Source organism: Rhamphochromis longiceps, linkage group LG3 (genome assembly GCF_057381845.1).
Source record: "Rhamphochromis longiceps isolate RC_006_pf linkage group LG3, R_longiceps_female_GT1.1, whole genome shotgun sequence".
NCBI classification, from domain to species: domain Eukaryota; kingdom Metazoa; phylum Chordata; class Actinopteri; order Cichliformes; family Cichlidae; genus Rhamphochromis; species Rhamphochromis longiceps.
In genome coordinates, this window is record NC_140559.1 from 31,465,210 (window position 1) to 31,526,157 (window position 60,948).

At 38.7% G+C, this 60,948-nt stretch overlaps 4 protein-coding genes and 1 pseudogene across 7 annotated transcripts; 2 read left to right on the top strand and 3 right to left on the bottom strand.

Moving 5' to 3' along the window:
• Positions 1 to 13,997: 13,997 nt before the first annotated feature.
• Positions 13,998 to 15,210, bottom strand: LOC146674134 (uncharacterized; annotated as a pseudogene).
• Positions 15,211 to 24,322: 9,112 nt separating this feature from the next.
• On the bottom strand, positions 24,323 to 29,660 carry LOC146674135 (protein NLRC3-like). Its single transcript, XM_085394350.1, has 8 exons — positions 29,610 to 29,660; positions 29,027 to 29,093; positions 28,616 to 28,835; positions 26,733 to 28,518; positions 26,438 to 26,611; positions 26,173 to 26,346; positions 25,989 to 26,035; positions 24,323 to 24,986 (listed from the first exon to the last, which is right to left on the bottom strand). Exons 3-8 carry the CDS (start codon positions 28,833 to 28,835, stop codon positions 24,445 to 24,447), a joined length of 2,943 nt encoding a protein of 980 aa, XP_085250476.1. The 5' UTR covers positions 29,027 to 29,093; positions 29,610 to 29,660; the 3' UTR covers positions 24,323 to 24,444.
• Positions 29,661 to 37,137: 7,477 nt separating this feature from the next.
• On the top strand, positions 37,138 to 38,950 carry LOC146674136 (uncharacterized). Its single transcript, XM_085402361.1, has 3 exons — positions 37,138 to 37,188; positions 37,296 to 37,655; positions 38,030 to 38,950. Exons 1-3 carry the CDS (start codon positions 37,140 to 37,142, stop codon positions 38,227 to 38,229), a joined length of 609 nt encoding a protein of 202 aa, XP_085258487.1. The 5' UTR covers positions 37,138 to 37,139; the 3' UTR covers positions 38,230 to 38,950.
• Positions 38,951 to 40,252: 1,302 nt separating this feature from the next.
• Positions 40,253 to 43,043, top strand: LOC146674137 (uncharacterized). 2 transcript variants are annotated; one of them, XM_085402362.1, is made up of 4 exons: positions 40,253 to 40,432; positions 41,482 to 41,537; positions 41,635 to 41,988; positions 42,285 to 43,043. In XM_085402362.1, the coding sequence occupies exons 2-4, from the start codon at positions 41,489 to 41,491 to the stop codon at positions 42,446 to 42,448; spliced, it is 567 nt and encodes a 188-aa protein (XP_085258488.1). In that variant the 5' UTR covers positions 40,253 to 40,432; positions 41,482 to 41,488; the 3' UTR covers positions 42,449 to 43,043. The 2 variants fall into 2 exon arrangements, with proteins under 2 accessions (XP_085258488.1, XP_085258489.1); XM_085402363.1 differs by having other exon boundaries at positions 42,288 to 43,043.
• An 8,037-nt stretch (positions 43,044 to 51,080) lies between these two features.
• Positions 51,081 to 56,925, bottom strand: LOC146674138 (uncharacterized). Of its 3 annotated transcripts, none has more exons than XM_085394310.1 (4): positions 56,900 to 56,925; positions 53,635 to 53,690; positions 53,168 to 53,527; positions 51,081 to 53,048 (listed from the first exon to the last, which is right to left on the bottom strand). In XM_085394310.1, the coding sequence occupies exons 1-4, from the start codon at positions 56,908 to 56,910 to the stop codon at positions 52,786 to 52,788; spliced, it is 690 nt and encodes a 229-aa protein (XP_085250436.1). In that variant the 5' UTR covers positions 56,911 to 56,925; the 3' UTR covers positions 51,081 to 52,785. The 3 variants fall into 3 exon arrangements, with proteins under 3 accessions (XP_085250436.1, XP_085250444.1, XP_085250431.1); XM_085394318.1 differs by lacking the exon at positions 56,900 to 56,925 and having other exon boundaries at positions 51,081 to 52,888; positions 52,979 to 53,048; positions 53,635 to 55,360; XM_085394305.1 differs by lacking the exon at positions 56,900 to 56,925 and having other exon boundaries at positions 53,635 to 55,359.
• Positions 56,926 to 60,948: the final 4,023 nt, after the last annotated feature.

The window sequence follows — 60,948 nt, forward strand, 5'->3', positions numbered from 1 at the left end:
GTGTTTCCCTGCATGATTACCGTAAAGTGAACACAGTGCACATTTCATCATCTGTCTGATGAGTGACAATATGATGATGTGTCTTAAACAAACAAACAAACAAACAAAAAACAGAGGATAAAAAACTTCCATTTGATGTCCATTATTGTGTATCATGACACTTATTCTCAGACCAGCATGTGTCCTAATGCACTCTCTGTTATATAACAACTAAAATGCAGTTTTTATCAGCTTGAACCTACATGAGTACATCCATCAGGATGTTAAACAGATTTCATTGAATCATTGCAGTTTTTTAGCTTATACGAGTCTTAACTTTATGATGTTCAACTCTGGGAAAAGGGATGTCTCACCATTGACAGTTTAATATCACCTGTGCAAAATACAACTTTGAAGGTTTGTATACTGAAATACATCAGAGCTTGTATCTCATGGCCATGACATTTTAAATGTCATTTAAAAAAAAGATTGACTTGGAAATTTTTCGATTTCTGGCCCTACATCAGAATCAGAATCAGAATCAGAATACTTTATTGATCCCTGGGGGAAATTATTTTTTGTTACAGTGCTCCATTTTAAACCAACATTAAGACAAGACAGACAATACGCTAACTAAGAATAGTACAATATATACATATATATACATACATACATACATAAGTCACTCATAAATAAATAGTTGGAAAAGAAACATGTGTAGTTGTAGCAGCAAACAGTGTGTTAAGTGGATGCGTTGTACAGGGAGATGGCCACAGGCAGGAATGATTTCCTGTGTCGTTCAGTGGTGCTTTTCGGTAATCTCAGTCTCTCACTGAACGAGCTCCTGTGACTGACCAGCATGTCATGGAGTGGGTGGGAGGTGTTATCCAACATTGTCTTTATCTTGGACAGCATCCGCCTCTCCGACACCACCTTGAGGGAGTCCAGCTCCATCCCCACAACATTGCTGGCCTTACGGATCAGTTTATTAAGTCTGTTGGCATCTGCGACCCTCAGCCTGCTCCCCCAGCATGCAACAGCATAGAGGATCGCACTGGCCACCACAGACTCATAGAAAATCCTCAGCATTTTCTGGCAGATGTTGAAGGACCTCAGTCGCCTCAAAAAATAGAGACGACTCTGGCCCTTCCTGTAAAGTGCTGTGGTGTTTTTAGCCCAGTCCAGTTTATTGTCAATGTGTACTCCAAGGTATTTATAGTCCTCCACAATGTCAACACTGACCCCCTGGATTGAAACAGGGGTCAAGTGTTTCCTGGTCTTCCTGAAGTCCACGATCAGTTCCTTGGTCTTTGCCACGTTGAGCTGCAGATGATTCTGCTCACACCACGTGACAAAGGAGTCGACCACAGCCCGGTACTCTGTCTCATCATCCCTGCTGATGCATCCAACCACCGCAGAGTCATCAGAAAACTTCTGAAGATGGCAGGTCTCTGTGCAGTGGCTGAAGTCTGTGGTGTAGAGGGTGAAGAGGAAGGGGGAGAGGACAGTCCCCTGTGGTGCCCCTGTGTTGCTGATCACCTTGTCAGACACACACTGTGGGAGACGTACATATTGTGGTCTTCCTGTCAGGTAATCAACAATCCATGTAACACTTGCAAAGAGCACTTAAAGGAAAACATGTCAGACTGTTTCTACTGATCATCTGGAAACTGACTGACATGCATCACTGAGCTTTGAGTAAAAATTCTGTTTTCTATGCAGATAGTAAATGAAAGAAAAGCAGCAGAAAAGTAGCACAACTGCTGACAGTCCACAGTAGACACCTGTGAATTGTTGAATTTCTGTGTTTGATGTCTCCGGTTTTCTCTCACATTCAGGACAATCCGGCACTGCTGCAGAGAGACCAAACAAGTTTGATTCATTTAAGGGTTTTTTTGTTTGTTTTTTTAAAGAACAAATATTAGAATTCATTTCACAACAAATTTGTAAAGGACAAAGAGAGCATTTCTATTTATGCAAAGTACTGCTAAACATGATATAAATGTTTTACTGCATAATCTCACCGGTGACGTTGAGTCGACATCTTCCAACACTGAAGCCATAATCAGTGTTGACCTCACACAGGTACAGACCCGAGTCATCAGTCCTGAGTCTAAACAGTTGAAGTCTGATTCGTCCTTCTCTGAGGGCGTCTTTGTCACTCTGGACTCGTCCTGAAAACTTTTCATCCTGAGACTCTGACACCTCAACACCTTCATGAACATGATACAGGACTGAGAGTTTATCCTCAGTTATCAGGTTACAGAAGATGAAGATGTAGGTCCAGGATCTGTCAGGTTTGGTGGTGAATGTCCACTCCAGTGTGATGTTGTGGTTCTCCTTTGCCTGATAGCAGGTCTGTGTCACATTGACTACAAATGATCCTGTTGAGGAGACAGAGAGGGAAAGAGAGGAGCAGACACACTGAGAACTGGAACAAATCTGTTGTTGAGCTTTATTTGGAGTTCATAAAGTGAAGCTGTAAACTAACCAGAGACACATGAGGTGAGGATGATGAGCAGCAGGATCCTGCAGATCATCTTCTCCCTGTGAGAGGAGACAGAGGTGAAGAGTCATCAACACATGAGGTCAAAGGTCAGTCAGTACAGCTAGAAGAAAACAAATCTACAGTCTGACTTCATTCACTCATTACAACATCTGATCCTGTTCATGATCCTGATTTTTACACTGACTGACCAAAACTACATGAACGACAACCACTGCAATGGAAGCAACCAGAAGACAAACCTGCACTTTAATTTATTCTGAAAATATTTGACATTTTAAAGTTTTCAGGGCTGACAAAATGTTTTTCTGTCACATTAAGATACAAAAGGGGAATTGAACGCAAGTTAACATATAAATAGCTTTTCTATAAGTATTTACTACACCACAGTATACTATATTGATTACTAGCTTACAGCACAATAAGCCACCAACCATTGTTTTTAAAAAAAAAGCAGCAGTTAATGTAGAACAAATGTTTTTTGGATATTGGTTATTTTATAACTAGACTCTTTGTATTAATTAGTCAAACCTTACCAGTTAATCAGAATTTTGTTAACTTTTATTTGGCATGGATAGCTTGTGTCAAGCAGCCACATACTTTTCTTGTTAGGTGGATGAGGATATTATAAAGTTAACTGGCTCTGCCCTTTACCTTGCTATGTTTGTTTTTACTAATTACTTATGTTTTAGTTAAGCATAAGGTCGGACCTGTTAGATAAGACCATCTTATGACAACAGAGATGCATATTTTATATTTTAATGTGCTCTTCTTAGCAGGTTCACAATATCCACCTGAAATTTGAATAGAATAAGAATAATTTTCACACAGTGACGATATTTTATCTTTAAAGTTTACATTTGCAGCATGTTCAATCACTGTGAAACTGACGCTTTTTAGCAAACTTTTAGCCATTTCCAGAATTTGTACCCAGACAAACTTTCAGAATTTATTAAAAAGATTTTTCAAAATTAATTTTTGGTTGGTCAAATCTTCTAAATCACTGTAAGATCATTGGCTATGGCAGTGTTTGTAACATTTGACATATTTTGACACACACTGACTCCTGCAGCTTTCTGCAGTTTTTGTTCTGGGAGTTTGAAGTCTGCCTCTGTGTGTCTATATTAATTGTGCTGCTCTTTTAGTGGCTGCTGTTTATCCTGTTGGAACACCTCCAACAGTGAAAAAAAATTGAAATAATATATTTCTTGGCTAGCCTACAACGTGGTGAGGTTTGCCAAGCTGCAAAAATCCCACACCTCTCAATCCTCTTTTTTTTACTCTTCCCTAGTCCTTCCTACACTTGGAAATTGAATTTAAAGTTTTTAAAAGTCCGACTGCCTGATTGTGTATGTTTTTGTATTCAAATCAAAGTGATGATAAAGTAACCTTTCATACCTCACTGCTTGAGAAAATGATTGTCTAACCATGTAAAACGTCAACCATGAAATAATCGCCAGAAATTTCTAGTTCAAGATTTTAATGAACCACAGTGGAAAAAACAAACAAACAAACAAACACATTAAAGAAAAAATAGAAATTTTCATTTTCATTTTTGGCTTTTAATTTGTATCATATTTGCTGCATCTGACATTTTTTTAATTGCTTAAAAATATATTGTGCAAATATTTAGATTTCTCAGAGGGGAAAAAAATACACAGATGATGTAGAAGTCTCAAAAACTCACAAAACACTGTCTGTTTCAAATATGACACACTGGCATTGCATGCATTCAGGTTCATGTTGTATGGATAATTGATACAAATAAACATAAAAACAGACCAGAAGGAGAAAAAAATACATTAAAATATATAATACATACAGCAGTGTTCTCCTCTTCTTTCATTTGCAAACTGTTTATTATCTTTAACAAGTCCTTCCAGTGTTGCAGTTTACTCTGACTCCTGCTTTTATATTGCCTCACAATAGGCGGAGTGATCTGCCTCCGGTTTGCTGATCAGCCAATCATCACCTCACTACTTGTTCAAACTTGACTTCATTTCTCTTTAAACTTTCACTTTTGGCTACAGCTCACAGGTTATGTGGTCTTTGCCAAAAGAAGAAAGAAAAAAAAGTTCAGCAGGAAAAACCTGAATTAGCACTGGGCTGTAGGCCTGAATAAGATAACATGGGAAAAAAGCAGACTTTTCATCTGATCATCATTATAGTTTGAATTAAGACAGCTGTTGCATCAACATACGAGAAGTGATAAAATCTGACATTATGATCACAGAAATGTTATAATAAATTTATGATGTTCAACTCTGTCATTGTTAACATGATTAATCTGAATCCTTTCAACATTACAACAGTAAAAACATTAAACACTGAATTTATATCTGCACGTGCTGCGTGAGGTAGAGGTGTTTCCCTGCATGATTACCGTAAAGTGAACACAGTGCACATTTCATCATCTGTCTGATGAGTGACAATATGATGATGTGTCTTAAACAAACAAACAAACAAACAAAAAACAGAGGATAAAAAACTTCCATTTGATGTCCATTATTGTGTATCATGACACTTATTCTCAGACCAGCATGTGTCCTAATGCACTCTCTGTTATATAACAACTAAAATGCAGTTTTTATCAGCTTGAACCTACATGAGTACATCCATCAGGATGTTAAACAGATTTCATTGAATCATTGCAGTTTTTTAGCTTATACGAGTCTTAACTTTATGATGTTCAACTCTGGGAAAAGGGATGTCTCACCATTGACAGTTTAATATCACCTGTGCAAAATACAACTTTGAAGGTTTGTATACTGAAATACATCAGAGCTTGTATCTCATGGCCATGACATTTTAAATGTCATTTAAAAAAAAGATTGACTTGGAAATTTTTCGATTTCTGGCCCTACATGTAACACTTGCAAAGAGCACTTAAAGGAAAACATGTCAGACTGTTTCTACTGATCATCTGGAAACTGACTGACATGCATCACTGAGCTTTGAGTAAAAATTCTGTTTTCTATGCAGATAGTAAATGAAAGAAAAGCAGCAGAAAAGTAGCACAACTGCTGACAGTCCACAGTAGACACCTGTGAATTGTTGAATTTCTGTGTTTGATGTCTCCGGTTTTCTCTCACATTCAGGACAATCCGGCACTGCTGCAGAGAGACCAAACAAATTTGATTTATTTAAGGGTTTTTTTGTTTGTTTTTTTAAAGAACAAATATTAGAATTCATTTCACAACAAATTTGTAAAGGACAAAGAGAGCATTTCTATTTATGCAAAGTACTGCTAAACATGATATAAATGTTTTACTGCATAATCTCACCGGTGACGTTGAGTCGACATCTTCCAACACTGAAGCCATAATCAGTGTTGACCTCACACAGGTACAGACCCGAGTCATCAGTCCTGAGTCTAAACAGTTGAAGTCTGATTCGTCCTTCTCTGAGGGCGTCTTTGTCACTCTGGACTCGTCCTGAAAACTTTTCATCCTGAGACTCTGACACCTCAACACCTTCATGAACATGATACAGGACTGAGAGTTTATCCTCAGTTATCAGGTTACAGAAGATGAAGATGTAGGTCCAGGATCTGTCAGGTTTGGTGGTGAATGTCCACTCCAGTGTGATGTTGTGGTTCTCCTTTGCCTGATAGCAGGTCTGTGTCACATTGACTACAAATGATCCTGTTGAGGAGACAGAGAGGGAAAGAGAGGAGCAGACACACTGAGAACTGGAACAAATCTGTTGTTGAGCTTTATTTGGAGTTCATAAAGTGAAGCTGTAAACTAACCAGAGACACATGAGGTGAGGATGATGAGCAGCAGGATCCTGCAGATCATCTTCTCCCTGTGAGAGGAGACAGAGGTGAAGAGTCATCAACACATGAGGTCAAAGGTCAGTCAGTACAGCTAGAAGAAAACAAATCTACAGTCTGACTTCATTCACTCATTACAACATCTGATCCTGTTCATGATCCTGATTTTTACACTGACTGACCAAAACTACATGAACGACAACCACTGCAATGGAAGCAACCAGAAGACAAACCTGCACTTTAATTTATTCTGAAAATATTTGACATTTTAAAGTTTTCAGGGCTGACAAAATGTTTTTCTGTCACATTAAGATACAAAAGGGGAATTGAACGCAAGTTAACATATAAATAGCTTTTCTATAAGTATTTACTACACCACAGTATACTATATTGATTACTAGCTTACAGCACAATAAGCCACCAACCATTGTTTTTTAAAAAAAAGCAGCAGTTAATGTAGAACAAATGTTTTTTGGATATTGGTTATTTTATAACTAGACTCTTTGTATTAATTAGTCAAACCTTACCAGTTAATCAGAATTTTGTTAACTTTTATTTGGCATGGATAGCTTGTGTCAAGCAGCCACATACTTTTCTTGTTAGGTGGATGAGGATATTATAAAGTTAACTGGCTCTGCCCTTTACCTTGCTATGTTTGTTTTTACTAATTACTTATGTTTTAGTTAAGCATAAGGTCGGACCTGTTAGATAAGACCATCTTATGACAACAGAGATGCATATTTTATATTTTAATGTGCTCTTCTTAGCAGGTTCACAATATCCACCTGAAATTTGAATAGAATAAGAATAATTTTCACACAGTGACGATATTTTATCTTTAAAGTTTACATTTGCAGCATGTTCAATCACTGTGAAACTGACGCTTTTTAGCAAACTTTTAGCCATTTCCAGAATTTGTACCCAGACAAACTTTCAGAATTTATTAAAAAGATTTTTCAAAATTAATTTTTGGTTGGTCAAATCTTCTAAATCACTGTAAGATCATTGGCTATGGCAGTGTTTGTAACATTTGACATATTTTGACACACACTGACTCCTGCAGCTTTCTGCAGTTTTTGTTCTGGGAGTTTGAAGTCTGCCTCTGTGTGTCTATATTAATTGTGCTGCTCTTTTAGTGGCTGCTGTTTATCCTGTTGGAACACCTCCAACAGTGAAAAAAAATTGAAATAATATATTTCTTGGCTAGCCTACAACGTGGTGAGGTTTGCCAAGCTGCAAAAATCCCACACCTCTCAATCCTCTTTTTTTTACTCTTCCCTAGTCCTTCCTACACTTGGAAATTGAATTTAAAGTTTTTAAAAGTCCGACTGCCTGATTGTGTATGTTTTTGTATTCAAATCAAAGTGATGATAAAGTAACCTTTCATACCTCACTGCTTGAGAAAATGATTGTCTAACCATGTAAAACGTCAACCATGAAATAATCGCCAGAAATTTCTGGTTCAAGATTTTAATGAACCACAGTGGAAAAAACAAACAAACAAACAAACACATTAAAGAAAAAATAGAAATTTTCATTTTCATTTTTGGCTTTTAATTTGTATCATATTTGCTGCATCTGACATTTTTTTAATTGCTTAAAAATATATTGTGCAAATATTTAGATTTCTCAGAGGGGAAAAAAATACACAGATGATGTAGAAGTCTCAAAAACTCACAAAACACTGTCTGTTTCAAATATGACACACTGGCATTGCATGCATTCAGGTTCATGTTGTATGGATAATTGATACAAATAAACATAAAAACAGACCAGAAGGAGAAAAAAATACATTAAAATATATAATACATACAGCAGTGTTCTCCTCTTCTTTCATTTGCAAACTGTTTATTATCTTTAACAAGTCCTTCCAGTGTTGCAGTTTACTCTGACTCCTGCTTTTATATTGCCTCACAATAGGCGGAGTGATCTGCCTCCGGTTTGCTGATCAGCCAATCATCACCTCACTACTTGTTCAAACTTGACTTCATTTCTCTTTAAACTTTCACTTTTGGCTACAGCTCACAGGTTATGTGGTCTTTGCCAAAAGAAGAAAGAAAAAAAAGTTCAGCAGGAAAAACCTGAATTAGCACTGGGCTGTAGGCCTGAATAAGATAACATGGGAAAAAAGCAGACTTTTCATCTGATCATCATTATAGTTTGAATTAAGACAGCTGTTGCATCAACATACGAGAAGTGATAAAATCTGACATTATGATCACAGAAATGTTATAATAAATTTATGATGTTCAACTCTGTCATTGTTAACATGATTAATCTGAATCCTTTCAACATTACAACAGTAAAAACATTAAACACTGAATTTATATCTGCACGTGCTGCGTGAGGTAGAGGTGTTTCCCTGCATGATTACCGTAAAGTGAACACAGTGCACATTTCATCATCTGTCTGATGAGTGACAATATGATGATGTGTCTTAAACAAACAAACAAACAAACAAAAAACAGAGGATAAAAAACTTCCATTTGATGTCCATTATTGTGTATCATGACACTTATTCTCAGACCAGCATGTGTCCTAATGCACTCTCTGTTATATAACAACTAAAATGCAGTTTTTATCAGCTTGAACCTACATGAGTACATCCATCAGGATGTTAAACAGATTTCATTGAATCATTGCAGTTTTTTAGCTTATACGAGTCTTAACTTTATGATGTTCAACTCTGGGAAAAGGGATGTCTCACCATTGACAGTTTAATATCACCTGTGCAAAATACAACTTTGAAGGTTTGTATACTGAAATACATCAGAGCTTGTATCTCATGGCCATGACATTTTAAATGTCATTTAAAAAAAAGATTGACTTGGAAATTTTTCGATTTCTGGCCCTACATGTAACACTTGCAAAGAGCACTTAAAGGAAAACATGTCAGACTGTTTCTACTGATCATCTGGAAACTGACTGACATGCATCACTGAGCTTTGAGTAAAAATTCTGTTTTCTATGCAGATAGTAAATGAAAGAAAAGCAGCAGAAAAGTAGCACAACTGCTGACAGTCCACAGTAGACACCTGTGAATTGTTGAATTTCTGTGTTTGATGTCTCCGGTTTTCTCTCACATTCAGGACAATCCGGCACTGCTGCAGAGAGACCAAACAAATTTGATTTATTTAAGGGTTTTTTTGTTTGTTTTTTTAAAGAACAAATATTAGAATTCATTTCACAACAAATTTGTAAAGGACAAAGAGAGCATTTCTATTTATGCAAAGTACTGCTAAACATGATATAAATGTTTTACTGCATAATCTCACCGGTGACGTTGAGTCGACATCTTCCAACACTGAAGCCATAATCAGTGTTGACCTCACACAGGTACAGACCCGAGTCATCAGTCCTGAGTCTAAACAGTTGAAGTCTGATTCGTCCTTCTCTGAGGGCGTCTTTGTCACTCTGGACTCGTCCTGAAAACTTTTCATCCTGAGACTCTGACACCTCAACACCTTCATGAACATGATACAGGACTGAGAGTTTATCCTCAGTTATCAGGTTACAGAAGATGAAGATGTAGGTCCAGGATCTGTCAGGTTTGGTGGTGAACGTCCACTCCAGTGTGATGTTGTGGTTCTCCTCTGCCTGATAGCAGGTCTGTGTCACATTGACTACAAATGATCCTGTTGAGGAGACAGAGAGGGAAAGAGAGGAGCAGACACACTGAGAACTGGAACAAATCTGTTGTTGAGCTTTATTTGGAGTTCATAAAGTGAAGCTGTAAACTAACCAGAGACACATGAGGTGAGGATGATGAGCAGCAGGATCCTGCAGATCATCTTCTCCCTGTGAGAGGAGACAGAGGTGAAGAGTCATCAACACATGAGGTCAAAGGTCAGTCAGTACAGCTAGAAGAAAACAAATCTACAGTCTGACTTCATTCACTCATTACAACATCTGATCCTGTTCATGATCCTGATTTTTACACTGACTGACCAAAACTACATGAACGACAACCACTGCAATGGAAGCAACCAGAAGACAAACCTGCACTTTAATTTATTCTGAAAATATTTGACATTTTAAAGTTTTCAGGGCTGACAAAATGTTTTTCTGTCACATTAAGATACAAAAGGGGAATTGAACGCAAGTTAACATATAAATAGCTTTTCTATAAGTATTTACTACACCACAGTATACTATATTGATTACTAGCTTACAGCACAATAAGCCACCAACCATTGTTTTTAAAAAAAAAGCAGCAGTTAATGTAGAACAAATGTTTTTTGGATATTGGTTATTTTATAACTAGACTCTTTGTATTAATTAGTCAAACCTTACCAGTTAATCAGAATTTTGTTAACTTTTATTTGGCATGGATAGCTTGTGTCAAGCAGCCACATACTTTTCTTGTTAGGTGGATGAGGATATTATAAAGTTAACTGGCTCTGCCCTTTACCTTGCTATGTTTGTTTTTACTAATTACTTATGTTTTAGTTAAGCATAAGGTCGGACCTGTTAGATAAGACCATCTTATGACAACAGAGATGCATATTTTATATTTTAATGTGCTCTTCTTAGCAGGTTCACAATATCCACCTGAAATTTGAATAGAATAAGAATAATTTTCACACAGTGACGATATTTTATCTTTAAAGTTTACATTTGCAGCATGTTCAATCACTGTGAAACTGACGCTTTTTAGCAAACTTTTAGCCATTTCCAGAATTTGTACCCAGACAAACTTTCAGAATTTATTAAAAAGATTTTTCAAAATTAATTTTTGGTTGGTCAAATCTTCTAAATCACTGTAAGATCATTGGCTATGGCAGTGTTTGTAACATTTGACATATTTTGACACACACTGACTCCTGCAGCTTTCTGCAGTTTTTGTTCTGGGAGTTTGAAGTCTGCCTCTGTGTGTCTATATTAATTGTGCTGCTCTTTTAGTGGCTGCTGTTTATCCTGTTGGAACACCTCCAACAGTGAAAAAAAATTGAAATAATATATTTCTTGGCTAGCCTACAACGTGGTGAGGTTTGCCAAGCTGCAAAAATCCCACACCTCTCAATCCTCTTTTTTTTACTCTTCCCTAGTCCTTCCTACACTTGGAAATTGAATTTAAAGTTTTTAAAAGTCCGACTGCCTGATTGTGTATGTTTTTGTATTCAAATCAAAGTGATGATAAAGTAACCTTTCATACCTCACTGCTTGAGAAAATGATTGTCTAACCATGTAAAACGTCAACCATGAAATAATCGCCAGAAATTTCTGGTTCAAGATTTTAATGAACCACAGTGGAAAAAACAAACAAACAAACAAACACATTAAAGAAAAAATAGAAATTTTCATTTTCATTTTTGGCTTTTAATTTGTATCATATTTGCTGCATCTGACATTTTTTTAATTGCTTAAAAATATATTGTGCAAATATTTAGATTTCTCAGAGGGGAAAAAAATACACAGATGATGTAGAAGTCTCAAAAACTCACAAAACACTGTCTGTTTCAAATATGACACACTGGCATTGCATGCATTCAGGTTCATGTTGTATGGATAATTGATACAAATAAACATAAAAACAGACCAGAAGGAGAAAAAAATACATTAAAATATATAATACATACAGCAGTGTTCTCCTCTTCTTTCATTTGCAAACTGTTTATTATCTTTAACAAGTCCTTCCAGTGTTGCAGTTTACTCTGACTCCTGCTTTTATATTGCCTCACAATAGGCGGAGTGATCTGCCTCCGGTTTGCTGATCAGCCAATCATCACCTCACTACTTGTTCAAACTTGACTTCATTTCTCTTTAAACTTTCACTTTTGGCTACAGCTCACAGGTTATGTGGTCTTTGCCAAAAGAAGAAAGAAAAAAAAGTTCAGCAGGAAAAACCTGAATTAGCACTGGGCTGTAGGCCTGAATAAGATAACATGGGAAAAAAGCAGACTTTTCATCTGATCATCATTATAGTTTGAATTAAGACAGCTGTTGCATCAACATACGAGAAGTGATAAAATCTGACATTATGATCACAGAAATGTTATAATAAATTACCCTGATTATACCTGCTTGCAGTTAACAAGGTGACCAGAATGAGGTTTAAAAGTCACTGATTTATAGCTAAGATGATCATGTGGTAGATGACATCACTGCATCCCATCTATAATCTAAATCTTCTATATACATGCGCTGATACTTCAATGTCTAGTTTTACCACATTTAGTTTATTGACATAACATTTACTAAAAGAGAGAGCCATACCTTATAGTACAGCACTGTGCAAAAGTCTTGAGCCACTCCTCATTCTTTTACATTTCGCCACAAGAAATATTAAATGTGAAATAGGTACAGAAGTTTATTGAAACACAAATAATTTCTTTTTGGTGTTCAGGAATAGTTCTCCAGCCTCCAGTTTTCTTTTGGATGTTTGTGGGCTTTTGTTCTATTCTTTGTCAACCTGCTTGCCACAAGCACTATGTGTCCTTCATCGTGTTTCATATGATTTAGTCTAATAGTCTCTTCAGGTGAGGTCAGTAGTCATCTGTGAACTTTTCTTCGAACAGGCTGCAGCAAACTGGATGTTAATGAACCCAAATGTAGGGTTAGAGGTAAACACAAGGCTTTATTTTGACCGATGTCCGTCAGTGAAGACTACCAAAAGGCCAACAAACCACACACCCAGGAAATTAACAAATTAACAAATCTTCGGAAGTAATAACAAGGAACACACACAGTAGGGTCAACAGATGCTATGACAGAGTGAGGGAATGACAGGACTATTTTTACACATAACACAGATGCAGACAATCAAGAGAAAGAGACAAAAGGACAAAATTATAACAGCTATTGTAACAACTATTGTTACAATTACTGCAGAACTACTTTATCACAAGAACTGAATACACAGACAACATAAAATATAGAGAACCTAGACAATAAATAAAAGTAATTATTACAGGCAGTTTTAAAGGAATTCAAGCCCAAACCCCTGGATAATGACAAATGCAGTTTTTTAAGAGGCAACTACACTCCGGACTATGTAAACAACTTTCAGCAACCAACAATTCATTTTAAACTAAATGACCTTGAATTTAACAACGAAAGAAAGTAGTTTTTAACTGATACAAAGTTATATGTTATTGCTTAAATTTTATAATTTAGACATTTAGCCTGCCTGTAAATAAAGTGGAATGTAGCCTTAACAGAATTCAATTTATTGTTTACTATCTGAACATTTTTATGGTCAAGAACCACATTTTAGTTTCATTATGGAAACTGAAACATGAAAATGGAGCTCAGATGTCACAGTTGTGTAGTTTTCGATTATTGACAGGTTCTCTTCAGTATCTCTAAAATCTCTTTAACAACAGTCTCTGAGAGGCTTGGGTTGGGCCAGGATACTTGACTGACAGGTAAATATAATGATTATCTTAGCTTGGAGGAATCAGTATGATACAAACCTCTGAATAATCTCCATGGTTACATAAACAAACCAAAACACAAGTGCTCATCACATCACAAAAACACAGATACAATTATCTTGAAAATGCATTTCACTACAAACAACTTAACGGCTTTTAATCTCCATGGTTACATAAACAAACCAAAACACAAGTGCTCATGACATCACAAAAACACAGATACAATTATCTTGAAAATACATTTCATTACAAACAAAGTGATGACTTTTTGCTCAAAATGTGAAATTATTTATTTAACCCTCTGATGCATGAATTATGAAAGCCTTGGTCGAGATTTTTTTCTTAAGTGTTTTTATTCTTCTCAAGACATGAAAAAAAAGTTGAACTCCCTTGACAGTAGGCCTTTGAAAGGAATTATCTGCTCATCTACTGACTGAAATTCATCAGGGTCTGCTGCTGCCTTGAATGTCTCCTTAAGAGCACATAGAATTGGTCTTATTTTGAAGAGCCTGTTTGTGTTTGCTGGCTGGTAAGTCAAGTTATCTACAAAGTGCAGGTATCTCAGGATTTGCTCACATCTGTTTACAGACATGGCACTTGCAACTATTCCAAGACGAAGACCGTCCTCACTAGACCAGTACATTCGTGCCCTAGGATACCGAATGTACCCCATGATCAGGTTGATCCCTAAAAAACCTGCATCTCTTCTCCTGTTACTGACAAAGTTTCTTTCCCTTTTTGTAGAGCATACAAGTTGGTGTTATATGGTCATAGATCCACTGGAAACAGATGTCTGAAGAAATCTATGGGATCCATCCCCTCCACATTAAATTTCCACTCTCCTAGATAGGAGGCACGTCTCCATCAAAGTCATTGTTTTAGACTTTCCAAACATTTTTGCGGGCTTCAGTATGGTCAGGTGTCATGTGCTCATCACAGCTCCCTGATCATGCTGACCTTCCTCTTCATCCTGGGCCTCATCATTCTCACTTTCTGTACCCTGACTGTCTGTGTCTACATCATAAGTAGCTCCTATGTCTCTGTTCTTTTCTGGCAGCCACTCATCATCACTGGACTTATCACTGAACTCATCATCACTGCACTCATCAATGAAATCATCATCACTGGAGCTGGATGGAATTTCCTGGACTATTCTGTACGCTGCCTTATTCTTTGCTGCATTTGAAGTCTACAAAATATGATAAAATAATTATTATAGTAACTCAAACTATAGCTGATCTGCACAGAAATATATATTTTAAATGAGTAGCTTTTAAATGTAACAATTATATGCTTACTTATAACCAAACAGTCCCAAGAAACAGTGAAGCAACTTATGACTTATGTTAAAAAAATATAGTGGGTAATGCATGATGTCCACTTCATTGGACACATGGTTTATCGTAGTTTTCTACATATTAGACATAACAATTTCTTATTCCAAACAGATAATATCCTTCCCAGATGTTACTGCATATTGTCATATATTTTTTTACCTGTTGGTATCTTCTAGCATAGAAGGATTGACAGGATATGCAAGCAGTGGTCGGCAGGGGTGGCAGTTTGTCTGCCATCTTTGATTCAGAGGAAATTTACTTGCAGTTGCACTAACTGAACACTGAATTGACCTCAATGGAGTATGGCAGCAGAGAGCACTCTAAAGGCTAATATGCAGTTCCACCATAGAAACCAGTGCATTAAAGAGATATGTACGTTTTAGTAGCTGTCCACTCCAGTGACCAGTATGCATCAGCGCGTTAAAAAAATCATGATGTATGATCTTAATAGCAAAACCAAATGAAATCTATATAAATCTGTGGTTTAGTATATTAAGCTGAGTTTATTTGTTTAAGTGAGTGATTTAATGTGTTATGTTTAACTTTATTTAGGTTAATAAAAAAAAAAAAAAGCTTCCAGTAACAAATCTGTGTTGTTGTTGTTTCTTTCCCATTGGACTAAAGGTCCCTCTGCTTTTCTCAGTCAGTCATTTATTTGAAGTAAAATGGCATTCATACCATGATGAGCTAATGTGGGGTGAGATGACTCATATTGGAAAACAAATTGTAGCACTGGTGCATTAACAAGCACATGTTACACACAGACATCACAAACAAGTTGAAGGCTTCTTTTTGACCATTTATGGACATCCTGGTAACGCGCCTGTGCACAGGGTGTGTCCATCTTAAACACAGGCAGCACAACACAATGGCATATTTCTCAGGGCATGTTTACTCCACAGATTCAAAGGTGTTAGATGTTTACATTTAACTCAAAAGGGATATGTTGAAGAAGGAAAGATTTTAGCTGCTCCTCAGAGTTTTAACCACAGTTCTAATCACAGTTAATCCTTTTCTAAAAGCAGAGTGAGTTTGCTTTTAAAAAAAACTAAATGCAATGTTTTAAATCCTAGCTACTATGTGTTTCACATGAGTGAGTGTGTTCCAATGTGTTTCAAAAATAACAAATTAACCGTGAAGCCGGTCATTTAAACATTATGAGATGTAAAACTTCAGGAACAGAGACACCACTTTGGTAATGGTCTGTTCATCTGATCATCATTTGATATTTAAATAATCTAACCATGTTTAACTACTGACTTGTTGTGTGTGCACATTCAAGTACAAGGTCTCTAAAAGATGCTGCATTCTTAAATTACTCAATCTAAACTCCAGCAGGTAAACAGACAGCAGCTGTTATTTGTGTCCCTTTGACTGAAAAAAAGAATCTATAGACTGAGAAGAATTGATAAAATAAAGCTTGTTCTGTTTTTATTCTACTGTGGAGGTAAACACAGACGACACGAGAGCTCTCGATAAACACTGCCCGTTTATAACTCATCACCACAGAACTGAACACTTTCCCTCCAAAACACAGCAACAACACTTCCTGAGAACTGGGTGTGAGTGGAGCCCTCCAGTGGTCCACCACACATGCCCCCCCCCCGAACACCCAGTAGGGTCATCCCCTAGTCCAGAACCCTTGCTTTAATTAAACGTCCAGAACGGCTGAACCGGGGAGGTGGAGAGCTGGCGGAGGGGAAACGAGCCTGAGGGCCAGGCTGGCACGGGCGGTCAGGAAAAACTGAAGATAGCTCGGGCCCCGCCAGGTGGGGGGCGCTCCCAGAGGAAGAAGCAGGGTTGTCCAGTCCAGTGGAAGGCGGGCGACCATGGCGGGGGGCCTGAGCCGGCACCACCTGGTCATCCAGAAGCACATGTGCTGGTTTAAGTCTGTCAATAGAAACAGCCTCCTGCCGACCCCCAAAATCCAAAAGGGGCCGTCATACAGTGGACGCAGCAGAGGCCTATGAGCGTCATGCCTGACAAAAACAAACTGCGAAGAGTCCAACGACCTCGGAACAAAGGTGTCAGGCACACAATGGTGCACTGGGCCAGGAAGAGAAAACGAGTCTCTTGGGGGACGGAGAGACAGCACAGAGGGAGCGAAGCACGGGGGTGGGCTCTCAGGCAAGAATTCCCCGGGGACCCGGAGGGGCTGACCAAGGACAAGTTCAGCCGGGGAAACCCCAAGGTCTTCTTTAACTGCGCAGCGCAACCCCAGTAAAACCCATGGAAGGCGCTCAACCCAGTTGCCATCTGTGAGAGAAGCACGGAACGCGGCCTTAAGCGACCGGTGGAAACGTTCGCACATCCTGTTGGCCTGCGGGTGGTACGCAGTGGTGCGGTGGACCTTGACCCCCAGGCCGTCAGCCATGGCAGACCAAAGCTCGGAAACGAACTGGGGACCCCTGTCTGAGGTAATGTCGGCGGGGGGACCGAAACGCGAAACCCACGTTGACAAAAATGCCCTGGCCACTGCTGCTGCTGTAGTGGACGCCAGAGGCACTGCCTCAGGCCAGCGGGTAGCCAGGAGAATACGATCCGCGTCCTCAGCCAGGGAGCGATAATCCTTCGTGCCCAGAAGCGGAGAGTTGGCGAGGAGAGTTGGCGAGGCCGCCACCAGGCCTGAGAGGGAGAGGAGCTTCTCGGCTCGCTCTGCGTCGGTGAGGGCATAGCGCCGAAGAAGCAGCTCCTTAAGGGCGGCGTACTTCCCTCGGGTGGGTGGGTCCCGGAGGAGAGTCAACGCACGACGGGTGGCTAGCGGGTCGAGAGAAGCCACCACATGGTGATATTTCGTGTCGTCAGCCGAGATGCCACGAAGGGCGAACTGAGCCTCCACGTGTCTGTGAAGGTTCTCAGTCATCCAGGTCATCGTAGTCAAAGGAGCTTGCACGAACCACGATGGGGGATCGTGAAGCCAAAAGTCCGGCAGCTCGAGCGCCACAGCAAACGTAGCTGCAGCCGGGGGCAGAGAGCTGGCGGCTGCTGATGCATCCAGAGCGGACTCAGCGCCACCATCGGACTGCAGCATGTTCGAGTCAGGGGTCACCAATGTGGAGGTAAACACAGACGACACGAGAGCTCTCGATAAACACTGCTCGTTTATTACTCATCACCACAGAACTGAACACTTCCTGAGAACTGGGTGTGAGTGGAGCCCTCCAGTGGTCCACCACACTACATTACAAGCTAGTGTGACCACAAATGTCTGAATGGGACATTTTAGAAATACTTGTATAAAATATAATTTCAAAAAGATTTTGTTTCCTGAACGGAATAATTTTCACATTGATGAAAATGTTTGCAGGTTAATAACTTAATAAAACGTAACAATTACAAAATATTTCTCAAAGGAGAGCTATTAAAATTATTTAACAAAGAAAAATGCTTTTAACATTTTGTATTGTGAGTTACTTTGTTTATCCCTTCCCCAACTTTCTGCACTCTGAGACTGGAGTTGGTCAGTAGCTGTTGTATGAAAATGAAGTAAATTTCTTGGAGTTAAAACATTCAAACACATTTCTAATATATAAGGCCTAATGATCTGTTAAATAAAATAAAATAAAATAGATACATAAATGAAAAAGAAAAATCAGTTCTCAGCACATCTGTTTAATTATAGTTTATAAAAGTCCAATAAAAACCTTACCGGTTACATTGAGTCGACAACTGGCAGATATGAAAACACAATAACACGTGTTCACCTCACACAGACCCGAGTCATCAGTCCTGAGTCTGGACAGTTGAAGTCTGATTTGTCCTTCTCTGAGGGCGTCTTTGTCACTCTGGACTCGTCCTGAAAACTTTTCATCCTGAGATTCTTCATAAACATGATAGAAGACCCAGGTTGCATTATCATCTTCTTTTTCGCAGATGATGGAAAAGCTCTCAGCTGTGGGTGTGAACGTCCACTTCAGTGTGATGTTGTGGTTCTCCTCTGCCTGATAAATGATCCTGTTGAGGAGACAGAGAGGGAAAGAGAGGAGCAGACACACTGAGAACTGGAACAAATCTGTTGTTGAGCTTTATTTGAAGTTCATAAAGTGAATCTGTAAACTAACCAGAGACACATGAGGTGAGGATGATGAGCAGCAGGATCCTGCAGATCATCTTCTCCCTGTGAGAGGAGACAGAGGTGAAGAGTCATCAACACATGGGATCAAAGGTCAGTCAGTACAGCTAGAAGAAGGAAAATTTTAATTTAAAGCTGATTTTTTGTCCCTTTTGTTGTCAAAAGTTGAAAAAATGTCCTTAATGATACAGAAAAGTGTTAAAATAGGTATCTCCAGGGTTGAGGCCAAAAAAGCTTAGAATTGCAGTTATATATTCTCTCTTATGGGCTGGAAATGTTTTCATTTGATCTGCCTCATTGCTACCCGAAATTGAACCTCCCCTACCCTCATTCAGATCTGGCGTTTGGAACTATTTTGGTTTTCATGTGAAGTATGACCCTGATGGACAAAAGTAAAACAGTATGTCGGATGTGCCACCCAATGCTCAGGAACTAGTGCTTTAGCGCAGTTTGCTCGTTAACGTGTTGACGCTGTCCAGCCCCACGCAGGGGGCAATTAACTCGTTAACGGAGATTTGCCGTGTTGTGGCCTTAATGTCATTTCAACGAGATTAGCGCTGATAACACTAGTGGGAACACAACGAATATGACTGCACATTTACTCCGACATCATCCTAGTGCAAAGACAAGTGGAAGCAGACAAAAACAACAAGCACGCATGCTACAAACTTTACCCGAGTCATTTAGACAGCCGTTAGGACATGATTCTCCTTATGGGGACCTGATATGTTTAATATGCTGCTGAGAGACCAGAAGAAGCGTTTAGTATAGCTTTTATTTTGGAAAGAGCCATTTCTCTGTAATAAACTCTCTTTTCCAAAGATGAGTGATTTCTCCATCAGATAGATTTATTATTTTATCCCTTTGCTGTTTCATCTTATTTTTATGCATTTATAAATGTTCACCAGGTTAAAAAGGGTTAAAGTAGCTATAAAATCAGAAAACAGTGAAACATTATTGAAACAAAATACCTGTTTGTTTTTCTGGGTGAGTTTCAGCGCTGCAGACGACTCTCTGCTGTTACAGCACCTGCAGTCTGAGTGATGTTGGTTTTTACGCTGCGTGTCTGGCAGTCTTATCTCCATCTCTCTCTGGGCTCACGTCATTTCTGCTGTTGCTTTCATTATTAGTGTGTTTACACCTTTGTCCAGGGACTATCAGAGTGTCGTTGTTCTGTAATGTTTCAAATGCTGCAGTAAAATTGGTTTTCATCAGCTGTGAATAATCTGCAGCTTCCCACTGCCTGAATAACACGCTCACAGTCAGGATCATCAAATGTTTTACTACATTTTTCGATCAACATTTGTTTGAATAAAATCTGTGGTTGCTAACTCTAAAGGAAACACTGTATTATTTACTTGAGTCCATAAATCATCAGTAAACAAGCTGCAGTTTAGGTTGTGTCAACATGAGAGTCTTCAGCAGGTATTTAGTTTTAGAAGGTGCATTTAGGTGAACACAGACTAATGAAGTGTTGATGGAACCAGAAGCTGTTTAAAGAATCTGCAGCTCAAATACATTGAGAGTTAACTGAGAGATGTATACAGATGTATACAAATATTCAACATTAGAAATCCCCCCCCCCCCCCCGAAATAATTCTGAAGTACACATTTAGACTTCAGGAGGAAACTGTGAGCTCACACAGGGTGAAGATATTCATGTTTTTCTGGATCTGTGATGAGCTTCTACATTTAAATTATTAGAAAGGTAACTTAATCTGAACAAAACAATCACAAAGAGGAGTTTTCGTTAAGTGGAGCTCTTCTTTCCTTTCTCACCTCTGCAGCGAGTGTGACAGTGACATCAGATGAGTCAGAACTGACGTTGAGATAATGAAGATTCCTGCAAACCAGAAACTATCACGTCAAGGTCACTTCCAACCAGCGCTCTGCACACATCCGTGTTCCCTCTCATTTTGTCGTGCATTAATGGAAATGTCAGTAAACTTTTAGTTCCTTCAGGATCTACACAATAAACAACTGGCAGCAGCATCCAATGTACACATGATGGCAGTGTGGAAAAAGGGAAATATTTTACTGCTACTCATACTCATCATTATTTTCATTGCATTAATCAAATTAATCATCATTGCAGTAAAACATTCATTGAAGCTGTTGGTATTACATTAACCTTTTTATTACAGGTACAGCTAAGACCATTTTATACACATTGCATTTTGTGCTTATTAAAGAGTTGGAGCTCGGTCAATTAATTGGAGGTTGTAAGCTTTGTTCGGCGCGATGTCTGGACAATCTATTGTGTAACTGACTTGGAGCTGTAGAAGGTTAAAACTGCATACACGCCTACAAAACACATATAATCCATATAATCTAGAAACAGGCTTGAGTGAAGGCCTGAATGTATCCAGCTTATTGTTGCATCTGAGTTTGCTTAGGAGGACCAGTCCATGGCAAACGTCAGAGCCTGAATCCATCGCCATATTTGGAGAAGATGCTAGAGAGGGGAACTTCAGTGTCTACATTTATCTCTTAAGATTGCTCATTGTCTATAAAACATGCAAACGATGTGCTTAAAATACAATACAATACAATACAATACAACGCGAGAAGGGGCGTTAACCAATCCTGACGTTATAAAAGCAATCTGAAGTGTATTTTTGGGGGGAGATCTACATCTGATGTTTTGCAGTGTGCATCTTCCCACGCGTGTGTGTTCAATAAACTCATCTGTTTGATTGCATCCTCCTGGGCCTCTGGTATTTTGTTTTGGCTCCCAACATCACGAATCGGGACAGCAGCATGCTCAGAAACCAGTATGACAGGCCTTTCTGAGTTGTTTATTTAAGATAATCATCTGTGTGATCAACATTTCTACACTTCACTGTTTGTGTGGATGAAAAGGACATTTGTTTTATCGTGACAAATTTTTGTTCCGTATTTACTGCTGTGAGGGCTTAACATGTGACCTAACATTGATCTGCCTTTTTCTCAGATTAGTTACAGACTGTGGAAGTGGAAGGTGACTGGTCTTTCACTATTTGGGCCTGACAAATAAAACCTAATACAAAAAAAAGGCTCTTAAAGAGGATTTAAAAGTCACCGTTAACCATATTTGTAGAAATAATTCCAAAGTTTTTACATTTAAATTCAAAGATTAAATCTAAAAAAGGTGCTTTGTGGAGCTAAATATTATATTAAGCTAGTGTGCAAATTTACACATAGTAGTTTATTTCTTTTTTAACCGTTTATTTTGGACTGAGAGGACACTTAACGCACTGACTCATTATTGCATTCTGACCTACAGAGTCGTATTAAGGTGGTTAACATGCCAGACTTTCCCAATTAGCCACTGACGAAAACTGGGAAACTGTTTAATTATACATCATAACTGAAAATCTTTATATCCTCTTGGTAATTAAAGTTGTTTTGTTTTTTTCAATTTTTTTATGCAATTTTAAATGGCTGTTTATCAGTGTCTACAGTATATAAGAGATGTGTGCCTCTGATGCCTAAGCCTTGTGCCAGGAAAACTTGGATTTAAATGTGACAAACAACCTGTCTTTACAACACATCTGACACTATGGAAAAGAAAACATGTTTTATTTCCAGGGAAGTTGATAAATTAGAGTCGATATATACCATACATACACTTTCAGGTAAAAAACATATACCGATATATATACTAGAGATGGCATGATACGACTTTTTTATGTCCGATACCGATACCGATATCATAAATTTGGATATCTGCCGATACCGATATGAATCCGATATAGTGTTTTTTAATCAACAAAACTGTTTTTTTAAATATCTTGCTGCATTTTGTATAAGTTCATACTCAAGTTTAAAACAACAACTACACTCAGGCTATTCTGTTATACCTGTATGCAAAAAAAAAATATTTCATAGTTCAGCAACTTAAACCTACACCATCCTCCCTATTCTGGTATTTTAAAGAGTACTTAGCGTAAATATTAAGCAACCTAACTAATAGGGTTCCAACTCCCAGCAACAACAAAAATAAATAAATAAAAAATAGGGAACCACCCCTCACGCTCCACCTCATGATGCTTAATTGACGTAATCAACCTTAATTTGATGCAGTGTGAAAAAAAAATGCACAGAAATCAATTATTTTTCAAGAAATATTAAATAGATTCAACATCTTTCTTCAACAAAATTGCAGACTGCACAGATGGTACCTTCCCAAAGGAAAAAGTACTATAGCTTACTAGGGTATATATATTAGACTTAATAGTTACTATATACAGTAATTGACTTCTATTCATTTTACATCAAATTAAAACTTTGGGTGTCAGATAATTATTTATTAAAAGCTAGACATTGTAAATGAGAATAAGAAAGAAAAGTATGTCTTTGTGCCCCCTTTTCCCTGTTAATACCCTATCGGCCCCCCTGGCTAAACTTTGCTAGATCCGCCCCTGCTCAGTTACCAGCGTCAGCTACGTAAAAAAAGATCCTGGTGTAGAAAGTAATATTAAATAAATTCTAACAACAGCTTATCAAGCTTAAACATGCTGCTGTTGTTTATCCACTGGTTTCCTCTTTCTGGTGCAAAGTGGGCCAAAAACAAACCAGAGAGATGGACTCGCGACAGAAAAGCCGATCAGCTGATCATTAAGCAGTTTCATGATTGAAGTAGCAGCAAGAAGAGGCAGTCGCTCCATATATCGTTTGTTAAGCTTAAGGCAGGAATGCTTTACAAACATTCAGAGATGGACTTACACACTTGCTTTACTTCTCTCTGGGATAACTTTGTCGGAGATGAAATGCCGGGTTGCTAGCGAAGCTCCAAATGCTATCCAGACCACCGACAGGTTTGCAATGGCCAGAGGAACAACCAGTGGTATTTTGGGTGCCAGTGATTGTTTATTTACTTGTCAATAATATATATATATATTTGGAGCACTAGGTGCGGTGACTCCCAAGCTAGGCGAGTGGCTCCAGCAGATCCCGGGAACAACATCGGAGATCTCTGTCCAGAAGAGCGCAGTCCTGGGAACAGCTAAGATACTGCGCAGGACCCTCAAGCTCCCAGGCCTCTGGTAGAGGACCCGAGCTTGAAGGATAAACCGCCCGCAGGGGCGTGCTGGGTGTTTATATATCTATATATATATATATATATATATATATATATATATATATATATATATATATATATATATATATTGATTTATTTATTTATTTATTTTTTAAAGCTGTACTGTTTATAAGACTGGGGAAACCTGCAGTCAGCTGAGACTGAAGAAGTCACTTGAATGAGTGACAAAACATTTCTCCCACTGAAACGTTACATCCAGATGAACAAAATCAACTTTTGGAGATTTACTTACCTGGATATTTGAGCATGCATCAAGATGAAATTAAAAAAACTGTTTTACCAATATCAGAATTCTCTCTACAGTAGCAGCAGAGGTTCAGTTTTCTGAGTCAGGACAGATGTAGATATGGGAGTCAAGAAACCTAACTCTAAACCCAGGGTAAATGGCTTCAGTGAATGTGGTGTTGAAAGTGTAGAAGTGGTACAGCATATCTGGGAAGACCTTGTAGAAGGACACAGTGCCAGCATCACAGTCCACATATACTGCAACCTTGTGAGGGGCAGATGAGCAGGGAACACTGATGGCTGTTGATGTGTAATTGTGCATTGCGAAATAATCTGTATCATCACAGTACAGAGACCAGGATTCATCAGTCCTTCCAAACCTGTTGTCATCACTGTTTCCTTTCCTTTTTATTTCTTTGTAAGTCACGGCAATATGAACCTCTCCACTGTGTTCAACTTCCCAGTAAGAACGACCAGTCAGACTGTTAGTACACATCAGCTGAGGACTATCAAATCTGTCAGGATGATCAGGATAGAGCTGGTCCTCTTTCATGTGCACCACCTTCCTATTGTTGTCAGACAGTTTAAGATTGCGGTGGACTGTGTTCACATCCACTGTCAGCCCACAGAAATCTAAAAGAACAAGGCAAACACTGTTACTACTGCAATAAACAATGAAACCTCAAATAAAACTAGGACAGCAAATGGCCTGTTGTCAACACACATTGTGGAATGTAATTAACTGGAGAATTAACTGGACATGAACAAATTTCTACAATACTTAACTGAAAAGTAGCCTAAAACAAACAAAATATGAAGATATAAAACTACACACCTGAACACTACTGAATCCACATCAAAGGACACACTATGAAACTTTCATAACACATGGGATCACATTGTGCTCTCTTATACCTGGCATTTTTTAATTGCTATAATAACTATAACTTATGATTTTATAAGCACTTTTCACTTTTTTCTTCTCTTATGTTAGAAATTTGTGGTCCAAATTTCCTTTTAGGTGGTGTAAACATGAAAATCAATTGAACTGTAATAGCCTTCATCTTATGTCCTGCACATTTTTTGTTGGTCTCCCCAAAAAACCTCTAAATACTCAAGAACTGCCCCTCACTGGGCAAACAGTATCTTTGTTGCAAGCTGGGTCATCAATAGCACTTTTCTGCTCTTTTGAGAACTCAAAACATTTTATAACATGCCTCATTCCCGTTATGCACATTCATAAAGCACATTTTTCTATGCCTAGATGTGTTTTTTTCCTAATGTTTGTACACAGTCACACTCAGATGGATGCATCACAGAGCAACTTGTGGTTCAGTATTATCCCTAAGAATACTTTGACACGCAGATTGTAGTAGCTAGAGATCAAACCACCAACTTCCTGATTCATGGGTGATGTGCTACAGCCATGTGAAAGTGGATATTTAATATGTTGCTGTACTTTTATTGTCGTAGTATTATGTATTATTTTATTGTGTTAGCAAAATAACTCTACCTTCCAAGACACAAAGGAACGAGATGCATGTAATATATAAGCTGGAGTGGAGCAAATTGGATTTAAATATAAAGGAATTTGTTACATGACAGCAGGAAACATAAAACATAAAACACACTTACATTTCTTTAGACCCGTTTTCATCCACTGGTCTCCATGAGGATCCATTCTGAAATTAGTAAAGACAAAGAAAAGCACAAATGCTTTTAGCTTAAAAAACCAGACGTTTTCAACTTTTTTCCTTCACAAAAGCAAAATATATTTTCATTATTATGGTATTTTTCCTGCACAAACTTGACTCTTTACCTAAGGGTGTCCAGTCTCCAGCAGGGATCCTCCCGTAGAGGAGACAGCAGCTTTATTCCTGAGTCTCCTGGATGATTGTAGCTCAGGTCCAGCTCTCTCAGGTGTGAGGGATTTGACTTCAGAGCCGAAGCCAGTGAAGCACAGCCCTCCTCTGTGATCTGACAGCCAGACAGCCTGCAAAAACAAAACAGCACATGTCACACTGGCAGAGAAAACTACTCTTTTTTAAATATATTTGACTGTTATTTGTTGGTTCTGGTTTCACCTGAGAATTTGAAGTGCACATTGTGGACTCCCGAGTCCTGCACACAGTCGCTTCACTCCTAAATCCTGCAAATTGTTGTTACTCATGTCCAGCTCTATCAGTCTAGAGGACGTAGCACTGAGAACTGAGGACAGAGCTTCACAACTTGTCTGTGTGAGGTTACAGCCACTCAGCCTGGAAATGTATTAATGAGAGAATAGAAGACATCCTTTTAATATTTAAGCTGACTAAACTCTTGAAAGTAGCACTGATTGAAAACTCCCACTAACTTGCTTAGTGGTAGTTGCATACTCACAGAGCTTTTTTGCAGATTTTGACCACTGGCAGCAGTCCCAGAAGAGCTTCTGCTGAAGCTGAGTATGTTTTCAGGTCAATAAAATTTAGATTTTTTTCTGATGACAGTAAGATGAAGACCAGAGCTGACCACTGAGCATGGGAAAGATTAACCATAAAAAGGTTTCCTGAATTAAGGCGACGTTGGATCTCCTTCACTATAGAGTCATCATTCAATTCATTTAAACAGTGGAAGAGATTGATGCTTTTCTCTGGAGAGGGATTCTGGTTGATCTGATTCTTGGTGTACTGGATTATTTTCTGATTTGTTTGTGAACTGCTTCCTGTTGGTGTCAGTAGGCCTTGTAGGAGTTCCTGGTTGGATGGCATTGAAAGACCAAGGAGGAAGCGAAGAAACAAATCCAAGTGTCCATTTGGACTCTGTAAGGCCTTGTTCACTGCAATCTGGTAGAAGTGGCTTTCAGAAACATGCACTGAGACTGTTTGTTCCTCTTCCAGCAGGTTGACATTAGAGTTGGTGAATGTCAGATGGGCATGAAGCGCAGCTAGAAACTCCTGAATGCTCAGATGAATGAAGCAGAACACCCTATCTTGGTACAGCCCTTTCTCCTCTTTAAAAATCTGTGTTAACACTCCTGAGTACACTGAGGCTTCTCTGACATTAATGTCACACTCTGTCAGGTCTGATTCATAGAAGATCAGGTTTCCCTTCTGCAGCTGCTCAAAAGCCAGTTTCCCCAGTGCTTCAATCATCTTCTTACTCTTTGGACTCCAGAGAGGATCTGTCTCAGCTCCTCCATCATGCTTGATGTTCTTCAGTTTGGTCTGAACCACCAGGAAGTGAATGTACATCTCAGTTAGTGTCTTGGGCAGCTTTCCTCCAGCCTGTTTGGTTTTTAACAAACTCTCTAGAACTGTAGCAGTGATCCAGCAGAAGATTGGGATGTGACACATGATGTGGAGGCTTCGTGATGTCTTGATGTGAGAGATTATGGTGTTGGCCTCTTCCTTGTCTCTAAGTCTCTTCCTGAAGTACTCTTCCTTCTTTGGGTCAGTGAACCCTCTGATCTCTGTAACCATGTCTATATAGTCAGCAGGGATCTGGTTGGCTGCTGCAGGTCGTGTGGTTATCCAGATGTGAGCAGAAGGAAGCAACTTTCCCCTGATGAGGTTTGTCAGCAGCACATCCACTGATGTGGACTCTGTAACATCAGTGAGGATCTCAGTGATGTGGAAGTTCAGAGGAAGTCGACACTCATCCAGACCATCAAAGATGAACACAACTTTGAACTTTTTAAAGTTACAGATTCCTGCTTCTTTGATTTCAGTGAAGAAGTGATGAATAAGTCCCACTAAGCTGAACTTTTTATCCTTCAGTGAATTCAGCTCTCTGAATGGGAATGGAAACATGAACTGGATGTCCTGGTTGGTCTTGTCTTCAGTCCAGTCCAAAGTGAACTTTTGTGTCAGGAATGTTTTCCCGATGCCAGCCACTCCTTTGGTCAGAACTGTTCTGATTGGTTTGTCTCTTTCAGTCGAAGCTTTAAAGATGTTTTCACACCTGATTGTTGTTTCTGGTCTGTTTGGTTTCCAGGAAAACATTTCAATCTGTCTGACCTCATGTTCAGTGTTGACCTCTCCGGTCCCTCCCTCTGTGATGCAGAGCTCTGTGTAGATCTCATTTAGAGTGATTCGGGTTCCTGGTTTAGCAATCCCCTCAGAGACACACTGGAACTTCTTCTTCAGGTTACATTTAAATGTATTCTCACAAAGTGGATCAGGACTTTCTACAGGAAAGCACCAGAAACATGAGTGTTATGATTATAGAAAATGTGACAATTTCATTCCTGTAAAGACTGAATTTATGAAGAGAAATCCTCTCACTGCTCTGCAGACAGTCAGCCAGCTCCTCCTGTTTCATTATTCTCAGGACGTTAACTGCAAGTTTGAGAAATGCCTCTCTGCTGCTCCTTCTCTGCTTCTCTTCCTCACTGTCCAACACCTCCTCTTCATCCCTCTGACACTCTGAATAATCTGGATTCAGATCATTCTGCATCTTCTTTAGTTCGTTCTTCACAAAAGTGATAATGTTTTCCTCCAGCATCTGGAAAATAAATGACACAATCTGAACTCATGAGCACTTTAAAGCTTTGATTTGAAAAGTTCTCGATAAATAAAAAATATAATGAAATATGAAATAACTGCTTTTGCCGGCAGACATTTAAATATTTTTGATACTCTAAAAAGTGCAACATGAAAATAACTACAAACAGAGTTTGGTGTACATGTACAAACCTTAAATACTGAGTCCAGATCAGTTTGATGCAGAAGACTTGAAACATCTGAACTCTCCTGATCAGCTCTGTGGAGACATCATGAAGAAACTGTAACTATTTTGTACAAAAATCCAAGATGTTTGTTCTTCAAATATTTTATTACTAAATTGATTTAGATTGATTCCTTTAAATTCATTACACTGATTACTAAATTAAGAGCCTTGGTGTACGAGACCACAACAGTATTATTAAATATAAGGAAAGATTAAAGAAAGACTGTAAATTACTCTTGAGGAGTAAATTAAAAAAAAAAAACAGTTTCCAAAGTAATTTTAACTAATTTATTTTAGACTTTCATGCTGGAGGAGTCAACAGTAAGTAATACCAAAGCAGTTGCTGCCGAAAGTAAAACTTACTGGTTCCATGAATAAACAAAATGTCCAATGTTTGTCCAACTTTGTCTAAGAATCAAATATCCGGACTCAACATCCAACTACATATTGAGTAGCCCATTAAGGCAGAAGTGTGCAACACTTGCAGTAAACCATATCTTCTCACTGATTACTCATGAAAGGAACATTTAACATTTTGTTAACTCTTACTTCTCATCAGGAGACAGTTTCCTGTTTTCAAAGTCAGGGCGGTCTTCTTCTGACTTCCTGCTCTTCCTCATAGTCACAGAGCTGAGTCCACACTGAGGTTTGGGAGAGTCTGGTCTGGGGAATGAGGAAAAACACCAGGTAGGCCAATATATATATATATATATATATATATATATATATATATATATATATATATATATATATATATATATATATATATATATATATATATATATATATATATATATATAGCTCAGAGAAGAGCTCGAGAGGATGTGGAGGGTGAAGGTAACGGTGGTCCCCGTGGTAATCGGAGCACTAGGTGCGGTGACTCCCAAGCTAGGCGAGTGGCTCCAGCAGATCCCGGGAATAACATCGGAGATCTCTGTCCAGAAGAGCGCAGTCCTGGGAACAGCTAAGATACTGCGCAGGACCCTCAAGCTCCCAGGCCTCTGGTAGAGGACCCGAGCTTGAAGGATAAACCGCCCGCAGGGGCGTGCTGGGTGTTTTTTTTAAGGAGAATCATGTGCTAACGGCTGTCTAAATGACTCGGGTAAAGTTTGTAGCATGCGTGCTTGTTGTTTTTGTCTGCTTCCACTTGTCTTTGCACTAGGATGATGTTGGAGTAAATGTGCAGTCATATTCGTTGTGCTCCCACTAGTGCTGTCAGTGTTAATCTCGTTGAAATGATCTTAACACCACAACACGGCAAATCTCCGTTAACGAGCTACCGCTGATCGCCCCGTGCGTGGGGCTGGACGGCCAACACGTTAACGAGTTAACTGCGCTAAAATACTAATTCCCATCAATGTAATTGAGCATTGCGTGGCACATCCAACATACTGTTTTACTTTAGTCCATGACGCGCTTACCTTCAGGGTCATACGTCACATGAAAACCAAAATAATTCCAAATGCCAGATCTGAATGAGGGTGGGGGAGGTTCAATTTGCCATGTCGCAAGGAGAGCTTAACTTCTGTCTCGCTAGCTTGCCCTGCGCTCAGTGAATCTGCGTTCGACTACTCTGCCTAGGCTGCACTGTCGAGCGCAGATCCACTGAGCGTTCAACACAGACAGCATCGTCAGAAGGAAAGTTGATAAAATAAATTAAAAATTTTGTATTGTTCATACATATGCGTACCAAACCGAAAGGACTGTATCGAACGTTCAATATCGATACGAGTATTGTTGCACCCCTAATATATATATATATGTGTGTGTGTTATATATGAATAACATCAAGCCAATAAAGTCTGAAGCTCTTCACACTGAATGATTTCTGTCCTCTTTAGTCTGTCTAGTTTTAAACTGTTACATTTCTGGCTGTGTAAATATCGTCTTTGCAGTTTTCAGAGTTTTGTCTCCTTTTAGATGAGATGGATCAGTCACTATCATGTCACCTGGATCTCTATGAGTCGCTGTAGTACAACAATTTATCATTACAACTGCAGTTTTGTTTAGTGTGTTTGTGTTAAATGAAATGTAATAACGGCGTTTAGTGTTTGTTAACTGTGCTGCGTTAAAATAAATTGTTAACATAAGAAAGAACAGATGATTATCTTCCAGATAGATGTTGTATAGTTACTGCATGTATGAAATATTTTAAGTATTTGTTCGTGTAGCAGTGATTCTAATGTGAAGTGTTGAGTGTGATACCTTTCCATGTTCATCAACACCTGCAGTCACCTGATAAAAGAGAAAAAGGTAAACACTATAGACATGGTTCCTAGTATATATTTTTTTCACCTTATGTTATTATTTCCGACACCCCTTGAACACACTGTGTTTCCATAGTCCAGTGAATGCAACATAAGCACGCTGCTGCATTAAGCTAGACAAAACGGAGCAAGACACTGAGAGCAAAACAGTAAGGCTTTCAATATAAAATAAGTGTTAAAATGTACTTTTAACAATCTCTGACTTAAAGTTATGTACTTTTCAGAGCATTTTATGTGTTTTGCTCTCGACCAACCCGATGCAGTGCATGTTTGTTTCTTGGAAACTCCGGTGAGTTACTAAAATTGATAAGTTAGCAGGAAAACTTATGCTAATTTTACACGTGGTAACTGCTGCAACAGTGTGAACTCTGTATTGTTTTAAAAAAATACTAAAACCAGTTTGAGTACTTGAACTGTGTGTGAAATGGAGTGTTATATTTTTACTTCATTGTCTATTTGATTAAGCACTTTAACAAATACACCAAAATAATGCAAGATGCACTTTTCCTTTAGTTGTACATATTATTCAGTGCCTTTTGTGCACTTTTATGCTAGCCAGACCCTGTGAAAACTCTTGGCGAATCCAAAAGCAGTGTGGGCAGCTGTTCTGGATGCAGGAGTAGATCTAGACTGAATTACTTCAAATTGCAGGATTTCAGGTAAGCCAGAGTAAAACCACTTACTTCCATACGGATTGTTCTCATACGGAGAAACTATTGAACTCACAATATCCTGTTTATCAGGAGTCAGGTCTAAAGAGATTTCTCATTTTATTGTACAGGGGAACCCCGGCTTATGAAGACCCCATTTAACGAAAAATTCAAGTTACGAAGGCACTTAATGGCAATGTTTCTGCCCATGGTACGGCAAATACCTGCGTAATGAGATAGATAAAACAGAAAATTTTAAAAAATTACATTAAATTCCTTAATGTTATGTACATGTACACATGCGTATGTATGCATGCATACGTATGCTTTCTTCAACCTCTGCCACCTCCTCCTCCAACAAGAACTTCGTCTTCAGCCAGCATCGCCTCACTCAAAAGGTGATGGAAAAAGGTGCATCGACTTACGAAAAGTTTGACTTACAAATGACCTGTTCCTGTTTTCTGTTGTTTTTCTTTTATGGCTGACACTTCCACTAAAGGCTTGAAGAGTTTGATACTATATCTAAAACATTTTTCTTTTATTCATTTATTATTCATTATTTCACTTTGATCTCCTAACATTAGAAATCATGCTCTGTTTTAACTATTTCAGCTTTTCTGTTAAATGTTTAACTAACCAGAGAGAAACTGTTGACTGTGTGTAACCACAGCAGGATTTAAAGAAACATCTTGAAATAGTAATTTAATGAAAAAGTTGTCATACCCAAAGAAATAAGAAATCAGTTTCATCTGCACGTTATTAATAGAAACATAACATAAATTTAAGCTCACCAAATGTCCACATTCCATGTGTTTTATTCTGCAGCTCACTTCCTTGTTTTTCTCTTTGATGTTAATAATTTGAATACAGGTGTTCACTGTACTGATGATTTTACATGCCTACACTGCTCGACTGGTTAAACAAGTTTATAGTCTCACTACTTTGTTCTAATGTTTTACTGAATTTCAAGTAAAATGTTTGAACTCCAAAATATTGATAGCTCAGTTACATAAATGATGTGCAGCATATTAATCTATAATAACAGTTGTTTTAAGAATTGTACAAGTCTGCAGCCCTAAAAAGTTTTGAATATTCTGTCCTGTTTCACTACCATGACTGATCCAACTCTCTGAATCAGAAACATGATAAATTACCAAAAGAGATCATCACCAGAGGCCGTGGCATTAACAGGTTATGTCAAAGCACTTGAAGTCATCATATACTTAAATAGCTCATGTGTCAATATCAGAGATGGGCAGTAACGCGTTACTTGTAACGCGTTACTGTAATCTGATTACCTTTTTCAAGTAACGAGTAAAGTAAGGGATTACTATTGCAAAAACGGTAATTAGATTACCGTTACTTTCCCGTAGGAACGCTGCGTTACTGCGTTACTAAAACCGTGACTTTTTTTGCGAGAATGTCTCATGACAGTGACGTAAGCGAGTGCGCCGTTAGTGACAACAGCTGTGTGCAGATCAACAATGGATCACATCGATTGTGGGAGAGAGTATGAGCGTGCAGCGTTTAAAGCGTGGAAGTACTGACCTTACTTTGAGTTTGATTCCATAAAAAGTGACAAAAACATTAGCGTCCATCATGCGTGGGAAGAAAACTTCTTTTTACAGCGAAAAAAACCCCTAAACTTCCAAGCAAGCACCGAGTGCGCAACGACGTAATGGGAAATTCACAGAGAAAGTCGTGGATTCTTCAACTGACCGCGGCACACACGGTAAACCTCCGCCTACCGCAGTCCTGCTTTACAGGTGAAAATAGAGCAACAGGACCGCTGAGTCTTTGACTTTATTTATTTTCTGCTGTGTTTTACTTGCATCTATTTGAAAGAGTGAGTGTAAACACAAAAAATATTTTATTTTATGTGCTGGAATGTGTCGAAAATAGGTTTAAATGTTAAACTAATTTATTCAAGTCAGAGAATGTTGCATATAATAAAATTTTTGCTTGATGCATAAAGTTAAAAGATTAAAACTAATAAAACAAGTTAAAAAAAGAGACTTTTCCATTTGATTACATTTTGTATGATGGATTAAGCAGAAAAAGTAGAATTGGGCTGAAAGATCTATCGCTTTATCACCTCTTCAGGTTGTAAATCATGTTTTTAAAAAGTAACTAAGTAACTAAGTAACTAAGTAATTAATTACTTTTGAAAATAAGTAATCAGTAAAGTAACAGGATTACTTTTTTGGGGAACTAATCAGTAATTAGTTACTGATTACATTTTTCAAGTAACTTGACCAACACTGGTCAATATACAAAAGACCAAATTCATGGTTCAGTCCAATCAACAGACACAGAGACAGTGCACAGGGTGTGGTCTCCCTCAGTCTTCTCTGTCCAGAGCAAAGGTTCTTAAATGTTCTGTGTCAGGGTCCCGTTACAGAGGTGAACATTATGATGTATAATCAATTGGTTTGGTCTTAGCTCAACCTAATAATATGTAGTAACTCAAATATTGAACTAATTTCACAGGAAGCAAGCTGACCCATCATCCACATCACAGCAGGAAAGAAGAAACAGAATTACAGTGAAATCAATGAAAAGAGTAAATACATACATCTACTATGTCTTCTTCTTTCACTCGGTACCTGTCTGTTTCATCAGTACCTACAGTAAACTGGTAGAAGTGTAGTTTCACTGCATATGCAAACACAGCTGCCACACCTGGCGTCCTCGGATCATGTCACATTAGTTTGTTTCTCTTTCTGTGTTCACTTCAGCTTCAGTTCATTTCTCCTTTTGGTTATGCTTTCAGTATGTTTATAGAAATGTTGTAGTTATTCATTTGGAGCATTTTTATGAGTGAAGGCAGATGTTAAGATTAAATAGTGGATCAAACCCTTCTCTGAGCCTGTTGATCAGATAAAAGCTTTTCAACATGAAAAATATAATATGTATATGTATATAATTGAAAATGACCTTTCCCTCACAGATCTTTATTAATATGTTAAAATCCTTTCAGTCCATGTGTACACCATACTATAATACTATTGTTATAGTTGTTTAATCATCTAACAACGATCAAACAATCCAAATGAACCAAATGCCACCAACTCTATGAACTAAAAACATGTTGTTTAGCGGTCATTTTTAAGTGCAATCAAAAAGCTTGGTACACTTTCGAAAAAGTCACATAATAGAAAGTGACTTTTAAAGACAATAAACAAACACAGAAACACAGAATGGGTGAAAAACTGCTGTTACGATACCCAGTTAAAGCTACATCCCCATTTACAACCTTTACCCCAGAACAATAACTTGATAGTACAAAACAGATCAAAATCAAACACTGTCATGGTCCTGAGTCTGAGGACTCAGTGTTTTGTGTTTCCTTATGCTTTTGTTTATTCTGAGTGTGTATTCTGTTGTGATTTTGCCATTTGTTAGGGTTCTGTTCTTTGCCTGCCTGCCCCCACTTCTCTGTGTTCCCTTTGTCTGTCCATGGTGTTATTGTGTCTACTTATGAGTCCGCCTGTCAAGTTCAGTGTCCTGTCTGGTTCTCTGTCTGTTAGTTTCCTGTTTTATTGTGAAGGTCTCTGTCTGATGTGAGTGTGTTCAGTTTACGTTTCCCCTGTCCCTTCAGCTCTGATTCCTCCCAGCCGTGTTGCCCTCCTGTCTCTCATCCCCTGGTGTGTGTATTTAAGCCCTGTGTGTTCTCCTGCCTGTTGCTGGTTTGTCTGCGTTACGTCGTGTCAGTCTGCGTTACCGTGTGGACCACAGTGTCCTGTTCCTTGTCTGCGTCTCTCTGCTTCTCATCCCTTTATCGTATGCTCCCAGGTCTGTTATTTTTATTTCTCCCAGTTTAGGTGTCTTCAGTTATTTGTCATGCCCCACTGCTTGTTTGCCACTACACCTTTGTAAATAAACCTCACTAGCATTTCATCCACTGCCTGCATCTTGGGTCCTTCTTCCAACTCCACACGGCTCGCCTCGGCAGCCGTGACAAACAACAAATATCACACAGCAATTTCACTTATAGATTAAACCCTTTTTTAGTTTTCAAAATATTTTTTCTGTGCATACAGACATTTTTTATTGATGTCTAAATTGATGTCTTTTTAAACAAAGTCAGAAAGTTTTAACAGAAAAATGAAATGTGAAATGTGAGGGGAAGCGTAGAGTCCTGTGGTATTAAAGAAAAATTGAAACTAATAACTGGCTAAGTTATATCTCAGAGCCCCACTCTCAAAAACTGACATAGTGTTTGACCTTGTATGGGAGGAGCAGGATTTTGAATTCAATTCTTGATTTACAGTTTTTCCATTGTTTTGGCTCATTTCTTGAAAGAGAAATTGCATTCTCAAAATAACATGGACAAACCTCTTGGCAAATGTTCACAACAGAATGGCATTTCTCATTAATTTTATCAAATGGCAAGTGCCTTAGTACATGTCTCAATTGTCTCAGTAAATCTTTGCAAATGATTAAGTACAAGTAGCCTACAGTTATACAGTTAGCCCATATTTAGCACATTTTCCAAATGAATAGATTTTGTAGATCTAAACTGATTAGTTGATTCTCAGTCTAATGATCATTCCCTCCAAAACATGTCACCAATGGAGAAAAACTGTAAAAAAAAAAAAAAAAAATCAAATAAAAAGAAACCACACTTCCGTTGGATGAGATGAGCACTTAGCTCCATCATGTGGCATCTGCGAATATTGCACTATCATGATAAGAAGTAGGGTAAGATTAAACTGGCAAAATCTCACCTAAATGTAAAAGTGAAACTGTACAGATTTCCAAATTGTTATGGAGATGCAGCAGAGCTGACTCTGGTGTAAAAAGGAAACCATCTGAAAGAAGAGGACACTGCAGAGTTTGTATTTTACCTTTTTAAAAATAAATTCATTCATTTCTTTCTGTAGCAGCATCGCATTTGTTTGTGAGGAGATGTTCAGAGAAACAGATTAATTTTTTTCCATCTATTTAGAAAATGAACCACATCACTACCTTGTATCAGAAAAAAGCATTTTTTTCAGCTCTGAACACTGCAGGTTTTTCTTCTAGATGCTTCTGTTGCCGTGGTTGTAGTTCTTGTAGTTTTGGTGAGTCTGTGTAATAAGGATCATGAACAGGATTAGATATTGTCATCAGTGAATGAAGTAGATTTTCATTTTTGCTGTGTCACTCACAGGGAGAAGATGGTCTGCAGGATCCTGCTGCTCATCATCCTCACCTCATGTGTCTCTGGTTAGTTTACAGCTTCACTTTATGAACTCCAAATAAAGCTCAACAACAGATTTGTTCCAGTTCTCAGTGTGTCTGCTCCTCTCTTTCCCTCTCTGTCTCCTCAACAGGATCATTTGTAGTCAATGTGACACAGACCTGCTATCAGGCAGAGGAGAACCACAACATCACACTGGAGTGGACGTTCACCACCAAACCTGACAACTCCACAAACTCTGTTTCCATCATCTGTCAACAGATGACTAATTATGAAACCTCAGGCTTCTATCATGTGTCCAGTGGTGTTGAGGTGTCAGAGTCTCAGGATGCAAAGTTTTCAGGACGAGTCCAGAGTGACAAAGACGCCCTCAGAGAAGGACAAATCAGACTTCAACTGGCCAGACTCAGGACTGATGACTCGGGTCTGTACGTGTGTGAGGTCAACACTGATTATGGCTTCAGTGTTGGAAGATGTGGACTCAACGTAACTGGTATCTTTATTTAGTTAAAATATTGCATTTTTTAAAAATAATTGGTTTGTCATGTTTATGTCTGGAATGATGTATGAAAACCTGCAGATTATTATTCAAACTTTGATGGACCAGTTAAACACAAAACTCTTTTATGTATTCGTCTAAACATTGAAGGCTAGATCTGAACTCAAACTGAATAAAACAGGAGCTTCATTTTATAAATTATGGAAGGAGGATTATCCCCTTCAATTTCTGTTTTATTCTACACATTAAAGTTATTATTTTTTGGAGATCATTATTATTTTATTGTGATCCGTAACTCTAACACTGTGAGCTGAACTGTTATCATTTTGATTCTGATCATTAACGTTAGTGTCTCCATGTTCTTACAGCAGCTGCTGATCAGCTCCAACCTCACAGACCAACAACAAAAACGGCAACAGAAATTGGAGGAATGACCGGTTTCTACATTTTAATGGGAGTGTTGGCAGCTCTGCTGGCACTGTTTGCAATACTTTTAGTTGTTTTCAGAAATGAAGAGAGGATACAAAATCCTATAGCAGAAGTACAGATGCTGAGCTTCTTATGGTAAAAACCCATCAGTACTGACAGGAACCTACAGTCCAAGAACAACTATTATAAAGAAGCTTGACAAAACATAAAGCCGCAGCTGCAAATTTGCTCTGCTGTTAACCATTATAACCAGCAGATGGAAATGTTGGATTGCATTCAATCATGTAGTAACAGCAGTAGGTGTTAGTTGGTTTAACACCAGGTTTCTCCTGGTTTTAGCAGACTGTTGTATAAACCCATGTAATCTGTAATATTAATATGAATGTTGCTTATTGTTGTGTATTATTTCTACACAAAGCATACAAAGTGTTCATTCCTGTGCTGTGGGAATACCTGTACAAACTGAATAAATGACTGGACTCCATCTGATCAACTGCTGTATCTTCTCAGAGACAACGCAGGAAGATACCCATTACAAAGAGCTACACTATATCCAGTCTTACTAGTAACTATTAGGATCTCAGGGTTTCTGCCTTGTACTTTTTAATATTGTGGATTTGTGATTTGTTTCTGGAGTTGTATGTGATACTTTTTATTTTCCTTAGTCCTCTGATGTTTAGTATTTTTCCCAAGTGCCTAGACCAGTGATCTAGGTGTTTCGTTTTTAATTCCTTGTTTAGTTTAATCAGTTCCCTTTCATTTCTTTTCTTGGCCTGTCTCTGTGTCTCCTCCCTGCATTCAGTCAGTCTTGTCTCCATTATTGCTAACCGCAAATCCAGAAACATCAAAGTCCAAGACTGCAAAACAATCAGAGATGAGAACAAAACAACAAATTGAAATTCTGCAAAAACAATAACTCAAGAAATGAAATGCAACAGAGACTAAAGACATGGAATACAAGAGTATAAGATAAAATAAACATTCAAACCTCAACACATATGAATCAAAAATTTCAAAGGCCACAATATGAAGACTTACAACAAAAATCAAGAGAACATGACATGAAGCTTGGATTCTTAAAGCCAAGTTAACTTCACACAACGTCTTTCTTTAATGACCAAAACTGAATCAGTCTAGACTAATCAGCCTGAGCTGTCACATGCTGGAGGATTCTTTAAACGTTTAAAGGACAAATGGATTTTAGCACATGGTGATTTATGAGCACCTCAAACCCAGGCACCAAGAAAACAAGTCGAAGGCTTTCTTTTGATGACGGTCACAATGACGCAGTGACTCATCTTGCTGGCGTAATACTGGGTGGGAAGGTACGCTATTTGAACACTTGAATGTAACATAACTTCACAAACTGCATTCCAGTCATATGCAAATGAAATATAACGAAGGTAAACTTTAGCTCCTCCTGACAGCTTCTATTAATAATATTCTCAACCCAACCCTTAAATCCTGTTTGCGTTACAGCTCATTCTGGTCTTAAATGTGTTAAATTATATTCAGTATTACTCAGCATGTTAACAAGAGGCAAGCCTTATAAAAATAAGATCCAAAGTCTTAGTAAACAAACTCACAGAGACTTAGGGGAATTCAAAAATGAATTTCTGATATTTCAAGACCTGGGAAATTATTAAGACTCGATGAGGGTGCACGGTGGCACGGTGGTTAGCACTGTTGCCGCACAGCAAGAAGGTCCTGAGTTCAATTCCAACATCAGGCCGGGGTCTTTCTGTGTGGAGTTTGCATGTTCTCCCCGTGTCTGCGTGGGTTCCCTCCGGGTACTCCGGCTTCCTCCCACGGTCCAAAGACATGCAGCTTGTGGGGATAGGTTAATTGGATAATCCAAATTGTCACTAGGTGTGAATGTGAGTGTGAATGGTTGTCTGTCCCTGTGTGTTGGCCCTGCGACAGACTGGCAACCTGTCCAGGGTGTACCCTGCCTCTCGCCCTATGACAGCTGGGATAGGCTCCAGCGACCCTGAAAAGGATAAGCAAATGGATGGATGATGAGGGAGAAATTAAAATTTTGACCTTTGTGGAATCTGGTACGTCATCTGAATAGTTGACTTGTTGCCAACTTAAACAGAAGGCGGGGCTTCACTGCCTCAGGATTACTGAAGACCTGACACTACCTGACATAAGAGGAAACAGCAGGAGTACGCAGTTGATCTTTTACTATGCTTCTTTAACTCCTTCTTCATACTTCTCAGGATATAGATCTGTCCTCAGGATCTCTTTACTGTACCAGAGCTGAAGCATCAGCAGCGCCTTGATATCTGTGCGGCTCTAAGTCCAGGGTTGATTCTCAAAATCCGGTTTCCAAAGCAATTGTAAGTTAAACAGTGATATTTTCTGTGTTGTTTTTTCTTGCAGTCTATTTGTACCTTCAGCTTCTGCAGTGAAGGCTGCTGCGTTGGGTCTAAATTGGCTTTGTGTTTTGTGTGGACCACTAATTGAGATCCAGCTGACATTTATTGTTTTTCAACTACATTTTTGTACTTCTATCTTATTTTATCTTATGCTACTTTCTACTTCTAGTTCACTAAAACCTTTCTCTTTGTACTTCATATCATTGGCTTTCAACTTAAACCTAAATCTGTAAATATGTGAGTATGGATTTATGGTCTTAAGGCCACCAATGACCCCAGTCTAAAAGAGGACTCAGACCTCCCATGTTTGTGCAGTCTATGCCTATTTGTCCTAAATTCGGGTAACTGGTGTTTTAATTGTTTTTGAATTCACCTACAATGTTGTGCTGTATCTAATATTGCTGTTACTTGAATGTATCTGTTCCATTTCAGTCTGTTTCTTCTATGCTATTGTTTATGTTGTTACACATTTGTATTACATCTGCACTACAGTTCTCTGTTCACTGTTCTGAACAGAGAAACAATAACAGATGTCTGTTCTCTGTTCAAGTCCTTACAAATTCTCCTAATAACCAGTCCTGGAACGTGCAAGATTTTCCATCTGGCTCTAGTTAAAGTGGTTGAGAAAGGGAGACAGGAGATAACAATTTACTATTCCAACATATCTCTTAACAGCCCTTTCAGGAGACTATACATTCTAGGTGATGCCCTAAAATGCCCTATGAAATAGAAATTATGGAGTCACCTTTTGTTCTGTTTATATCTCTGCACAGCGGACAGGAATAAAGCTGTGACTGTTTTTAATGTCTTTAGCTCAAAAAAAAAAGACCTTTTCTTACTTTTCCAAACATGCTGTGAGTAACTTAATTGGTTCATTACATGTTTTTTTGTTTTTTTTTATATCTTCAGTAACAGTAAATTGTTTTCTAGTGCTTGGGTTTCCTAACAGGATAATGAACAAGATCAACAGTTGCAAGGAATGAATAAAATCAATCTGTCTCCTCTCACAGGGAGAAGATGATCTGCAGGATCCTGCTGCTCGTCATCCTCCCCTCATGTGTCTCTGGTTAGTTTACAGCTTCACTTTATGAACTCCAAATAAAGCTCAACAACAGATTTGTTCCAGTTCTCAGTGTGTCTGCTCCGATATATCTCCTCAACAGAATCATTGAATGCGACACAGACCTCCTATCATGCAGTGGAGAGTGGGACTGTCACCCTGGAGTGGACATTCAAAACTGCAACTAATACCCCCTCCAATTTTCTTTCCATCATCTGTGAAAAGGAAGATGATGATAAAGCCTCAGTCTTATATCATTTTCGTCAAGGTGTTGAGGTGTCAGAGTCTCAGAATAAAAGGTTTTCAGGACGAGTCCAGAGTGACAAAGACGCCTTCAGAGAAGGACGAATCAGACTTCAACTGTCCAGACTCAGGACTGATGACTCGGGTCTGTACCTGTGTGAGGTGAGCACAGGTTATCACTTTCACGTTGAGAGCTGTCAACTCAATGTCACTGGTAAGTCAACAAAAGGTGAATTCAATCCAGAACAGTCCAAAAATGCATATATAAAAAAACAAAAAAAAACAACAACATTGCAAAGCAATTGCAAAGTAAATAAAACAGTGTGAATTCATCTCATTTGATTTTTAGAAACCAACTAATAATATGTATGTGTATCAGTAGATCCTGTCAGTCGTCTTGCATATATATTTAGGCAGTGAAGCAAATAATTACTTTTACAACTACCATTAATGATAAAATTATTCTCTTTGACAGACTAATCACCTACATTTTTCTGTCCTTTGCACCAGCAGCTGTTCATTCCCAACACAAGAGATCAATTTGGAGTACCCAATCAGACAGATGGGAAAGAGCCACCCTCTACCCTTTTCTGGGACTGGTACCTCTACTGGTTGTGCTCTTCTCTGCCTGCAGACGCCATAATCGACTCAGAAGGCATAAAGGTTTTATGTAGGTCTTCAATGATGTGCATACTTTTCTCTACACAACCAGCCAGACCGGTTTTCTCTACTCCTACTGTCTCTAAGTACTGAGAGAAACTAAAGTGCCTTGAGGTGACTTTTGCGACTTGGCGATACATAAATAAAACTGAACTGACCTAAACTGAAACCAGGACTAAGAGAACTCTCTTGGAGCCATTTCTAACAGCCTTAATTGTCAGAGCATTAGTCGAAAACTCAAGTGAGAAAACCTGAAGACAAACCACCCAAGAGTGTGAATGTTTCAAGTGTCAGGAAACGACTTTGTAATATGACATTCATGTTTTATGTTCATATTATTGTAAGTTTAAATGATGTAACTGCCATTTAATGATTTAAACTTCAGCATAACTTAACAATGAGCAGCCTCCTTCTTTAAAAACATTGTTGGGAGTGTGTGAGCTGAGAAACGCTGTCTGCAGGCTGCACAGTAACTGTAACTTGGCCGTGCGCGTGAATGTATGCAACATCTTTTCTGTTTTGTTTTGTTTTTGTCCTGTATGCCATGCAATGCTATTTATCAAAGTCAGTATTATATGCATTTTAAGATTCAGGAATTAATTAAAGACACTTCCAATCTTTCTGATTCCCATTAATTGAAGCATTTTGACAGCTATTTAGATGTTGTGTATCAAAGATCACTGTGATGAGAAAAACTTAATGAAGTGATTTGTGATGTTGTTGAGCTGAGTGACTGCACTGTTAAAAAAAAACATCTTTAAAAAACAGTAATATTCCGGCAGCTGGGGCGCCAAAATACTACCGTAAAATAACAGAAAATAACTTCCTCATAAAAATACGGTTATTCCCAGTAATGACAATACAGTTTGTTGCGCTAATTTTACATGGGATTCTGCCTTTTCCAAGTGCTTTTAGACATTACATTTTAACGTGATCAAACAATGAAATTACCTATAAGCAAGGTCAATGAATGTGGCAATATGAATCATAATACGTAAATGTACAGAAATATACAGTTAACAGTTGGTTTAAATAATAATGGATTGCATGCCCTGGGACAGACTGACAGAGGAGAGGCTGCCATATCGCACCATTGGCCCCTCTGGACATCAACAGTAGGCGAAGAGTCTAGACCACAGACACAATACCAAGAGTGCCCGAGCCGGGGCTTGAACCTGCAACCTTCTGATTACAAGGTGAACTGCCAACTCTTGAGCCACAATGGCCCTAAATTTCAGTGATAATAATACTTATGTGATGTAACACAAGCTTATAGGAATCATGTTATATACTTTTCCATAGCACTACATTTGAATTCAAAAGTTCAATCTTTCAATCATGATACATTTGTGAATGTATTTTAACAATCTAAATATGCATATGTACAGACAGATACATTTAATAATCATGAAAATTATGTTTTATTACATTACAGTGATGTAATGTTAATTTACATTTGAAATGTGAAATCACAGTCTATTTACGTAACTTTAATGATATTCTAGAAGAACAGAACAAAACTGTAAAATGCACAGTAGAATACTTTTATATTAAGATTTTTTCCTACAGTGCAGCCATACCTTGTGGTTGTTAGTTCACATTCATTGGCCGATGCTTAGCGTCATGTTATTATGTGTCCCAACATCCAATGGCATGTCACATTGTTTTCATGGCCACACCCTCACCCCAGGTGCAGAGGCCTATTTCTGTTCAGGAATGTTGTGAACACTTTGAGATTTATATTAATTGCAATTCCCACCTCTACATTTATTTTTTAAAATATATAATTAGCACAGCGTGGCCGTGCAATGTTTTATATGTTTTTTTTAGTTTTTATTCCTATTAATTATATTTTCACTTGTTACCTCTGAATTATCGAATCAGACCTAGATGACATGAAACTTTCAGCAAAATTATAATTCAAATACTGCTTTAATTATTGATTATTCTCATTAATTTTTGATCATTTTATATTTAATGAACAGGCTTAGTGTCAGCTTTGCAACTGAAAGGCGTGGACACGATAGGTATTTGGGTTAGTGACCTGGTTGCCAAGGCTTTTGTAGGAATATGCCTTTAATCTCACAAATGTTTGTCATGACAGTTTGAATGACTCAGTTCTTTACTTATGTTTGAAATAAGATAAGATAAGATAAGATAAGATAAGATAAGATAAGATAAGATAAGATAAGATAAGACTTTATTGATCCCACAACGGGGAAATTTTTGCATCACCTCAGCTCAGGTACAGATATATGAAGGAAATACAAAAATACAATTAAGCTATCAATGAAAAAAAGTAAGATAATACACTATATACAATGGTAGCATACACAGTATGTGATTATGGATATAGTTGGAAATATGGAAGACATAAACTATATAGCTTGGAAGGTCATGGAAGGTCCATTATGCATGAAGTGGTGACCGTGGATGCTCAGTGTCCAGTGACTTATGACATCGTGATTGAGGAGTTATAGAGTCTAACTGCTGTTGGGACGAATTATCTGCGAAAGCTCTCCTTCCTGCAGCGAGGGTGTTTCAGTCTCTGACTAAAGGAGCTGCTCAGCCCACTCACATACTCATGCAGTGGGTGATGTGGGTTGTTCATGATGGATGTCAGCTTTACTAACATCCTCCCCTCACCAACCACCTCCACAGACTCCAGGGGACATCCCAGCACGGAGCTAAACCTCCGCACCAGTTTGTCAATCCTGCTCCTGTCCCTGTCCGTGCATCCACTCCCCCAGCAGGCCACCGCATAGAAAAGGGCAGATGCTACCACAGTGTCATAGAATGTCCTTAACAGAGTCCTGCAGACTCCGAAGGACCTCAGTCTCCTCAGCAGGTGGAGTCGACTCTGGATGTCTGTATTTGTAGTCCAGTCCAGTTTATTGTTGAGGTGAACACCCAGGTACTCATAAGAGTCCACTATCTCAATGTCTTTCCCTTGGATGTTCACCGGTGTTGTAGGGGGTGACTTCCTCCTGAAGTCTATGATCATCTCCTTTGTCTTGCCGCGTTGATTTGGAGTACGTTGGTCTCACACCAGCCAACAAAGTCACTGATGACCCCCTGTATTCCTGATCATTCCCGTCTGATACGCATCCAATGATGGCTGTATCATCTGAGAACTTCTGTAGATGGCAATCGTCCGAATTATAACAGAAGTCTGAAGTGTAAAGGCTGAACAGGAAAGGTGAGAGAACCGTGCCCTGTGGTGCCCCCGTGCTGCAGATTACCACCTCGGACACACAGTCATGGAGCCTCACATACTGTGGTCTGTTGGTAAGGTAGTCGATGGTCCATGCAGTCAGCTGTTTGCCTACTCCGGCTCCCTCCAGCTTCCCTCTCAGTAGTGCGGGTTGGATGATGTTGAAAGCACTGGAGAAGTCAAAAAATATGATCCTCACAGTGCTCCCCGCCTGCTCTAGGGAGAGAGGGATCGGTGTACCAGGTAGATGACAGCGTCATCCACCCCAATTCCAGAACGGTAGGTGAACTGCAGGGGGTCCAACACTGAGCCCACCAGTGGCTGAAGGTGATGCAGGATGAGCCTTTCCATGGTCTTCATCAGATGAGAAGTCAAGGCAACAGGCCTGAAGTGGTTGGGCTCCCTGGGGTGTGCGATTTTTGGCACTGGAACCACACAGGAAGTCTTCCACAGTTCAGGAACCCTCTCCAGGCTCAGGCTCAGGTTGAAGATGTACAGGGCCACCTGACAGAGCTGGTCTGCACAGTCCCTGAGCACCAGTTAATGCCCAATTTAACGTGTGCTGTTCTCATTGTAAGATTGTGTGAAACTGAAACTCTCCTTTCCTTGGAATAAAAGGAGGAAATGTTGTCAGAGTTGGCTCGATCGCTGTGACACAGTAGTAAAACTGTCCTGTAACCCTTCACTCAGTCCACTACCAGCTTTTTAAGAGCTCATCCCATTTCTGATCCAAGTATTATTACCAGTGTTTTATTAAAATCAAGCACAACTGAATTGTTTCAGGTTTTTAGTCACATACACTATAGACTGCTGTGTAGAATATTCTCCATATGTGAATGGTGTGTGAGATCTTCATTTGAATGAAAATTGAATTTAAGTAACTTGTTTTCTATAACGGCTTAAGAGTCAGGTTACCAGGGTGCACCCAGAATCGAGAACTGAGAAATAACACTCGGCCAAGTCTCTATATTAGCAGTTTAATGTGTTTTTATTTTATTTTATTTATTTATTTAGTTTCATTTTTAAAAAAATGTAAAATTTTTGTTTCCACAGTTGTGTAAAATGCCCAAAACCTGTGGTTGTCAAACCTATGGTTTGGTTTACAAAAGCCAGTTGGTTCTTTCCAGTTAAATTCCTCTCTATGTGTCTTATTTAAACACACCACTGTGCTCCTATAGTTGAACCTATTGGTCCGTTAATATAATCTATTCAAGAATTCTCCTTATTGTGTTACAAACTGATTCTTTGGCAGCAGAAACAGTTAAGAAACTTCCTGAAAATGTAGTGGAAAACCACTGAACAGTGAGTTAACTGTGGCATATAACAAATTCAGATTAATCTGATGCAGGTTTATCTATCTCTGTCAGCCTTCAAAATGCAAACCAAAACTGTTGAGCATGTCTGTTGAATCCAAAAAAGCAGCAGCTCCTTCCATGCTCACTTCATGTCCTTCTAAGTTGTCTTTTTGACAGTCAAGCGACATAACAGCTGTTTCTACGCCCAGTGTCTCAAGACTGCATACCTTTAACAATGTATAGGATAAAACAGCTATCCATAAATGCTAAACATACATGAAACTATAAAAGTTGAGAATGATTCTTTTGTGTTCTGACTTTGCTTCTGCTGCTTTTATTTATGCTTGGGATACACTGATAAACATTAAAGGTTCAATGGAGAGCTACTGTGACAGCTGGGACAGCTACAGAAAAACTTTCCCTCCTCCTTTTGTGTGTTCCTCAACTAAGTGCGTGCTACTTTGCACAACCCACCGGGACTCCCGCCCCCACGAGACTGAAAAGGGGAACGAGAGCTGTAGTCCAGGTGAAACTGAGAAGGTACCTGAGGTTAGCTTCCTGGCTGTGGGGAGACTCCCGGTGCCAGTTCCTCTCCTGACATTTGGTGTTGATGTGACCCAGGCCTCATGGCTCAAAAGCAGTATCCTCACCCTGTGTTCATCATCTGTTTTATTGTACCTGCATTATAATCAATCTGGTCCTATTTGGCCTTTTAACCCTTTAAGACCTACCATAGAACCAAGTCCGCCAGAGCTTATATTATATTTTTACATGCTGTGGAGCCATTTTTGGGAGCATTTCAAGTTGCTATACATCAATACAACCATTCCAGCCTAAATTTTAATAATATGTATGCATTAAGTACATAGTAATTACATAAATTGCAAAAAAGTGCAATAAACTACAAAAAAATTGAAAATCGTTTTTGTTTTTTTAACATATATTTCTAGTTAGAGAAATTTAAGAGGCTTATCACTCAAAACTGTAAATACAAAAAAGTTGCACAAAATAGTTTCCCACCACAGGAAATTTATTTTGAGTGTCTTCATAGTTTTATTTTTGAAATACACCAATTTTTATACACTGCAGGAAAAACAAAAATAAATATTATAGTGCAAATTTGCAAAAAAGCTGCATATGCATCAAAATAAACTATTTCCAGCAGTGCAATATGAGTCCTAAGCATCCCAGAAGCGACACAGAAAGTCATAAAGTCAAACATAACTTTTACAAGCACCAGTATAGGCCCTGAGGCCCTGATGGTAAAAAACTACATTTCCGCAAAAATGACGTCACTTCTGGTTTCGGGCAGTTCATGGCGGACATGCAATAGTTTGTGCTGACGTCTATTCCAACGTAGGAAGTGTTATGAACAGCTGATCAGATCAGCAAAGTGTGTTTCTGGAATATTATATTTTTGTTGCTGCAAGTATATATGTATCTGTATTTATATATGTGCGTGTATATATAATATTCTGCTCACGTTGTGCTCCCTTACCTGTTGTAACTTCTTTCGGTGCTGTGCTTTTGGAAACTGAATTTCCCAGAGGAACCCACCTGAGGGATTAATAAAGTTTTATCTTATCTTATCTTATCTTATCTTATCTTATCTTAAGCAGGCTCTTTTCATAATATGCCACCACTCTGGTCTTAACGTAAACATTTAGGATAAGTATGTATAAAAAAGCAAATGGGCTTCGTATTTTATCAGTTTTGCATGCATTTTGGATTTGTTCAGTTCACACACAGGAGGCCCTGTAGGGCTGGGGTGCATTGTGTGACGGACTAACAATACTAGCAATTGGGACAAGTAATGTCACCTCTCTGGTGGAGAAGTTATTGCATTTTGAGGTTGCAAGGTACCGGCTAGATATAGTCAGGCTCACCGCAATCCATAATTTGGGCTCTGGAACCAGTATCCTGGAGAGGGGCTGGACTCTATCTCAGTCTGGAGTTGCAAGACTGAGACAGAGTCCAGGTACTGGAGTGAGAGGCGGTGGGCTGGGGCGGGTATCCTAGTATCCCCTTGGCTTGCTGTCTGTACGTTGGGGTTTCTCCTAGTGGATGAGAGGTTTTGTTTCCTTGGCTTCAGGTTGGGGAATGGGTCTGTGGTTATGCGCCAAGTAGAGGTTTAAAGTACTCAGTCTTGTTGGAGTTCCCGTTGGGGTGCTGGAGGGTGCTCCGCCTAGGGACTGTGTTGTCCTACTGGCCGACTTCAATGCTCATGTGGGCAACAGCAGTGAGACCTGGAGGGGTGTGATTGGGAGGAACGGCCTCGCGGATCTGAACCAAGTTGTGTGTTGTTGTTGGACTTCTGTGCAAACCACAGTTTGGCCATGACGAGCACCATGTTTGAACATAAGTTTGGCCATAACTGCACATGGGAGTGTGTGGGAGGAGCTTGGAGAGGCCATGAAAAAGACTTTTGGACTGCCTCAAAGAGAGGTAGTGATGCTGCACTGGTCCCTCGAGCTAAGTGTTAAAAAGAAGCTCTCAATTTACCAGTCAATCTACGCCCCTACCCTCACGTATGGTCACGAGCTGTGGACAGTGACCAAAAGAACGAGATCGTGAAGGGTGGCTGGCCTCTCCCTTAGAGATAGCGTAAGAAGTTCGGCCATCTGGGAGGGGCTCAGAGTAGAGCCGCTGCTCTTCCGAATAGAAAGGAACCAGTTGAGATGGTTTGGGCATCTGACAAGGATGCCTCCCGGGGTGGATGAGGTATTCTGGGTATGTCCCACCGGGAGGAGACCTGTTTGTGTTATTCACTCTGTCATTCATATTCTGTTGTGTGTCCCCACAAACCACTTTTCACAAACAGAACTCTTGCATCCTTTTTATTTCCTTGGTGGAAGCTAAGTACTCTAACTGCTCTTCACAGCGATTTTTATTGTCCTGAATGTACTCAGTTTTACAAGCTTCTATTACTAGTCTTTTTAAAGTTGTCTGTAAAAGTTAACAATAAATACCATTTTAGTTGTCATCATTGTGCTTGTGACTTACCATGTGAGGCAGCTTGCTAAGTTTACCGCCATTCTGGCCGACAATTCCAAGACCATTTGGTGATGGATCTTTTGTATTAAAAAAAAAGTATGACGATTTTTTTGGTCTAAATGTAAAGTTAACAAAACTGACAACTTAAGACAAATCTTTTTTACCTTCTGTGTTGTAATCTTTAAAATTTTCATAAATTTGAAATTTCACTACAACGTCAGGAGTTTGTTATGAGGTGTTGCAAAGTTCAGTACAGTTCAGTTGTATTTATACAGCGCCAAATCACAACAACAGTTGCTTCAATGTGCTGTATAGTATAATAAAATAATACAAAGTGAGCTCACACTCAACTAAACCCCCTTTGAGCATGTACTTTGTCACAATGGAAACGTAAAACTCCCTTTAAAGTAGTGATGTGACGTTCTGTATCGAGGCTTCGAAGCTTGTGTCGAGTAATGGAGGGGGCGTTTCCGCGATGTGCGTATCGAGGCTTGCTTCATTTATGGGAGGAGCTGAAAATGATGACGTCCGAAGCCTCGCTGCCCGGCTGTACCACGTGACTGGTTCATGAAGTGGTTCGAACTTTGCCGTGAGATATGACAGCGATATAAACCCCTCAGACTTCATTCAAAATGTAGGTGTTTGATGGAGAGTTGCGGTTAGTGAGAGTTTGGAGACAGTTTGGAGGTTTATGAGAGTGAGGAGAGAAAGTCAGGAGAGAATGGAGCCGGCTAAGAAGAGGAGGATGTCCTCCCCTGTGTGGGAACATTTTGATCCCATTCCTCCCAACAAGGTATGTAAATTTCTACAGAAGATGTATTTTCATAATACTGATGGTGCAATACAATTTATGTTAAGCAGCTTTACTTTTGTACAAGGTGAAGTGGTTGCTATGTGCCAGGGAGCTGGGATATAGCAACAACACCTCATCCATGCTTAGGCACTGCAGAGCTTTGCATGAGAATAAGGGAACAGCGATTGTGGAGCAAGACCAGGTGAGCCATCAAATGCCATCATAATATAGCATGCAGTAATGTTACTAAATGATATAACAATATTATACAGCTGTAATAAGTTACGTGTGTGATATTTATATTTGTGCTTTGTCTTTATTGTCTTTCCTCAGGAGAACAATCTCAAATAGATGAAGGCCTGGTTAGCATGGTGATTGAGGACTCCCAGCCATTTAGCATTGTGGAGGACAAAGGATTCAAAAGATTTGTTAAATCATTAAATCCTAGCTATGCTCTCCCCACTAAAGGTTATAAAAGCAGTGAAAATTTAGTTTTTACTGAATAGAATATGGGCAGGACTGACGCCTCAGTGTGTAGCTGTCCATACCTCAACGTTACAAGAGCACAACCACTGTCCATACCCCAACCACACCTCACCTCACAGTAAATGATTATTTCCATTTTAAGCATTTCCAAATGATCATTTTCCATACTGCCAGTATAAATATACACACTATACTGCCATCAATACAATATAGATGTTTTACACACTCCTTTTGTTGTTGACATTTACAGGCTGTGTGCAAAAGGCCACACACTTCAAATTCATGCCAACTAATATTTTTACGTCCAGTAGGTGTCCTACTAGAGCAAATGAAGCTTCAAGAAGCTTTGCGCTGGGGTGAACCAATTGGATGAAAAGCTTCAGTGCTTCATGGAGCTTCATCTGCCCATCACTACTTTAAAGTGGGAGAAACCTTCTGCAGAACCAGGCTCAGGGAGGGGCAGTCATCTGCCACAACTGGCTGACAACAACTATAACCAGTTAGAACCAGTTCAAAACCAGTTAAAGTGGTTCTCCAGAGGCCTGGTAATGAACTAATCATGTGATTCAGGTGTGTTGACCCAGGGTGAGATCTAAAACCTGCAGGACACCGGCCCTCAAAACCTGGAGTTCAACACCCCTGATTTATGTAAACAACTGCAGCTGTTCCCATCATGCCGCAGTGTTTTTCGACAGAAAGTGTCACCACCATTGTTTGTGTTGTTGATCAAAAAGATCGATCATTTTATTTTATGAAAGCAGAGACAGAAGCTGATAGCAGAAAAACTCAGCAGAATCAAGTGTTAGATTTTCAGTGCTGAGAGAGAAAAAGTCATTTCAACGCCAACTAAATATTCTTTAAGTAGAATAATGTTACGATTAAGAGTTGGCGTAAACAACTTTGTTGCTTTATATGTACACATTCAGTGTTTTATATATTTTAAATAATTATCAAACTCCTGTCCTTCTTGTAATACACCTTGTAAAGTAATAGTACCAAACATGTTAGATTACACTTGGTATTATAGACCTCTTTAAGATCTTCTGACCTTTTGATAAAATGATTTGGACACACACATATACAGAAGAATCATAACTTCTTTCATATAAATAAGGACTTGTTTACAATATATACACATAAACATTAACTTTAGAAAAAGTAAATTCTACCTATGGTGATCCATAGTCAAATTATTAGGAGTTCACTGTAACACTTAGAATTCTTTTAACAACTTGAGTTCAGGCACATTTTAACCAGTAATAATTTATAACAGCTGATGGGAGAACAACAAGTGATTTCAATCACTCTGGATGCTAATGGACAAAAATTAAAGATTCCTCATACCATATCTAACAAAAACAAATGTTAGAACCAAAAGAGGAAGGAAATATTATTAATGATATACGTGACAAGAGCTTTGAATGTTTCCATCAGTGTTTTTGATGATGGCTGCAGACTGCAGACAGTGTTTCTCAGCTCTCACTGAGGTTGATGCTCCCACAAATCTTCCACTGCAGACCCAGCTGTTAACATGACAATCTTTGGAGTTCAGGGAAGTCATGTCCACACTCAGAAGATGATGGACGTGGCTTCTAATGAAGCAGCAAGGTGAGTGGCATCTGAATTATTCAAGTTGACTACTGCTTCACTGCATTCGCTGCCTAGGCGGTGACTGTTTAGATTTAGGTTATGTTTTCGTTTTATGATTTTATAACAGAGTTTGATCAATAAAGCTGCTGCTGGCAGTATAAGTAAAGGATACAGGTTGAGCCATCCTCGACTCTCTGGTTGTGTGTTCACTGTTGGACTTGGACGTTTGGGGTCATCCGAAGCTAACAAAAAGGACACAAGATGCATTTCTTTAATGTGAATAGTTAGTCTACATATCAACCAAAGTAAATTATCCCAAGGTTCAGGTCAAATTTGATACTCATTCCACTAAAAAACTTACCACTGATGCTGAGTCTACATCTGGCTGAGCCAAAGCCATAATCTGTGTTCAGTTCACACAGGTACAGACCCGAGTCATCAGTCCTGAGTCTAAACAGTTGAAGTCTGATTCGTCCTTCTCTGAGGGCGTCTTTGTCACTCTCAACTCGTCCTGAAAACTTTTCATCCTGAGACTCTGACACCTCAACACCTTCTTGAACACGATACAGGACTGAATCTGTACGCTCAGTTATCAGTTCACAGAGGACGTTGAGAGTTTTGGTGGATCTGTCAGGTTTGGTGGTGAACGTCCACTCCAGTGTGATGTTGTGGTTCTCCTCTGCCTGATAGCAGGTCTGTGTCACATTGACTACAAATGATCCTGTTGAGGAGACAGAGAGGGAAAGAGAGGAGCAGACACACTGAGAACTGGAACAAATCTGTTGTTGAGCATTATTTGGAGTTCATAAAGTGAAGCTGTAAACGAACCAGAGACACATGAGGTGAGGATGATGAGTAGCAGGATCCTGCAGATCATCTTCTCCCTGTGAGAGGAGACAGAGCAAGAAAGAAAATCTACAGTCTGACTCAAGACATCACTCATGACAATATCTGATCTGGTTTATGATCCTGATTGGAAAAAACATGATAGTATCCTCTAAAAAAAGAAAGCTCACTTAAGTTTATCATGTTTCTATTTATTTAAATTTTTTAGAATTCCCGTACATCATGCTTTTAAACTACAATCAAGAAACATACTGAGCCTACCAAATACTACACCAGCAAGAGCTGCTATGCAATGGAAACATATGCCATGTAGAACAGTTTGAGTGGAATTTGTAGGAGATAAGAAATTTCACCAACTGAATTGTTGCAACGATGGGATCTTATTACAGAAGCTCTTTAGAACAAACCATTGTTTCACAAATGCTTTTAAAGGCAGACTCTATGGCTAGATGCTTGATTTCATATACGTGTGACTTAAGGGTTGAAAAACTTTTGAGTGGCGTCTTTCAGTGTTAAAGAGATATGATGATTACTTCCAAAACCTGCCCTATATAGACTCATCCGGTCGAAAGTCAGTGTCCTCATTAGCCAGGGTTATATGACTGATCCAGAAGCACTACACTTATGTTAACCAAATAACTGATTTGGATTTTAGTTGGAGTAACAAATCAGCAGTGGTGGTGTTCAACTTTTTTATTGCTAAACCAGACTTAATTTCATATATAGTTATAGAAGCCTAAGATAGGTGTTTAGCTGAGGAAGTACAGTTGCCTGGACCCCCACTAATGCTGCTGACTAACACCCCCACCTTCATTCATCCAGTCACATGTGAAATTTTCAGGGTGACAGATTGAAAAACATATGAGTCACAAAGTCACTCTGTTTTGGATAAGCTACCGTGAATGGAGTTTAATATTTTGTCAACACAACAGCATCAAATTTTATTTGAAAAAAAAAAGAAAAAGAAAAACCATTAGGATGTGACCTTGATGTGTGTTTCTTTTCTTTTCTGTTTTATTTTAATAAATCGCCATTAGTCACTCTTTATTTTCACTTTGAAACAATCATTCACACTATTGACAGCTACACATTTAATAACAATGAAAAGTTTACTTAAAACAATGAGCATAAATTTTTTAGAATGAAAATTTTATAATAGTCTCTTTTGCTGAACACCTGACTGCAGTGCATAAGGTAAGTTGTTAAGGGCTTTAATCCTGAGCATACTTTGGAAATATAATACACAGGCAGTAAATACATCGTCCTTCCCGGAAGTATATCTGTTCTTTTTTTTAACACCAATGGAAGATGACTCAAATCCTTCATTCTTTCTGGATGAGTTTCTGCAGATAAGTTGTATTGTTGAACATAATAGATTTTCTGGATATGTAATATTTAGACCGAAAAATGAAGAAAAAAAAACATTTTCTGTCGCTTAGAAATGAATAGTTTTCCAGCTGTATTTTAATTAAAGGTGAAGGATTATTGGCAGTTAATATTACAAAATGTCGCTCTTTCCTATGTAGGTGGTTTGGTGTGAAAATGACTCAGAGGATAAGAACTTTGCATGAGGTGGGGGAGTCACATCAAAAATGATCAGCAGATTTTGTCCATCACATTTCTCTCTCAGTGGCAATTTTGCTAAAAGGAAACCCATTAATGAGCACACCTGTGATCTTTCTAGGTTTTCAATGCATATTAACCAGAAGAGGTCACCACAAGAACAAAGACAAAAAGACCCCCCCCCCCCCCCCCACACACACACACACACACACACACACACACACACACACACACACTACCTTCAAACCTATAACATCACCACCAAACATACACACAAATGAACAAATGTAAGAGTAAAAAACTTCAGCTCACCATGTATTGGATATTTTCAAGAATAGCATTAAGTGTGGACGTGTCCAAAGTGATAGATGAGGTACTTTCAGTGTTTACAGCAGCATAGGACAAGTGGTGACAGGTCTTCAAACACAACTAAAACTTGTTGTTGGTTAGTGGATGAGGGCGTATATAGGGGCATATGCCTTTTATTATCACTGGAGCTTTCATGAAACACTCCACAAGGCTCAGTGACTATTTAAGGCTAAATGCACTGACAGCTGGGAGCTGCTTTGTTTTGCCAAAATAAAACAGTTTGTTTTGGGAATTAAACACAAGTCAGCCTCCATTAATGAAAATACTTGCTCTCCCTGTGCTTAGTTTTAGCTAAAAACATGCTGGTGGTTGCTAATCAAGCTCTTAACACGACATGAGCCTCCACCCTCCATAGCAGGATATATTTACCCGCAGCAAAATGCACTTAAAGAGCAAACTAAAAAAGGCTCCTTCAAGGTTGATGCAAAGGCTACTGTAAAGTTTTAAAAGAGCTATGTCGCTCTGTGGTTGTGTGCAAGCATGTGTAATCTGATGATTACATCAGATTTATCTTCATCTTAAATATTACTTAACTAATATGATAAAGGTCTAAGGTGGAGGCAGAATACTTTTTTACCCAATGTACTGTGTAAAAGCCACACAGAAAAAAGTCTCAGTGGACAGCTGCTTATATAAACATATAAAGCAGATATGTGAAAAAGAACTGAAGGAGAACTGAGAAGGAGAAACAGTAAATCTACCCAGCTGTCATGTTGTTGAGTTAACTTTTTTTTTCTCGTTCATTCCTGTCAGGCCAGTTTTCCAATCTGACCACGATCTCTCTCAACATAATTATGTTTATAGATCCTCACATCATCATCTGGGTACATATGTATACATAAATAAGTAAATCTGTTTTTTTTTTGTAAGGGTACTGACAATCCAAGTGTTTTTCAGATATGTTCAGTTTGACCCTTGCATTTAAAATCAATGTCATAATGTTTTAATACAAAGCAAATTAGCTATACATCATGTTTATCATCAACATTATTTCTTTTGATTTTTCCCTCACTGTTGTTTATTTTATTCTTTACACACATCATGGCCAAGAATGAAATCTAATGAAATGAATGAAAATTCCACCACTTTTTTTTATCATTCCTAAAATAACATTCATTTTGTACTTAAACTATTCCTGTTTTTTTTAATCATCTTTAACTTTCCAAAGATGAAATGTTAAGATTGCCTTGCTGAAACTTAGCTAATAGCTACAATTAAAACTTTAATTAAAATAATATTCTAACAAAATAAATTATGTAATTCTGTAAATATTTCATGAAACAATTTCTCTTCAATGAAATTGTTTGAAACTTACCAAATGTTCATCACCACCGTGCTTCAGTCTGCAGCTCACTTTCTTCTGTGCGATACTGCACAACCTCTGTGGATTTTTATGTTTTGCCTGCAGGTGCCGACACGCCTTCGTGGTTTATACTGCGTTGGTTGAACAGAAAATGTGTTAGTTTTGAGTCCAACTCCTCATGACTTACTTTTAACACTTAGCAATGTGTTATTTAAAGTTTTAAACCTAAACATGGTTTGCTGAATTCTATACCCATACACACTAAAAAATGCTGGGTTAATTTCATAGCTCGACTTCTGGGTAAAAGCCTTAGGTTAATAAGTTGGGTTAGTTTGACCAAAAATGGGTTCAAAAATTGTGATTTAGGAGTTGGGTTGACAATGTGCTGGGTTCTTTAATGGCCTCCCTGGCTTGAATAATTAGGTTGGGTAGCTTTGATGAGATATTGGGTCAAAATATTACCCAATTGCTTGGGTTGAAGATAAGCCTCAGAAAAAGCCACATCATTCTTCACAAACTGGCATTTTCAACTAGACTGTGACCAGATCAGACTTCACTGGACCACTACTATGAAATAAAAAACAGTAAGTAAAAAGTGAATTCTAACAGTCTGAAAATCATAGTTTTTTTTTTTTAATAATTACAATTTACTGATTTATTCTAGATCTTTACCTACTCATTGGAGGCATTTGTACAGATAACACCAGCTAGCTTGTGATGGAGAAAGCTATAGTTATTTCTACTTAAAAATGCTTGATATCATCTTTTAAATATATTATTTGAAATGAGGTTGAAGTTGCTCTGTTTTACAAACAATTTAGAGATCACTGTATCTAGAACAAAGAAAGCATTAGACTCGGTGTTGCATTTGTTGAAAAAAGGTCAAAAGAAAAGAAAAAGGAACCCATTCTATCTAAACTATTTCATTTAATTATTTAATTTACCCTAAACTATCTATGGTAATAACAGCATATTTTCATTTTAAACTTTAAAGGCAAATATTATTCGTCCAATTTAGATTTAAAAAAAGATAGATAGCACTAATACTTTGACCCCTTTTTTCCCCCTCGTTCACTAGACCACGCAAAGGGCACGCACATCCCCTTGCTTAGCTAGATTGTGATGGCGACAGCAACATAGGCAACATACATCTTTAACAAATGAATGCACATTATATATCTCGATGCATGCTCAATCATCCAGGTAAGTAAATCCCGAAAGGTTGTTTCTGTTCATCTGGACGTAGCGTTTTCAGTGGGAGAAACGTTTCCTCACTCATCCAAGTGACTTCTTCAGTCATATGCACACTATAGATGCATAAATAATAACATTTGTTGTAAATCTATGGAGAAGTTGGCAAAAAGGTTTCTACAACCTTGTGACAGTATAAAGTGTGTGAAACATGATACTTGATCTTGACATAGTCCATCTCCTAACAATTAATTGCAAACATTCACAACCACTGGTCTGCTTCATTGTTGTTTTGTCCTCTCTGAAAAAATGTCAAGCACAGTGTTCAAGCTCACCGCTCCAGGATTACAGACAACTTGACATTATTCAAACAACTGCAACACATTTGTGAAATTTTACTTTACATTTAAACCCCCACGGACTGCCATTTGGCTTTTCTACCTTTAAAACCCGGAGAGCAGCCAAATGGCTTTTAGCTAAGCTTTAGCTTCAGCCAAGTGGAAGCTAAATTGGCTAGTCATTCATATGTATATTAGGTTGTTACCTGGGAATTCTGGAGGGAGGGGAGTGGGGGTGTGTGATTGAGGGCGTGGGGGAGCTGCTAAAAGCTGTGCACTTCCTTTTGTGTTTCATCTTGATGCATTGTCAATCATCCAGGGAAATAAATCTCCAAAAGTCACCAACTTGGAGTGTTTCAGTTTGCCATCTTAGGGAGAAATCAACACACATGGGTGTATGCCCTTTGTTGCTGAGATTTATTGATAAAAACAGTACAAAAAACCAACCATTTGTACACATATTTACAAATAATAATAAAAAGTGAGTGAGTACAATTCAACATTTTCAGCAATCACTCACAATCCTGGCACTGCCATGGTATCTGTAGTCTGCATTTACCACATGTGTATCTTTTGCAGTGAACACATCGCACAGTGGCATGATTGTTCACAGGAAGCTCTGAAGGCGACTCGAGATACTTCTCCTGGCCTTAGCCGTTGGCTCTCCATCTGCAGCTTACGCTTCTATTTCATGTTATTTCCTTTTTCATTTCAAACAAGTAAGTGGATGTAGTTAGTAAGTAAGATATTTCAGACATTATTCTGATACAGAGGAGGAGATACTGGAATTATAATTAGTATCTATGCATGCATTTGTGATTTTGTTTGACCTTCCCATTGCTCACAATTTGAATTTGTTCACACTGCAGATGAGGAGACTGCTTCTCCACCGAAAAAGAGAGCTTGTTTGGGGACTGAGACAGCGAAAGATGGCACAGTGTGGCGTGAAGAACATGTGGGGACCTGTCTCCCTTTCACCCCAATAGAAGTGTATGCTGCAGATGGAGAGCCAACGGCTAAGGCCAGGAGAAGTATCTCGAGTCGCCTTCAGAGCTTCCTGTGTTTCATCACTCTTGACATGCTTCGTAGCATTCAAGAATGGACTATTCAACATGCACAGCAAACGGAGCATGTTCATTGGTTCATGGACTTCCCTGAACTAATGGCATTTATTGCAATTGTGATCTTGCGGGTCTTTACTGACCCTTTTCTTTTCTTTTGTTTAAAAATTTCAAGATGTTTCAGCCCTGGTAGAACACATAGGTCAGCAGCTGGATTTCTGAAGGAGTGTCTATGCAATGTCAGGAAAAGGCTTGATGATCAAATTAACAAGGGCTCATTTAGCTATGATGGAAGCGTAACATGTTGCTCATAAAGGTGCATGAATTGGTCTGAGAGGGAGATTCCCTCTTGACACTTTTCCAAAGTTTTGATGTGTGTTGAATATTTTTTTCTTTTTTTATGTTAAGAGTTTTTACATGTAATTTCTTCTAAAACAGAGCCGGCTTTACATAACGTGTTTTCATTTTTATTAACATGTACATGTGCTGTAACCAAAGGCTGATTTGAAGTAATGGATATAATACAATGAATTTTATACCTTTTCTTTTGCTTGCATTTTACTTTTATTTATATATTTTGTGTGAATTTTGCTTTCTTTATTCTATGTATCGTATGGGAATAAAAGCAGTTTTCAGACAATCTGTTTTGAATGTAGTTTTTATATGCTGAATTTTATAGTATGTAGGAATCCCTTTTTTGACCTTATTAGACAGATAAAGTGAAGACTGACAGCAAAGTGAGAGGGCAAAGGGCCACAGGTCAGACTCGAACCTGGGCTGACCACTCAGCCATGCGGCATACTGGCCCCTGCTTATCCAACTGAGCTGAATTTAAATAGAACCTATACATGTTAATGGTTGAAACCTGTGATGGGTTATGAGTTTCAACCCAATTTTTGGTAACCTCAACTTTAAACATTGGTAAATGTAACTCAATTTGTGGATAATTGTCCTAACCCATTGTGCTGGGCTGAAACACGCCCAGTGCTGGGTTTGACCAGCACTAGGTTACAAATTGGTTTTGTTTTTTTGTTTTTTGTTTTTTTTTTTGTGCCTGTCCCGTTTGGCTCTTTTGCCATAAGAATTGTTGTCTAAAGGCAAAGAAAGATGCCCAACGGATTTACTTTACCAAATTGACCATCCCAGCCTTGCCATAATGGTCCATTTGATTCACCTTTTACTGTTTATTTTCTTTTCACTTACTGAATATGGGACAGACTTGACTGGGGGAAAGAAGGGGAGAAAGAAAGAGGGAAAGAGAAACAGCTGAGAAGAGGGACGGGGGAGAAGGGCAAAAACCAAAAACCAACAGAATGAGCAGAAAAAGAAAAAAAAGAAGAAAAAAAGAAAAAAGAAATGCATATATCAATCACCTGGGTCACCTGCTGAGAAAGAAAAAAGAAAACAAGCAGAAGAGAACAAGAGTAATAGAATAAACAACATCACAATGATATATGGGAATATGACAGTA

What these genes read in the sequence shown, in the direction of transcription:
- LOC146674135 (XM_085394350.1), bottom strand. Translation starts at nt 28,835, where the DNA reads ATGCTGGAGGAAAACATTATCACTTTTGTGAAGAACGAACTAAAGAAG. An exon ending in GGCTGACTGTCTGCAGAGCA is followed by an intron (nt 28,519 to 28,615) that starts GTGAGAGGATTT and finishes GCTTTCCTGTAG; the next exon opens with AAAGTCCTGATCCACTTTGT. An exon ending in GAAAACGGGTCTAAAGAAAT is followed by an intron (nt 24,987 to 25,988) that starts GTAAGTGTGTTT and finishes TTGTTCTTTTAG; the next exon opens with ATTTCTGTGGGCTGACAGTG.
- LOC146674136 (XM_085402361.1), top strand. Translation starts at nt 37,140, where the DNA reads ATGGTCTGCAGGATCCTGCTGCTCATCATCCTCACCTCATGTGTCTCT. An exon ending in CCTCACCTCATGTGTCTCTG is followed by an intron (nt 37,189 to 37,295) that starts GTTAGTTTACAG and finishes TCTCCTCAACAG; the next exon opens with GATCATTTGTAGTCAATGTG. An exon ending in ATGTGGACTCAACGTAACTG is followed by an intron (nt 37,656 to 38,029) that starts GTATCTTTATTT and finishes ATGTTCTTACAG; the next exon opens with CAGCTGCTGATCAGCTCCAA.
- LOC146674137 (XM_085402362.1), top strand. Translation starts at nt 41,489, where the DNA reads ATGATCTGCAGGATCCTGCTGCTCGTCATCCTCCCCTCATGTGTCTCT. An exon ending in CCTCCCCTCATGTGTCTCTG is followed by an intron (nt 41,538 to 41,634) that starts GTTAGTTTACAG and finishes TCTCCTCAACAG; the next exon opens with AATCATTGAATGCGACACAG. An exon ending in CTGTCAACTCAATGTCACTG is followed by an intron (nt 41,989 to 42,284) that starts GTAAGTCAACAA and finishes CCTTTGCACCAG; the next exon opens with CAGCTGTTCATTCCCAACAC.
- LOC146674138 (XM_085394305.1), bottom strand. Translation starts at nt 53,749, where the DNA reads ATGAGTGATGTCTTGAGTCAGACTGTAGATTTTCTTTCTTGCTCTGTC. An exon ending in CCTCACCTCATGTGTCTCTG is followed by an intron (nt 53,528 to 53,634) that starts GTTCGTTTACAG and finishes TCTCCTCAACAG; the next exon opens with GATCATTTGTAGTCAATGTG. An exon ending in ATGTAGACTCAGCATCAGTG is followed by an intron (nt 53,049 to 53,167) that starts GTAAGTTTTTTA and finishes CCTTTTTGTTAG; the next exon opens with CTTCGGATGACCCCAAACGT.